Genomic DNA, 50,505 nt, shown 5'->3' with positions numbered 1-50,505 from the left:
ACTTGTAGTGTCAAACGCGGCGGGTCGCTGGTGGTCTGCGACGTTGGCGTCGGATAGGCACTACACTCCTGACCAGACAATGGTCGGACGTTCCGAGAGGGGCGTCGACGGTGACCTGGTAATCGGGATGTGTAGTCAGCAGAATATCTAATATGGACGGCATTTGGCTGTCCACATCTGGGAGCTGCGTTGGCGACTCAACCAATTGGGACAGACCATACGCCAATGCAAAATTATGCACAGATCGCGCTGCGTAGTCCGTGGTACGTGATCCAAGCCATTCGGCATTGTGCGCGTTGAAATCACCCAAGACTACGATTTCAGCGGAGGGGATCTGTGCAAGCACGTCATCAAATGCCGCTTGAACGCAGCCCATGAGGTGATCCGTTTCTGCGTTACCACTATGGGACCTGTAGACACACGCATAGATGCGGACGCGGTCCTCTAAATCTACGCGGAGCCAGAGAGTAGACAGGTCCCTACCCTCAAAATTGCCGAGACGGCGACAGCAGATATCCTCCCTAACGTACACACATACCCCGGCATGAGTCAAAAAATTATGCTCAATTTTGTACCCGGGGTACGTTAAATATGACGTAACGCTAGGTCGAGATATCTGCGTCTCCGTGAGGAAACACACGGCTGGCTGCGCCGTCTCAAGGTGGTGGTGGACGGCGTTTATATTGGAGTGAATTCCCCTGATGTTACAGAAGTCCACATAAAGCGTGGAGCGGGGTGCCGTGGTGTTGCTGCCCTGTTTGTCCTGTGAAATGCGCGGTACTGTGCCCTCCCCAGAATACGAGGGGCAGCCCGAGCGCAAATGCTCGGGGAGGGATTCTCCGGCTCTGGTAGAGCCGGCACCCTCCCGGGGGTAATACCTTTTTTAGGACCGCTCTCATATTTTTGTTGGGGGGTGATGGGGAGGGGGGGAAGGGATGGCCTCCGGTCCTCGACACTAACCTATACGAAACATAGCGGCACTAGGCCGCTACTTCACGCCGGTATTCTGTGCGAAATAAATAAATAATAAAATAAAACTTATAATCTAATTGTGATAGTAATTATTGGACATATTTTGTGTTAGTAATTATGGGACATATTTACTTTTGGCCAACATACGGATACACCCCGCTGTCGGCTATCGCCTTCAGATAACTGTTACTGCTACCTTCCCTCTCAACATCATCCGTTAAGTCTTCGGTTACAAAGTGCCCAAGATATTTAAATAGCTCTACTCTTTTTAGAGGTTCATCGTTAAGTTTTATTGGTGGTACCACTCTTGGACACTTATTACCAGCCTTAAATACCATGACCTCAATTTTCTTTGCATTGTATAGGAGACCATATAGACCCGCACGAGACTCAGACTTCATGAATTCTGAGCGCAGTCACTGAGCGTGTTAGCAGCACCATGTCATCCGCGTTGCTGATGTTATTGACGCGTAAATTACCAAGTTTAAGTTAAGTAGCTTTGTGTTTATTTAGTGACGCCATTTCATACCTACCATATACCATACAACGATTTATTTTGCTAAGGCAATAATAATCGTTGATAATTTTCAAAGAGTTTCATTAAAAACAAACGGAGGCAAAAAAGAATAAAACAACAATTAATAAATTAATTATATTTATCACAGAGAATCACATTGCATTATACAACGTTAACGTGTACAAAATATAACTTACAACGTACCACAAACACTATTTCCATTAAGTATTTAAAATATTCACATATTAATAATACGACCTTACAAAGTATTACATTCGGTTGTATTCTACTGCAAACTAAAACAATTCAATTCACAACAATTCGCAACATTGATCTACAGCTAATGCAAAAATGTGTATAATATGTACCCTCTGTAAGTTTAAAACTATTACTCTTTGATATAAATTCGTGTTGATATTTCATTATAATCGATTATTAAAGCAGTATCAACTTAGCAACCGAGTCTATTATTTCAACCTGACCGCCCAACTTTACAAATGGAAAATTTCACCAAATTTCTATTAAAACAAATATTTGAGATTGTTCGCTATTATCACCACAAACAAATATCGAATTATGAAAATTTATTGAAGTAGGCGTAGCAGTAGCGATGACTCGCCAAACTCTGGCACGAGACAGTCAGTCTGAGTGTCCTGCCAGAGTTTGGCGAGTCAACATCTCCTGAGGATGCCTCATGTAGAGGAGAAACATGTGTCGAATTGTTTAAAGACAAATATTGGCGGAATCAACACTGAAGAAAACTCAATACAATTGGATAATTGGACGTAGTTCCTGAAAAACGTTCCAAGCCACAAGCATCACATTTGAAGGAATTCGTGTTTAAAGTTTAATAAATATTAGTGTATTCTATACATGTGGGTTGGGCTACTAAGTCATGATATCATTTAAAGAGTGACAGTAGGTATGCCATTGTTTGTCAGTCCGTTAATATGAATCATATGACCAATTTTGTGTTCTTAACTCAATTTCGACATGATTGTGGTTTGGAACGTTTTTCTGGAATTATGTCCAATTATCCAATAACAAAAAAAAAATTAGTTATACCTTGTATAAAAAGGTTGTGTATTTTTAGTTTTTGTCAACATGGCATGAAAATATGCAGCAGGAAAGCTATGGAAAGTAAACTATAACTAACAGTAAAATATAGTCAAAATATGTTACCGCCCGCGACATCGCCTGCGTGGTCGCTATAAAAGCAACAATAATAAAATGTCCGCATCTTGCGTGATAGTAATTACTTACGTCATTTACTTTTTGGCGCTTTTGTGCACTTGTTCTTGTAAACATTTTCTGAATTTTTACAAATGCTTTTAAAAGCTTACGTACCTAAATATATTTTTTTCATTTACATTTCAGTATGCAGCCTATTTGTTGTCAATTCCTTCCTGCGTTTTGCCTGGCCATACAAACAGACAAACGGATAAAAAGGCTATTCTATTTCCGTATTGTTTATAGAAAACAGCATTATATTCTTTTAAGGAAATATATTCAATATACAGTTTTTACTTCAAAATTTTATTATTTGTAAATTAGATACTAAACTCAAGATTAAAATAAATTTGCACGATACTACATATATTGTAACTAAATTAAAAAAAAATTAAAGCTCGCTGAGTTTCTTGCGCCCGTTTTTGTCTGGTCTGAGGCAGTCTGTTTTGAATGGGTGGTAGTTTTTGACGTTCAAGACGTTAAGTGATTTTAAATCCTATTTTGTTCATACCACCAGGTGTTCCGTATCTCAGATGAAAAAATGCAGTGACTATAATATACACGCAGAAATAGCGGCACAAAAAAAGTTCGCCCTTCAACCTTTCCTACCAAGCTTTCCCACTGCATCAATTAACTGTTTCGCACAGAAACGACAACCATCCAACAATGAAGAAACCTATTTATTATTGTAGTATTTAAGGACTATTGAGTATAACATTAAAACATTTAGTTAATATACAATAAGATGAAACTATTAACAATCATAATAATATGCAATTAATATTCCATACAATATAATAGAAGAAGAAGCAATTTACATTAAATTAAACTGTACAACAAAGAATAGTCCGGGTGTCATATACAATTCGTTGCGATTTTAGGTCATCAATAGCCCAACAGACTTTCAATTTTGAAATCTAATTGATAAAAATCGATTCAACAATTCAACTATTGCCGCTGCAATTTTCTTGTTAAATGAAATTCGACACGCCTGATCTTTAGACTTTTATCCTTATATTATATAACTTTATTTTTCAGATTTTCTGAACAGGTCATTTAGAAATGTTCCAATACGGTCTTACATTTCATAGATCGCTTAATTTTTTTTTTTTTTTAAATAAGGTGCGAGGCGAGAACGACGTTCAACTGATGGTACGCCCTGCCCATTACAACGCAGTGCCGCTCAGGATTCTTGAAAAATCCAAAAAATCTGAGTGTGACTACAATTGCGCTCGTCACCGCGCGAGATAAGATGTTACGTCTCATTCGCCCAGTAATTTCACCAGCTACGGCGCCCTTCAGACCGAAACACAGTAATGTTTACACATTACTGCTTCACGGCAGAAATAGGCGCCATTGCGGTACCTATAACCTTGCCGGCATCCTGTGCAAAGGTGGTCCCACTGGTGAATTCCATTAAATAGTGGTTCATTTCAGAATTCGCATTTAAGACAAAAGTATACACAACAGCTCAATCGCAATCGAAATATTCGACTCAATAACTTGTCAAGATTATTAACAATTGATTTACCAAGCAAAATTATAGTAGTTAAATGTAGAAAAAACTTGACAATTAGTTAAAATGCGGTTGAATCCTGAACCGACGATAAATATGAAATGTGAATATCAAAGTGAAATTATAATAAATTCAGACATTAATAAACTGTTATATTATGCTTAATTATTATTTTATTCATATAAATATATAAATACGTTCCTAAATCGAACATAACGACAATTATTATGTACGTTGACAGTCAAAATACATTAGAAATAGAAATATATTTATTTACCATATGGAGTGACAATAACGTACCGCATTGCATTTACAACACATGAAGCTACATCAGTTTGTAAGGGGGCTTTGACACGGGAAGAAGTATGACCCTGCATCGACACGTTTCTAGTTAAATTTGCTTGAAAAGAGCAGGGGTCGATATCTTATTAAAATTTATTTTTGATGTTTCTGATTATTTCGATATTTTTAATGTACTACACACATCCAGAATATCACAAGAGCATTGCCCATTTCATGTCCACCTGAATACATCGCGCAACGGTTGTACGCAGAAAAAGAAATTGTTAAAAACCGATCTGATGAACGACATACACCCCGATAGTGATTGAGCAAGAAGATAGAGATTCAAGTTTAAGGGGAAAATACAAAAAAGCAAAAGGGTAAACACATTCAAGCGCTCTACAAAGCGCAGGTCCGGCCACATATGGACTACTACTCATCTCTAGCCCATCTGTACCCATGCACCACCTCAAACCATTTGACTGCATGCCACGCAGCGCTGCTCGAATTGTCAAGCATTTATTGCTCTGTTATCACCGGTGCATGCTCCGACTTAAAACCCCTAAGCACTGGTGTCCCGCAAGGCTGCGTGTTATCACCTTCACTGTTTCTTCTGCATATGAATTATATGCATTTGCAAATCAGCAGTATTCATTGCTATGCAGACGACAGCACAGGGTATGCTTTCTACACCGGCCGTGCTAACATGTCCCGAGATAGCGTCGACGAGAACCGGAACAAACTTGTGTCTGAAATCGAGACTATGCATTGCAAAGTCTCGGAATGAGGCCGACAAAATTTAGTCCAATTCAACCCCAAGAAGACGCAAGTTTGTGCCTTTACCGCTAAAAAGTCTCCCTTTGTCGCATCCCCTCGATTCCAGTTCACTCCTCTAACTGCCAAAGTAACTGTATTAACATACTTGGTGTCGATATATCTAGCGACGTTCAGTTCCGTGGTCACTTGGAAGAAGAGGCTAAACTAGCCTCTAAAAAGCTTGTTGTAAGTAAGGCGAGACAGTACTTTACTATAAGCCATAGCCTGCAACTATATAAGGCGTAAATTCGGCCTCACATGGAGTAGTGTTCTCATCTCTGGGCGGGCGCTCTCCAGTACCAGCTTCTTCCATTTGAACGCATACAACAAAGAGCGGCTCGAATCATCAACGATCAAGTTATCTCCGGTCGGATTGATGTTTTGGCATTGCGTAGATGTGGGTTATCTTTGCATCTTCTACCGCATTTATCACGGGGAGTGCTCAGAGGAGCTACTTAGGTTGATTCTAGCAGCCGAATTCCACCACCGGCAACGGATCTCTTGACACTTGTTGTTGCGGATGTCCATTGGCTCGTTTGAACTCTCAGATATAAACAATCTTTTTAATTTTTCCAAATATACGCCAGTCATGCATATTTTTCCAAATATGCATGGCTGGCGACTAACACTAACGATAATCGTGGTGGTGATATTTTTTCATTTTACTAAGAGTACGGCTTGAAAGGTATTTAAGTACAAAGAAACATAATACATATTTCAAGTAGAAAATCAGTTATATTCTCTATATTGAAAATAATTAATCAATTTCAGTTTTGTCGAATTGAGTTTTCATACCTCGCGATATTAAATAACTAAAATTTCGACATTTGTAGGTTACGAATTATAATAGACACGCTCTTATTAACAGAGTATGGGTTAGTGGATATAAAACTATTGCGTCTAGATATCAATAAAGCAGCAATTCCATTACAGACACATAAATACTTCTCCAATAACACTGTCGAGTAAAATGTCGTATGACTTGTTATTGGGGCAACCAAAACAAGAAATATATTTGAGACATACAATGCTACTAGGTATATATAAGAACGTTTAAAAGAAAACCCTACAATTATATTTATCATCTTATTTCTATTTCTGATGTTTAAATCTACCAAAGTTAATAAATATACCGCATCACTGCGTTCCGTTAAGATCCGTGAGCGAGCGAGTGCGCTATATTGGTAATGCCACTCTCTCGGTCCCTGACAGCGTGCGTCTTTGGTGACAGCTGTAAATAGATTACTGAGCTAGTGGTCTGGCTTCGAATCCCAGTGATTGCACAAATGAATATGATCATCGCGACAAAGTGCGTCAATTATTATTATTAATCCTAATTATTTTGATTTTCTTATTGTCACTACATTAACAGCTCATTATGTTACTTCATGTGACAAATGGTATCAGAATTCACGTGGTTCAAATTGGAAACTTAAAAACAAAATTTATTGGACTATTCTTCTAAACCACTAATCTCACTCAAAAAGCATCGAAATTAAAACGAGTAATTCGAAATAATTCGTATTAAGAAAATTTTAAAACTAGTAAAGTAAAATCTTTTTTATTTAAAAAGTGTATTCAAAATGTAAATATCACACAGTGGCTAACGAATGAATAATTATAGATATGATGAACGATTATGATGATAAACAATGTGTTTTATTTACAACGCACGACAAGATTTCGGTATGATCGCGACACGATAACAATCTGCTTTGTTTTTGGTGTTTTATCTAAATATTAGTGAATCAATTTTTACAGACATACGTTCTCTACATATTCTTACATCGCCTCTACAGATCGGGAGGATTTGGACGCGGGGACAGATTGCGGAGAACCTAAGCATCTTAATGGCCAGTGCTTTAACTTAATGCAAGAAACTTGCAGCCTCACCAAATATGACCCCCTATAAAGACGTACCTATGCATAAATCCGTCCACAATTCCCGGGAGTGTGGAAATTGTCACGCAAGAATTTGTCACATTATACTCGGATAATAATTCGAACATTACGACAATATCGTGTCGAAAATTTAACAGTTTCTTTTTGATATGATAATAAGGGATAAGACGAACAGGAAGTTCAGCGGATGTTCAGCTTCTCGTACGTCCTGCTCATTACAATGCAGAGCCGCTCAGGATTATTGAAAAATCCAAAAATTCTGAGCGGCACTACAATTACGCTCGTGACGAGCACAATTGAGACTTAAGATGTTAAGTATCATTTGCCCAGTAATTTCACTAGCTACGGCGCTCTTCACAAAAAAAAACACACCGCAGAAGAAGGCGTTGTCTATCTAAAAATCTAGCCGGTATCATGTGCAAAGTAGCCCAAAGTTCCCACAGGAAAAGTTTAAAGTTTCTAATACTAACAAGGTGAATTACCCAAAAGTATATTATTGTGAACCTTTGCGATTTAATATTTTATCGGTCTTGAGAGATCTACCTCGCGGACTGATCGTGTCGTGTAAAGGCACGGTATTGAATTTCGGCGCTTTCACTTTTATAGATGACATGATGATTTTAATTTTTGCCAAATAATTAGGTTGTACAAACTAAGACAACTCAAAGCCAGTGTTACTGTTCACTGCGTAGCGCAATTTGTCTCGCAGGGTGCTCCTCTTCTGATAGTTGGGCAGCTTCAGCAGATTGAAGCAGGTGGAGGAAGTGGGCAGACGATTCAGGGGATCCTTCTTGCGGATTGTGAAGAAGCCTCGAATCACGCTGCCTGTAAAAGCGATTTAATTCCTTTTAAAAACGCATTAGGAAAAGGTATCGCAAAAGATAATATCCACGACAAACGCCTTAGTCTAGTCACTAGTTAAGTGATTGGAATCTAATAAATCTAACCTTCGCACGACACACCACAAGTTAGGATATCATCCCCACCATCTGGATGTGTGGTGGTCTTCCATAGTGCGGTTTTCAAGGAGCTTTCTTCCACGTACTTCAAAGCTGTGGAATGAGCTTCCTTGTGCGGTGTTTCCGGGACGATACGACATGGGAACCATCAAAAAAAGCGCGTACACCTTCCTTAAAGGCTGGCAACGCTCTTGTGATTCCTCTGGTGTTGCAAGAGAATGTGGGCGGCGGTGATCACTTAACACCAGGTGACCCGTACGCTCGTTTGTCCTGCTATGCCATAAAAAAAAAGTGATCGTTTTATAACCTCTCGGGTTGGAACAGGACGGAGCCCCTATCACGTCTGCGAGTCGTCACCTAGCAGCCGTCAATGTTCTAACAGAGCTTTTGAAGAACATAGCATTCTGTTGCCATCTCAATGGGTGGAAATTATAACGTTGACTCTTTCATTCATTCTTTCATGTCTCCCACAGTAAGGCTAATGCCCCGCACCCCAACCTGAAAAACTATGGTCTAGTCACCCAGTGGTATACGCATCTGGGTATCGAAGATGTGTCCGTATCAATCTTTACTTATTCAACACTCAAGTAGAGGAACCGCACTCCCGAGTTTCCATGGTTCGTTATACTAAACCAAAGAGGAATAAACAAATGGTTATATATTTAGCAAACACATTGCAAATATAAGCTTTACGAATTGTAGAGAACATATTTTACTAGTCGTATTTAAAGTCTTTTTGACAGACTTTAAAAATAAACCAATACATAGACTCTATATAAGTATATAAATAGAAACTAGTCTGTATAAAATAATATAGCTAAAAAACCTTTAACCTCAAGCACGTACATCTTACGCGCTTTTTTCCTTTAAAGACCGGCAACGCTATTCTAATCCACTGGTGTTGCAAGATAATGTGGGTGGTGGTTATCACTTACCAAACGCTCGTTTGTCCTCCTTTTAAAAAAATGGATTATCAGAACTTCCTTACCCTCATATCTGTACGAAATAAATGACTCACTTTCGGCCCAGATGTCAATACAACGAAGGCACTTTGCGAGAAGGTGTAGAATACAAAATATATTTTTTTAAATAAAATATTAATCTTGCCTATGGTGTCGCCAGTGTCTTCATCGTCCGCCACTTCCACGCAGCGTATGGAGAATGGTGGCTTAAGATGCGCAAACCCCAAGACTGGTGGTTTTGAGCAAGAAGTCACGAACTGCAACAGATAATTAAGGATCAATTAGTACGAATGTAGAGCTGTTAAACTATATAGGGCATGGGTGGTAATTTGATACACACAGATAAAAAATACCTTCTACAATGTTTAACAATTAAATAAAACACTTTTAAAGGATTAAAACGGGTGTAATTGTATCTGTTTTTACATTTGATTTTGGCGTTATTAGACCTTTCCAGATCTCGTTTTCGAGATCTGAAACATCGGGTTAACTACAATAAAAATGTAACTTTTGCGCCAAAATCTAATGTAAAAACTGTTACAAATACACGCGAGACCTTGAAGTGAATGATATGGATGGTGGTAAATAATTAAAAAAATATAATTGAGTATCTCATATTCTGTTATAAAGATTATTGTATGTATTATCAGAAAACAAGAGATAAAGGACTAACAGATTATTTGGAAAAATCAGATGTGATTCAATTAAGTCATATGTTATGAGTTATTAAATGTGGAAGTATATATCGGTTAATAGAAGAATGAAATGGTTTCATTTCTAATTCGATCTCGTAGGGAAACTTCAAGCATAGCTTTCTCCATTGCCCTCTCAGCGACAATGATATTCCTCATAAGGCCCATAGTTAGCGACCACGTCTGCGCATCGTTGGTAATCACTGGCAACACACACTGGTTGAAAACCTTTGTCAACAGACATTATTATTAATGAATTTGTTATACCTTAAGGAACATGGTACGCTCATTCTCCGTGAAGTCCCGTTGCAGCACGTCCCACAGCCAGCACACGACGCGATGTGAGTCGTGGAACCCGCCGTAGTACTGCGTGTGGCGCCGCAAGTCACGCAGGTCTAGCGGCACGTTGTCGCCGCTTATAAGACGTTGGAGCTACAAAAATATTTCAATAGGCTTCGATTTTAAAAACATATTTGAAAAATATTCGATAGCCAACTGGAATTTTATTTCCTCAAAATAATTCCACTGTATGCAAAGCAAAATTGACAGTTAAACGATAAATAGTCGCGCCAAAAAGGGAGCCGCCATTCTCGTGACGTCGTAATAACATAAACAAAGAAGCGTTAAATGTTCAGTGCAAGCCTTATTCATTTTTCATATAGAAAATTGTCACAGTCCATTTCGTTGGTGTATTGCTGTTTCTGCTATGGACTATGGTGACGTCACAAAATGGAGGTCGGCGTTTTCAATCACGTGACATACAGATACTAAAACTATGATTTTAAATTTGAAAATATAAATGATTCTAATGTTTTCTTTTATAAAAACAATAGTATTGAATTCGTATTTCTCATGGCAAAAACTCTTTAATAACACACTTCCATAATTCCATAACAAGTAGCCGAATTTCTTCACACTACAAAACTCTCACGAAATTGACGTCTGGCTTTTTACAGCCCCGTAATTTGTACGAAAATTCTTATGTCGCACAGTTAGTTTGAGAAAACAACTACGGGCTACAATATTTGCGATGACATAAGACCACCTCGAACCTCCAAGACAGTTTGTTTTGCCATTAATTTTAACTTGAGTAAATGATGTTTCATTCCTCATACTCGGAAAGTAATGTTGTTTTGATCTGATTATTGGGTGGAAAATGCTGCTTCCTTCATAGAGAGGAAAAAACTCATACAAATTACTTCCCAGCTAAGGGCCGGAATGAACTTTGAAAATAGAATTGTTGTCAGCTGTGAAGAGTTTTATGTAAAAACAAACTAATTAAAAACAGCCAGTGTGAATATAGCGTAAACTTCTTTGAGCGGAATAATCCGCAACAATTACGCGGTGAATTCCATATTTAAAGTTTAAAAATTCGACATAAATTGTCCTAATTTGACAACTAATTTTAAATAGGTGTAACTAATATTTTTTATTAGAATTTATTAGATAAACAACTACTTTTATCTTCCTCATATTCGAAATGAAAAGTAAAGTGTGTAACACGGGTAAAAGAATCAATTTCTACTCGGACTATAGCCGCCCTTGCTGCGCTCGGGCGTCTAAATAGGTACCTCGGGAATTGATTCTTTCGACCCTAGGTTAACAAACTACTATTTCGTTCTTCTTTCTTTCTTAAGGCGTAACGATATACGACAATAGTACATTGTTGGTACCATATGAAACTCTTGTCTCATAATTTACTTATGGAAACTATATTATAGGAACTTACTTCCGGTGTAGAGAACAGCGAGAGCCACTCAGGATTTATAATAGCCCTGAATCCTTTGATGAAGGCGTTCGTTTGTTCTTTGATCTGCGTGTGCATTCGGAAGTGCGCCATGAGGTGAATGTAGTTTATTCTGTTGAGAAATTTATTCAGATTCATATTACAAGCGACGGTTTGCAGTAAATGGGTGGTAAAGACAATATCAAAGAGATATTCTCGTACACAGAGATAAAATGATGACGTATATCTTATTATATTATATCTGTGGAATGAGCTTCCTTGTGAGGTGTATCCAGGACGATATGACATGGGTACCTACAAAAAAACGTGTACACGTTTCTTAAATCCCGGCAACGCTCCTGTGATTCATCTGGTGTTGCAAGAGAATGTGGACAGCGGTGATCACTTAACATCAGGTGACCCGTACACTCGTTCGTCTTCCTCTACATCCATAATAAAAATGCGAGAGTGAGCTCTTCATACTATGCTTAGAGACATAGTTACTTTGAGAGACAGAATGACACCAGAACAGTCAGAAAGACGTGAAGTTAAATAAGATGTAGAGACTGTTGATGATTAAGAATCATTTGTATTGAATATTGATGATAATTATCTGCAGATGTGGGTGGCAGTGCCGGTTAAGATCAATTTATCAATTTACGTGTATATTCCACGTTGGTTTGGGAGAGCTAAGACTCGGGGAAGTGCAATGGACCTACATCCGTAATCTCTACTTATTTCAGGAGACAGGCTTGATTTCATGAATGTACGTATGCATTTAATGACTTTTTATAAAGCAACAATAACATTATTTCTTCTGTTAATTCTTATTAATTATATAAATTCTTTTTAGGACCAGTTTATAGGCGAACCACATTACTGTAGGAGCATACAGGGTTTTACAAATTTCAATAAACGTGGTTTTCTAATTTGAACATCAACTTGAAATATACAGAGCCTCCTCGCTACGACACGGCCTCAAACAACAAGTCAAGCTTTCTTGTGTTGGTTACACGTAAGGTGAATTTACATAAAAGATATTGTCAAACATAAATGCGAACCGAACTGAAAGCTGTGTGCTATGTCCCACGCTATTTCTTCTGCATATCAATGCAGAAGAATGCCAAATTCACTTCGAAGAAACTGGGCGTCATAAATAGAGCACGGCAATACTTCAAGCCGTCCCACATTCTAGCGCTCTACATAGCGCAGGTCCGGCCACACATGAAGTATTGCTGTCATCTCTGGTCTGGCGCACCCCAGTATCAGCTGCATCCATTTGACCGCGTGCAACGCAGATCAGCTCGAATTGCCGGGGACCCAGTGGTCTGTGAACGGCTGGATCACTTGGCGTTGCGTAGAGATGTCGCTTCATTGTGTGTCTCCTACCGCATTTATCACAGGGAGTGTTCCGAAGAGCTGATTAACCTGATTCCTGCCGCCGAATTCCACCTTCGCACGACACGCCACAAGTTAGGATATCATCCCCACCATCTGAATGTGTGGCGGTCTTTCACAGTGCGGATTTCAAGGAGCTTTCTTCCACGTACTACAAAGCTGTGGAATGAACTTCCTTGTACGGTGTTTCCGGGACGATACGACATGGGTACCTACAAAAAAAGCGCGTACACCTTCCTTAAAGGCCAGCAACACTCCTGTGATTCCTCCGGTGTTGCAAGAGACTGTGGGCGGCGGTGATCACTTAACAACAGGTGACCCGTACGCTCGTTTGTCCTCCTATTCCATAAAAAGTGCCGCACAGCAAACGGAAAGCGAACCGTTGCGGACGTCGCTCGTGTCAAAAACATAACCGTCACGCTTCGCTCTTGCTTCTCGTCTAGCATTCGCTCTCTGTTTGACGTCGTTCATACAAAGCCAGCTAATACAACTAATTTCGATAACGCCTCCCTTCGCGAGCTCATCTCTGGATTGTCCTGGCGTGACACGCATTTCGGTTCGCCACTTATTCGGTTTGCTTTCGCTTGTCTATGTGACTAGATTCAAACGATACTATACATAACAAAATTAAACCGCTTTACCACGCTTTCGGTTCGCTGTCTGTTTGACAATAGCTAAAGTGAGGCACTGGCTCGAAACTCTTACATAATAACTAGTACTTACTTATTTTCATTAGTGACTGGTATAGCCTTGCCGCCGGGAACCAGCTCATGAGTTACAATTTCTCCGAGCCGCTCTTCGTCTACCGAGAATGTCAACTCCAAAGTAGATATATCACCCTGCAAGTTTAGTAGACTCAAGTTCAATGCCAATCCTGTTCTATTATAGTATTTTATGCAACAGTTGTATAAGTGTCAAAAAAAGTGAGTAGCGTGCGTTGCGACGCCACGAGCGTATTGTAGTTTAGTCGACAAGTTGAAAATGGTATAAAATAGAGATACTGCTCTTAAAATTATGTAAAAAATTGCAAAAGTTATAAACAGTTAAAGATGAAAAAAAAAATGGCATTTTAGCGAGCACGGCACCTTAATGAATTTATTTAAGGTATTGAATACTATTTTTTTAAATTTGAAAAAAATATGGTGTGTTCTGAACACTATAAATAATTAATTCCCGTTGGTAATTTTACTTAAAGTTAATTTTTCAACAAGTTAAAGTTAACAATTTAACTAACAAAATTTTCTAGAAATAATGGTCGTAAAAAATTTTCGCTTCGCAGAGCCTTTCTTACATACATACTTAACAAGATCGCGCCATAAAAGTTAAAAAAATATTTATACTTTTTTTATAATAATTTTTTTACTTGAACAAAAACTGAGAATCCACAGTTTTGTATAAACGCGCAGACCTATTTTCAGCATTAAATTAAAATTATAAATAATGTAGATAGAGTTCTGGGGGTTAGGAGATTACGAGTCGCCACTCGTGCGAGATGGGCGAGAAATGTATTCTATACATAGGAACTTATCTCTGGTGAGTGGTTTTATTTTAATGACAAGGAATGGCAATGGTACATCCATACAACAACAAAGATCCGACCAAATTAGAAAAAAAAATATTATATTATATTCGTTGATCATTTACACGTCTAGATAGACTATAACTGTGCTGTAAAAACGGAGAAAAATAATACAGGTTGACTGTTAACCTCTATTTTGAACAATGCACGCACACTAGTACAAAGTGACATACAAATCGCGAGTGTAAGACGTAGCCTGTAACGCACACAAGGTAATAAACCTGGCCTGTTTTCATCGGTTGTCTAGCAGGAAGAAGCTCTATATAGACGTATAAATTATCTAAGGTTATATTATCATAGATTATATTTTAGGCCGAATTTGCTTGACCTAACCTGGAAATGTTTGATATATGTGAGAGAGCGGTACAGGTCTTTGTCGAGTGAAGGCAGCTCGTCGATCCAGCTGTAGAGCGCTTGTTGCGTCTGGCCCAGCACCTGGCTCAGGAAGAATGACGCAAACGGCACATCTACCACTATGCCCTGCGAACACGGAAAAAGCGACTATTATCAAATGATTTTCGTATGTAATTTAAACAAATTGTTATTTTTAAGTGATACGCTCACTTCTGGGACTAATCACACAAATTAAATTTGTAACCAAACTTTATAAATGACGCGGGACTTGAACCCGTGACCTCTCGCGTTCCGTCAGTGCGATCTTACCGATTGAGCCAACCGTTCGAGTACGCATGGATCGTAAATTTTGGTATATCTTATTCAACTCTCAGGTTGTGGCTTCATCTACATAATCTACTTTACAGTTGATAGCCTGCTCAACCCCAATAATTGCATATTAAGAAATTGACTTGACATGTCGCTCTTTCAATCTAAGCAATTTGTTATTTTTAAGTGATAACCCTCACTTCTGGGATTAATACAAATTTATAACAATAATAATACAAATTTGTAACCAAAATTTATGAACGATGCGGGACTCGAACCCCCGACCTCTCGGGTTCCGTATGAGCGCTCTTTTCAATTGAGCAAACCGTTCAAGTACGCATGAGTACAAAATTTTGGTATATCATGTCCAACTACCACATCAACCTGAGAGTTGACCATTTTAAATTTTGGGTACGTAAAGAAGGGATCGTAAGACGTGCAATGCCCTTCAAACGAGAGGTTTTTTACTGGTTACTTTTTATAAACATCCGCATTAGAACTTGTAAAATAAATGGGAGATTGTCTTAGAAACACTTGTCCCTGTATTGTCGTGCAAATAAGAAAATAGAAGCCATCTTTGTGGGATTCTAAGTACTTTGTTGATTAAATGTTTTATTGATGTTGTAAACAGTAACGTCATATACCTCATACACAGCTTTCCCGAGCATCCTGCCGATAAACTCGAACAGCTGCAGATGGTTCTCGTGCAGACAAGAGGTTGGGGACGGGTAGAGGCGCTCCTCACTCGTCACTCGAAACAGGTTCAGCGACGGATCGAACACACGTTTTATTGTCTCTTCTAGGAACTCTGCAATACATTTTTATATTATTACATACTACGATGAATATATTTTAAATAAAAAAACTTTCAAAAGGATTAGAATACGTGTAATTGTAACTATGTTTTTACATTGAATAAACACATAACAGACTGTCCAAACCACTACATCCGCTTCGACCAACCAAAAGTTTTGGTAAAAGAGAAAAGATTTCTCCCAAGACTGGTATGTATGTGGTGAAGGCATTGAAATTGAAACGATACGACATGGGTACCTTCAAAAAAAGCGCTTACACTTTTCTAAGGGGCCGGCAATGCTATTGTCATTCCCTTGGTGTAGCTAAAAATGTGGGGGTCGGTGATCACTTAAAATCAGCGTAGAGCGGTAGTATTGTAGAGAGTCGGGTATCGTGGGTATTATATTATATTATATTATATTTGTCAGTCTCGTACCCTTGAAGACGCCGTCCTGGTCGATGCCGGCCTCGTCCAGCCCCTGCTCGTTAATGAACCGCACGCGCACCACGGCCCGCAGCGTAGAGCGGTAGTATTGTAGAGAGTCGGGTATCGTGGGTATTATATTATATTATATTTGTCAGTCTCGTACCCTTGAAGACGCCGTCCTGGTCGATGCCGGCCTCGTCCAGCCCCTGCTCGTTAATGAACCGCACGCGCACCACGGCCCGCAGCGTAGAGCGGTAGTATTGTAGAGAGTCGGGTATCGTGGGTATTATATTATATTATATTTGTCAGTCTCGTACCCTTGAAGACGCCGTCCTGGTCGATGCCGGCCTCGTCCAGCCCCTGCTCGTTAATGAACCGCACGCGCACCACGGCCCGCAGCGTAGAGCGGTAGTATTGTAGAGAGTCGGGTATCGTGGGTATTATATTATATTATATTTGTCAGTCTCGTACCCTTGAAGACGCCGTCCTGGTCGATGCCGGCCTCGTCCAGCCCCTGCTCGTTAATGAACCGCACGCGCACCACGGCCCGCAGCGTAGAGCGGTAGTATTGTAGAGAGTCGGGTATCGTGGGTATTATATTATATTATATTTGTCAGTCTCGTACCCTTGAAGACGCCGTCCTGGTCGATGCCGGCCTCGTCCAGCCCCTGCTCGTTAATGAACCGCACGCGCACCACGGCCCGCAGCGTAGAGCGGTAGTATTGTAGAGAGTCGGGTATCGTGGGTATTATATTATATTATATTTGTCAGTCTCGTACCCTTGAAGACGCCGTCCTGGTCGATGCCGGCCTCGTCCAGCCCCTGCTCGTTAATGAACCGCACGCGCACCACGGCCCGCAGCGTAGAGCGGTAGTATTGTAGAGAGTCGGGTATCGTGGGTATTATATTATATTATATTTGTCAGTCTCGTACCCTTGAAGACGCCGTCCTGGTCGATGCCGGCCTCGTCCAGCCCCTGCTCGTTAATGAACCGCACGCGCACCACGGCCCGCAGCGTAGAGCGGTAGTATTGTAGAGAGTCGGGTATCGTGGGTATTATATTATATTATATTTGTCAGTCTCGTACCCTTGAAGACGCCGTCCTGGTCGATGCCGGCCTCGTCCAGCCCCTGCTCGTTAATGAACCGCACGCGCACCACGGCCCGCAGCGTAGAGCGGTAGTATTGTAGAGAGTCGGGTATCGTGGGTATTATATTATATTATATTTGTCAGTCTCGTACCCTTGAAGACGCCGTCCTGGTCGATGCCGGCCTCGTCCAGCCCCTGCTCGTTAATGAACCGCACGCGCACCACGGCCCGCAGCGTAGAGCGGTAGTATTGTAGAGAGTCGGGTATCGTGGGTATTATATTATATTTGTCAGTCTCGTACCCTTGAAGACGCCGTCCTGGTCGATGCCGGCCTCGTCCAGCCCCTGCTCGTTAATGAACCGCACGCGCACCACGGCCCGCAGCGTAGAGCGGTAGTATTGTAGAGAGTCGGGTATCGTGGGTATTATATTATATTATATTTGTCAGTCTCGTACCCTTGAAGACGCCGTCCTGGTCGATGCCGGCCTCGTCCAGCCCCTGCTCGTTAATGAACCGCACGCGCACCACGGCCCGCAGCGTAGAGCGGTAGTATTGTAGAGAGTCGGGTATCGTGGGTATTATATTATATTATATTTGTCAGTCTCGTACCCTTGAAGACGCCGTCCTGGTCGATGCCGGCCTCGTCCAGCCCCTGCTCGTTAATGAACCGCACGCGCACCACGGCCCGCAGCGTAGAGCGGTAGTATTGTAGAGAGTCGGGTATCGTGGGTATTATATTATATTATATTTGTCAGTCTCGTACCCTTGAAGACGCCGTCCTGGTCGATGCCGGCCTCGTCCAGCCCCTGCTCGTTAATGAACCGCACGCGCACCACGGCCCGCAGCGTAGAGCGGTAGTATTGTAGAGAGTCGGGTATCGTGGGTATTATATTATATTATATTTGTCAGTCTCGTACCCTTGAAGACGCCGTCCTGGTCGATGCCGGCCTCGTCCAGCCCCTGCTCGTTAATGAACCGCACGCGCACCACGGCCCGCAGCGTAGAGCGGTAGTATTGTAGAGAGTCGGGTATCGTGGGTATTATATTATATTATATTTGTCAGTCTCGTACCCTTGAAGACGCCGTCCTGGTCGATGCCGGCCTCGTCCAGCCCCTGCTCGTTAATGAACCGCACGCGCACCACGGCCCGCAGCGTAGAGCGGTAGTATTGTAGAGAGTCGGGTATCGTGGGTATTATATTATATTATATTTGTCAGTCTCGTACCCTTGAAGACGCCGTCCTGGTCGATGCCGGCCTCGTCCAGCCCCTGCTCGTTAATGAACCGCACGCGCACCACGGCCCGCAGCGTAGAGCGGTAGTATTGTAGAGAGTCGGGTATCGTGGGTATTATATTATATTATATTTGTCAGTCTCGTACCCTTGAAGACGCCGTCCTGGTCGATGCCGGCCTCGTCCAGCCCCTGCTCGTTAATGAACCGCACGCGCACCACGGCCCGCAGCGTAGAGCGGTAGTATTGTAGAGAGTCGGGTATCGTGGGTATTATATTATATTATATTTGTCAGTCTCGTACCCTTGAAGACGCCGTCCTGGTCGATGCCGGCCTCGTCCAGCCCCTGCTCGTTAATGAACCGCACGCGCACCACGGCCCGCAGCGTAGAGCGGTAGTATTGTAGAGAGTCGGGTATCGTGGGTATTATATTATATTATATTTGTCAGTCTCGTACCCTTGAAGACGCCGTCCTGGTCGATGCCGGCCTCGTCCAGCCCCTGCTCGTTAATGAACCGCACGCGCACCACGGCCCGCAGCGTAGAGCGGTAGTATTGTAGAGAGTCGGGTATCGTGGGTATTATATTATATTATATTATATTTGTCAGTCTCGTACCCTTGAAGACGCCGTCCTGGTCGATGCCGGCCTCGTCCAGCCCCTGCTCGTTAATGAACCGCACGCGCACCACGGCCCGCAGCGTAGAGCGGTAGTATTGTAGAGAGTCGGGTATCGTGGGTATTATATTATATTATATTTGTCAGTCTCGTACCCTTGAAGACGCCGTCCTGGTCGATGCCGGCCTCGTCCAGCCCCTGCTCGTTAATGAACCGCACGCGCACCACGGCCCGCAGCGTAGAGCGGTAGTATTGTAGAGAGTCGGGTATCGTGGGTATTATATTATATTATATTATATTTGTCAGTCTCGTACCCTTGAAGACGCCGTCCTGGTCGATGCCGGCCTCGTCCAGCCCCTGCTCGTTAATGAACCGCACGCGCACCACGGCCCGCAGCGTAGAGCGGTAGTATTGTAGAGAGTCGGGTATCGTGGGTATTATATTATATTATATTTGTCAGTCTCGTACCCTTGAAGACGCCGTCCTGGTCGATGCCGGCCTCGTCCAGCCCCTGCTCGTTAATGAACCGCACGCGCACCACGGCCCGCAGCGTAGAGCGGTAGTATTGTAGAGAGTCGGGTATCGTGGGTATTGTATTATATTATATTATATTTGTCAGTCTCGTACCCTTGAAGACGCCGTCCTGGTCGATGCCGGCCTCGTCCAGCCCCTGCTCGTTAATGAACCGCACGCGCACCACGGCCCGCAGCGTAGAGCGGTAGTATTGTAGAGAGTCGGGTATCGTGGGTATTATATTATATTATATTATATTTGTCAGTCTCGTACCCTTGAAGACGCCGTCCTGGTCGATGCCGGCCTCGTCCAGCCCCTGCTCGTTAATGAACCGCACGCGCACCACGGCCCGCAGCGTAGAGCGGTAGTATTGTAGAGAGTCGGGTATCGTGGGTATTATATTATATTATATTATATTTGTCAGTCTCGTACCCTTGAAGACGCCGTCCTGGTCGATGCCGGCCTCGTCCAGCCCCTGCTCGTTAATGAACCGCACGCGCACCACGGCCCGCAGCGTAGAGCGGTAGTATTGTAGAGAGTCGGGTATCGTGGGTATTATATTATATTATATTATATTTGTCAGTCTCGTACCCTTGAAGACGCCGTCCTGGTCGATGCCGGCCTCGTCCAGCCCCTGCTCGTTAATGAACCGCACGCGCACCACGGCCCGCAGCGTAGAGCGGTAGTATTGTAGAGAGTCGGGTATCGTGGGTATTATATTATATTATATTTGTCAGTCTCGTACCCTTGAAGACGCCGTCCTGGTCGATGCCGGCCTCGTCCAGCCCCTGCTCGTTAATGAACCGCACGCGCACCACGGCCCGCAGCGTAGAGCGGTAGTATTGTAGAGAGTCGGGTATCGTGGGTATTATATTATATTATATTTGTCAGTCTCGTACCCTTGAAGACGCCGTCCTGGTCGATGCCGGCCTCGTCCAGCCCCTGCTCGTTAATGAACCGCACGCGCACCACGGCCCGCAGCGTAGAGCGGTAGTATTGTAGAGAGTCGGGTATCGTGGGTATTATATTATATTATATTTGTCAGTCTCGTACCCTTGAAGACGCCGTCCTGGTCGATGCCGGCCTCGTCCAGCCCCTGCTCGTTAATGAACCGCACGCGCACCACGGCCCGCAGCGTAGAGCGGTAGTATTGTAGAGAGTCGGGTATCGTGGGTATTATATTATATTATATTATATTTGTCAGTCTCGTACCCTTGAAGACGCCGTCCTGGTCGATGCCGGCCTCGTCCAGCCCCTGCTCGTTAATGAACCGCACGCGCACCACGGCCCGCAGCGTAGAGCGGTAGTATTGTAGAGAGTCGGGTATCGTGGGTATTATATTATATTATATTTGTCAGTCTCGTACCCTTGAAGACGCCGTCCTGGTCGATGCCGGCCTCGTCCAGCCCCTGCTCGTTAATGAACCGCACGCGCACCACGGCCCGCAGCGTAGAGCGGTAGTATTGTAGAGAGTCGGGTATCGTGGGTATTATATTATATTATATTTGTCAGTCTCGTACCCTTGAAGACGCCGTCCTGGTCGATGCCGGCCTCGTCCAGCCCCTGCTCGTTAATGAACCGCACGCGCACCACGGCCCGCAGCGTAGAGCGGTAGTATTGTAGAGAGTCGGGTATCGTGGGTATTATATTATATTATATTTGTCAGTCTCGTACCCTTGAAGACGCCGTCCTGGTCGATGCCGGCCTCGTCCAGCCCCTGCTCGTTAATGAACCGCACGCGCACCACGGCCCGCAGCGTAGAGCGGTAGTATTGTAGAGAGTCGGGTATCGTGGGTATTATATTATGTTATATTTGTCAGTCTCGTACCCTTGAAGACGCCGTCCTGGTCGATGCCGGCCTCGTCCAGCCCCTGCTCGTTAATGAACCGCACGCGCACCACGGCCCGCAGCGTAGAGCGGTAGTATTGTAGAGAGTCGGGTATCGTGGGTATTATATTATATTATATTTGTCAGTCTCGTACCCTTGAAGACGCCGTCCTGGTCGATGCCGGCCTCGTCCAGCCCCTGCTCGTTAATGAACCGCACGCGCACCACGGCCCGCAGCGTAGAGCGGTAGTATTGTAGAGAGTCGGGTATCGTGGGTATTATATTATATTATATTTGTCAGTCTCGTACCCTTGAAGACGCCGTCCTGGTCGATGCCGGCCTCGTCCAGCCCCTGCTCGTTAATGAACCGCACGCGCACCACGGCCCGCAGCGTAGAGCGGTAGTATTGTAGAGAGTCGGGTATCGTGGGTATTATATTATATTATATTTGTCAGTCTCGTACCCTTGAAGACGCCGTCCTGGTCGATGCCGGCCTCGTCCAGCCCCTGCTCGTTAATGAACCGCACGCGCACCACGGCCCGCAGCGTAGAGCGGTAGTATTGTAGAGAGTCGGGTATCGTGGGTATTATATTATATTATATTTGTCAGTCTCGTACCCTTGAAGACGCCGTCCTGGTCGATGCCGGCCTCGTCCAGCCCCTGCTCGTTAATGAACCGCACGCGCACCACGGCCCGCAGCGTAGAGCGGTAGTATTGTAGAGAGTCGGGTATCGTGGGTATTATATTATATTATATTATATTTGTCAGTCTCGTACCCTTGAAGACGCCGTCCTGGTCGATGCCGGCCTCGTCCAGCCCCTGCTCGTTAATGAACCGCACGCGCACCACGGCCCGCAGCGTAGAGCGGTAGTATTGTAGAGAGTCGGGTATCGTGGGTATTATATTATATTATATTTGTCAGTCTCGTACCCTTGAAGACGCCGTCCTGGTCGATGCCGGCCTCGTCCAGCCCCTGCTCGTTAATGAACCGCACGCGCACCACGGCCCGCAGCGTAGAGCGGTAGTATTGTAGAGAGTCGGGTATCGTGGGTATTATATTATATTATATTTGTCAGTCTCGTACCCTTGAAGACGCCGTCCTGGTCGATGCCGGCCTCGTCCAGCCCCTGCTCGTTAATGAACCGCACGCGCACCACGGCCCGCAGCGTAGAGCGGTAGTATTGTAGAGAGTCGGGTATCGTGGGTATTATATTATATTATATTTGTCAGTCTCGTACCCTTGAAGACGCCGTCCTGGTCGATGCCGGCCTCGTCCAGCCCCTGCTCGTTAATGAACCGCACGCGCACCACGGCCCGCAGCGTAGAGCGGTAGTATTGTAGAGAGTCGGGTATCGTGGGTATTATATTATATTATATTTGTCAGTCTCGTACCCTTGAAGACGCCGTCCTGGTCGATGCCGGCCTCGTCCAGCCCCTGCTCGTTAATGAACCGCACGCGCACCACGGCCCGCAGCGTAGAGCGGTAGTATTGTAGAGAGTCGGGTATCGTGGGTATTATATTATATTATATTTGTCAGTCTCGTACCCTTGAAGACGCCGTCCTGGTCGATGCCGGCCTCGTCCAGCCCCTGCTCGTTAATGAACCGCACGCGCACCACGGCCCGCAGCGTAGAGCGGTAGTATTGTAGAGAGTCGGGTATCGTGGGTATTATATTATATTATATTTGTCAGTCTCGTACCCTTGAAGACGCCGTCCTGGTCGATGCCGGCCTCGTCCAGCCCCTGCTCGTTAATGAACCGCACGCGCACCACGGCCCGCAGCGTAGAGCGGTAGTATTGTAGAGAGTCGGGTATCGTGGGTATTATATTATATTATATTATATTTGTCAGTCTCGTACCCTTGAAGACGCCGTCCTGGTCGATGCCGGCCTCGTCCAGCCCCTGCTCGTTAATGAACCGCACGCGCACCACGGCCCGCAGCGTAGAGCGGTAGTATTGTAGAGAGTCGGGTATCGTGGGTATTATATTATATTATATTTGTCAGTCTCGTACCCTTGAAGACGCCGTCCTGGTCGATGCCGGCCTCGTCCAGCCCCTGCTCGTTAATGAACCGCACGCGCACCACGGCCCGCAGCGTAGAGCGGTAGTATTGTAGAGAGTCGGGTATCGTGGGTATTATATTATATTATATTTGTCAGTCTCGTACCCTTGAAGACGCCGTCCTGGTCGATGCCGGCCTCGTCCAGCCCCTGCTCGTTAATGAACCGCACGCGCACCACGGCCCGCAGCGTAGAGCGGTAGTATTGTAGAGAGTCGGGTATCGTGGGTATTATATTATATTATATTTGTCAGTCTCGTACCCTTGAAGACGCCGTCCTGGTCGATGCCGGCCTCGTCCAGCCCCTGCTCGTTAATGAACCGCACGCGCACCACGGCCCGCAGCGTAGAGCGGTAGTATTGTAGAGAGTCGGGTATCGTGGGTATTATATTATATTATATTATATTTGTCAGTCTCGTACCCTTGAAGACGCCGTCCTGGTCGATGCCGGCCTCGTCCAGCCCCTGCTCGTTAATGAACCGCACGCGCACCACGGCCCGCAGCGTAGAGCGGTAGTATTGTAGAGAGTCGGGTATCGTGGGTATTATATTATATTTGTCAGTCTCGTACCCTTGAAGACGCCGTCCTGGTCGATGCCGGCCTCGTCCAGCCCCTGCTCGTTAATGAACCGCACGCGCACCACGGCCCGCAGCGTAGAGCGGTAGTATTGTAGAGAGTCGGGTATCGTGGGTATTATATTATATTATATTATATTTGTCAGTCTCGTACCCTTGAAGACGCCGTCCTGGTCGATGCCGGCCTCGTCCAGCCCCTGCTCGTTAATGAACCGCACGCGCACCACGGCCCGCAGCGTAGAGCGGTAGTATTGTAGAGAGTCGGGTATCGTGGGTATTATATTATATTATATTTGTCAGTCTCGTACCCTTGAAGACGCCGTCCTGGTCGATGCCGGCCTCGTCCAGCCCCTGCTCGTTAATGAACCGCACGCGCACCACGGCCCGCAGCGTAGAGCGGTAGTATTGTAGAGAGTCGGGTATCGTGGGTATTATATTATATTATATTTGTCAGTCTCGTACCCTTGAAGACGCCGTCCTGGTCGATGCCGGCCTCGTCCAGCCCCTGCTCGTTAATGAACCGCACGCGCACCACGGCCCGCAGCGTAGAGCGGTAGTATTGTAGAGAGTCGGGTATCGTGGGTATTATATTATATTATATTATATTTGTCAGTCTCGTACCCTTGAAGACGCCGTCCTGGTCGATGCCGGCCTCGTCCAGCCCCTGCTCGTTAATGAACCGCACGCGCACCACGGCCCGCAGCGTAGAGCGGTAGTATTGTAGAGAGTCGGGTATCGTGGGTATTATATTATATTATATTTGTCAGTCTCGTACCCTTGAAGACGCCGTCCTGGTCGATGCCGGCCTCGTCCAGCCCCTGCTCGTTAATGAACCGCACGCGCACCACGGCCCGCAGCGTAGAGCGGTAGTATTGTAGAGAGTCGGGTATCGTGGGTATTATATTATATTATATTTGTCAGTCTCGTACCCTTGAAGACGCCGTCCTGGTCGATGCCGGCCTCGTCCAGCCCCTGCTCGTTAATGAACCGCACGCGCACCACGGCCCGCAGCGTAGAGCGGTAGTATTGTAGAGAGTCGGGTATCGTGGGTATTATATTATATTATATTTGTCAGTCTCGTACCCTTGAAGACGCCGTTCTGGTCGATGCCGGCCTCGTCCAGCCCCTGCTCGTTAATGAACCGCACGCGCACCACGGCCCGCAGCGTAGAGCGGTAGTATTGTAGAGAGTCGGGTATCGTGGGTATTATATTATATTATATTATATTTGTCAGTCTCGTACCCTTGAAGACGCCGTCCTGGTCGATGCCGGCCTCGTCCAGCCCCTGCTCGTTAATGAACCGCACGCGCACCACGGCCCGCAGCGTAGAGCGGTAGTATTGTAGAGAGTCGGGTATCGTGGGTATTATATTATATTATATTTGTCAGTCTCGTACCCTTGAAGACGCCGTCCTGGTCGATGCCGGCCTCGTCCAGCCCCTGCTCGTTAATGAACCGCACGCGCACCACGGCCCGCAGCGTAGAGCGGTAGTATTGTAGAGAGTCGGGTATCGTGGGTATTATATTATATTATATTTGTCAGTCTCGTACCCTTGAAGACGCCGTCCTGGTCGATGCCGGCCTCGTCCAGCCCCTGCTCGTTAATGAACCGCACGCGCACCACGGCCCGCAGCGTAGAGCGGTAGTATTGTAGAGAGTCGGGTATCGTGGGTATTATATTATATTATATTTGTCAGTCTCGTACCCTTGAAGACGCCGTCCTGGTCGATGCCGGCCTCGTCCAGCCCCTGCTCGTTAATGAACCGCACGCGCACCACGGCCCGCAGCGTAGAGCGGTAGTATTGTAGAGAGTCGGGTATCGTGGGTATTATATTATATTATATTATATTTGTCAGTCTCGTACCCTTGAAGACGCCGTCCTGGTCGATGCCGGCCTCGTCCAGCCCCTGCTCGTTAATGAACCGCACGCGCACCACGGCCCGCAGCGTAGAGCGGTAGTATTGTAGAGAGTCGGGTATCGTGGGTATTATATTATATTATATTATATTTGTCAGTCTCGTACCCTTGAAGACGCCGTCCTGGTCGATGCCGGCCTCGTCCAGCCCCTGCTCGTTAATGAACCGCACGCGCACCACGGCCCGCAGCGTAGAGCGGTAGTATTGTAGAGAGTCGGGTATCGTGGGTATTATATTATATTATATTTGTCAGTCTCGTACCCTTGAAGACGCCGTCCTGGTCGATGCCGGCCTCGTCCAGCCCCTGCTCGTTAATGAACCGCACGCGCACCACGGCCCGCAGCGTAGAGCGGTAGTATTGTAGAGAGTCGGGTATCGTGGGTATTATATTATATTATATTTGTCAGTCTCGTACCCTTGAAGACGCCGTCCTGGTCGATGCCGGCCTCGTCCAGCCCCTGCTCGTTAATGAACCGCACGCGCACCACGGCCCGCAGCGTAGAGCGGTAGTATTGTAGAGAGTCGGGTATCGTGGGTATTATATTATATTATATTTGTCAGTCTCGTACCCTTGAAGACGCCGTCCTGGTCGATGCCGGCCTCGTCCAGCCCCTGCTCGTTAATGAACCGCACGCGCACCACGGCCCGCAGCGTAGAGCGGTAGTATTGTAGAGAGTCGGGTATCGTGGGTATTATATTATATTATATTTGTCAGTCTCGTACCCTTGAAGACGCCGTCCTGGTCGATGCCGGCCTCGTCCAGCCCCTGCTCGTTAATGAACCGCACGCGCACCACGGCCCGCAGCGTAGAGCGGTAGTATTGTAGAGAGTCGGGTATCGTGGGTATTATATTATATTATATTTGTCAGTCTCGTACCCTTGAAGACGCCGTCCTGGTCGATGCCGGCCTCGTCCAGCCCCTGCTCGTTAATGAACCGCACGCGCACCACGGCCCGCAGCGTAGAGCGGTAGTATTGTAGAGAGTCGGGTATCGTGGGTATTATATTATATTATATTTGTCAGTCTCGTACCCTTGAAGACGCCGTCCTGGTCGATGCCGGCCTCGTCCAGCCCCTGCTCGTTAATGAACCGCACGCGCACCACGGCCCGCAGCGTAGAGCGGTAGTATTGTAGAGAGTCGGGTATCGTGGGTATTATATTATATTATATTTGTCAGTCTCGTACCCTTGAAGACGCCGTCCTGGTCGATGCCGGCCTCGTCCAGCCCCTGCTCGTTAATGAACCGCACGCGCACCACGGCCCGCAGCGTAGAGCGGTAGTATTGTAGAGAGTCGGGTATCGTGGGTATTATATTATATTATATTTGTCAGTCTCGTACCCTTGAAGACGCCGTCCTGGTCGATGCCGGCCTCGTCCAGCCCCTGCTCGTTAATGAACCGCACGCGCACCACGGCCCGCAGCGTAGAGCGGTAGTATTGTAGAGAGTCGGGTATCGTGGGTATTATATTATATTATATTTGTCAGTCTCGTACCCTTGAAGACGCCGTCCTGGTCGATGCCGGCCTCGTCCAGCCCCTGCTCGTTAATGAACCGCACGCGCACCACGGCCCGCAGCGTAGAGCGGTAGTATTGTAGAGAGTCGGGTATCGTGGGTATTATATTATATTATATTTGTCAGTCTCGTACCCTTGAAGACGCCGTCCTGGTCGATGCCGGCCTCGTCCAGCCCCTGCTCGTTAATGAACCGCACGCGCACCACGGCCCGCAGCGTAGAGCGGTAGTATTGTAGAGAGTCGGGTATCGTGGGTATTATATTATATTATATTTGTCAGTCTCGTACCCTTGAAGACGCCGTCCTGGTCGATGCCGGCCTCGTCCAGCCCCTGCTCGTTAATGAACCGCACGCGCACCACGGCCCGCAGCGTAGAGCGGTAGTATTGTAGAGAGTCGGGTATCGTGGGTATTATATTATATTATATTTGTCAGTCTCGTACCCTTGAAGACGCCGTCCTGGTCGATGCCGGCCTCGTCCAGCCCCTGCTCGTTAATGAACCGCACGCGCACCACGGCCCGCAGCGTAGAGCGGTAGTATTGTAGAGAGTCGGGTATCGTGGGTATTATATTATATTATATTTGTCAGTCTCGTACCCTTGAAGACGCCGTCCTGGTCGATGCCGGCCTCGTCCAGCCCCTGCTCGTTAATGAACCGCACGCGCACCACGGCCCGCAGCGTAGAGCGGTAGTATTGTAGAGAGTCGGGTATCGTGGGTATTATATTATATTATATTTGTCAGTCTCGTACCCTTGAAGACGCCGTCCTGGTCGATGCCGGCCTCGTCCAGCCCCTGCTCGTTAATGAACCGCACGCGCACCACGGCCCGCAGCGTAGAGCGGTAGTATTGTAGAGAGTCGGGTATCGTGGGTATTATATTATATTATATTTGTCAGTCTCGTACCCTTGAAGACGCCGTCCTGGTCGATGCCGGCCTCGTCCAGCCCCTGCTCGTTAATGAACCGCACGCGCACCACGGCCCGCAGCGTAGAGCGGTAGTATTGTAGAGAGTCGGGTATCGTGGGTATTATATTATATTATATTTGTCAGTCTCGTACCCTTGAAGACGCCGTCCTGGTCGATGCCGGCCTCGTCCAGCCCCTGCTCGTTAATGAACCGCACGCGCACCACGGCCCGCAGCGTAGAGCGGTAGTATTGTAGAGAGTCGGGTATCGTGGGTATTATATTATATTATATTTGTCAGTCTCGTACCCTTGAAGACGCCGTCCTGGTCGATGCCGGCCTCGTCCAGCCCCTGCTCGTTAATGAACCGCACGCGCACCACGGCCCGCAGCGTAGAGCGGTAGTATTGTAGAGAGTCGGGTATCGTGGGTATTATATTATATTATATTTGTCAGTCTCGTACCCTTGAAGACGCCGTCCTGGTCGATGCCGGCCTCGTCCAGCCCCTGCTCGTTAATGAACCGCACGCGCACCACGGCCCGCAGCGCGCGGCTGGGCAGCGCCGCCAGCTGGCGGTAGCCGTCCTCCACCAGCCGCGTGCGCCGCACCGTCACCAGAGTGGAGCGGCCCACGCACGCGCGCTCCGTCAGCCCCAGCACCACCTGGACACGCGAACATATGCGACTTGGATTACCACGCAAACATAGGGAATGTTATGTCGTATTAGATAGTAAAACAAACGAGAGCGCAATGGTATGAAAAATTTTATAAAGGAGAAAATTCATCATGGTTTTATTATCTGTTGGTAATATTATTGATATATTATTATTATATTAATTTTAGCGGTAATAGTATTGTTCGGTCTTTGCATTGGACATTGTTTGGTAAAGTGCCAGTTAATTTCGACTGTGGTAATCGAACTTGCTAAGGTGCCATCTATCGGTACTGTACTTCAACCCTTAGTTGAAACCAGTAGCAAACTGGTAGCGCTAGGCGCGACAATCGCGTGACGTATGTGTCGGCGCTGTTCATAAGCCTTCACAACCTCCCTACCGCTCGCGCCGTACGTCACATTCTTGGGTGTCCCTTGATTGTTGAACCACGTGGGTTTCTGTAGTGCCGTGCACCCGTTGATGTTGTGTGGTGAGGAGCAGTTAAGGTAGGTGGCATATGCATTGTTCCCTTTTTCACAGTTGTTTTTATTACGCCTTCCAAATGATCTACAGTCCATTCCTAATATTGAACAAGTATTATATATTTCTATTCTACAAGTGACAAGAGCTTCTGCTTTATGCCATTCGTCTAGACGTCAAATTTCATTTAACATTGTTTTGATAACAAATTGCATACCATTTACATTAATCTATAATTAACACGGAGTTATGTTGTATGTACTAGATAGTTTAACAACATCATTAAAACTAGTACATAAATAGAAAATTCATACGGACAGCGATTATTAATTTCAAAGTATATAGGTGAGTAGCCACTGTCTATAACTCTTTTTTTAAAAAATTCTATTATAAATTAAAGTTATGAAAGTGAAATCAATTTATCCATATTCGATTTATAACTCGAAAACGGCTTGAATGATTATGTTGAAAATTGGTCACACATAGCCATGATACACGCTAATTGGCTATTAATATGACTATCTAATTAATCTAAATTCTACACCTATATCTGCAATGAAACAGCTACAGAAAAACGTATCTTTATGTAATACAAACTTTAAATTTAAGCATGTAGATCGCATAGAGATTATTATAACGTTTAGACTAATTAGCGTTAAGAAAACTAAAGATCTCTGGGGAATGTCTGTTAACGTAGTGAAATCTGTAATAGAAATTGTAGCCACAGACTTAGCTTTAATTTTCAATAAATGTGTAGATTGCGGTATATTTCCAAACCTAATGAAACAGAGCAAGATCACTCCTCTATTTAAGTCAGGAGATAAAGCTGACCCTACCAATTTCAGGCCCATATCAGTACTACTAACCTTTAGCAAGATTTTCAAAAAAAATATGTTAATGCAACTAATTAAGTATTTTTACAATAATTACCTCATGCATAATAAACAATATGGTTTTACTCAAGGTCTTTCAACCACAGATGCTAGTATCGAGTTAATAAGAAATATTTTGGATGATTGGGAGGATTCATGTGATGCGTTTGGAGTGTTTTGTGTTTTATCCAAGGCATTCGACTGCGTCCATCATGAAACTTTACTTAAAAAAAATTACCATTATGGGGTTAGAGATGTTTCTCTAGATTTAATAAAATCGTATTTGTGTAATAGGATTCAAAGAGTAGACATTAATGGGAAAAGAACAACGGGCTCTATCATATCAATGGGTGTAATGGGTTCAATCTTGGGTACTTTTTTGTTCCTGGTTTACGTCAATGATTTACCATATCTTATTCAAAATAAACATGATATTATACTATTTGCTGACGATACATCTTTGTTATTTAAAATAAAACGCCAGCAAAAAAATATCTGTCAGCTTGACGACATTGCTGAAGTAGTGAATTGGTTTAATGTTAAGCTCTGCAGTATTTGCGATAAAAAAAAATTAGGCAGCTGGCAGATGTTGAAACGGCTAGACTTGTATATTACTACTTTTATAGTGTCATGTCCTACGAAATTATATAGTGGGGTAGGGCCGCAGGTATTGACAACATATTTGTGCTGCAGAAAAGGGCAATTCGAGCAGTCTATAAAATGCGTTCAAGGTATTCATTGAGTGAAAAGTTTAGTGAAATTAATATTTCGACAGTACACTGCCAGTACATATACGAGAACCTCCTATACGCTCATAAACATATTAGCCAATTTAAAAAATAGTGATGTACATAATGTCCAATACTCGAAACAAACATAACCTCGCAATTCCATCTACTAGGCTCCGTATAATTGCTAATTCTTTGAAAGTGGATTGTGTTATATTTTATTATAACCTCCCAAATGATTTAAAAAATTTAAATGTATTGTAAAAAATAAATTAACATCTAAGGCCTATTATAATGTGAAAGATTATTTGAATGATAAAGATAGTTGGAATTAATGTTTCTAAATTTTTTAAATGAATATGTTATACTCATTTGAATGCTATTGTAACTTTTGTTCTTCATCCTGACTTGCACTAAATAACTTATAAAGTTTTACAGTGAATAAAGATTTTTTGACTTTGACTTAATGGGCTCGCAACGCAAGTTAGGAAAGTTACCACCCCTTAACCAAACCCTATCTGGTGGCCATGTAGAATACAACTGTAGTGATAAAATATAAATTACCTTCTCATCAGCCACAGCTCTTCGAAACAATCTCACTCGTTCACCGTGAGCGATCATATGTGGAGTCTTTTGCACCAAAACCTGGAATCATTACATTTAATCAAAATCACGCCATTCCATATAGAAATATACTGCATATAAAATAGGTATTACTCGTACTGGAAAAGTGAACAGTGAATTGGTTTCAACGAATTAAGATAAATAGGAACACTATGGTTGATCACCCCGCCAATTATATATTGGGCTGCCGGTGAAGCTTTTTAAATCTGAATAATATATTATACATATAAATTCTCGTTGTTATCCTTAGATCATTTATACGTCTAGATAGAGCCTCTTGCTGCTAGGCAACCGATGAAAACTGGCCAGGTTTATTACTTTAGTGTGCGAGACAAGCTACGACTTACACTCGCGATTTGTATGTCACTTTGTGTAAGTGCGTGCATTGCTCAAAGTAGAGGTTAACAGTCACCCTCAATATTTTTTCGACGTTTTCACAGCGGTCGCAGTTTATCTAGACGTATAAATGATCTAAGTTGTTGTGAAATCATTGTAAAACATTCACGTCACGAAATTCGTGTTGGGACTCATTGAGGCAATCAGAAAGACTACACTCCAATGTAGGTATTATTTCCGTTATGTTATACGACTACAACGCGTTTCGTTTCTAGCCACAACAATGACCGTCGATCTTTGAGCGTAACATACATACATAATATAATCGCACCTAGAAGACATTTTAAAAGGTGAAAGACAGACATTTCGGACCTCACCAATCACAGTTACAATATGTAATGTTAGTTTTAATTCTTGGCACTCTTGACGTCGCCACTTTTAATATATTCCGGTATGGTCTTTTAATGTACGCCTTACTTGATTTTTTTTTCAATACTACCTCATTCTCGTACAAGGTAGAATCGACCAATATTGGGGGGTTGAGGGAGACTACAATTGTCAATCAAAATAAAAATGACAAGTGAATGAATGATCGAGCGAGAGACATTCAAAGCCTCTAAAAATAGGGACTGAATTAATTTGTATTTGAAACACTAAAATAATAAAATAAAAAAATTGAAACCTGTCTTAAATTAAATTCAATAATTGGAATAATGTTTTGAATAAAAAATATGAAAAAGTAGAGTATGCTCCTTTGGGATAACGCAGTCTTATTCCTTGGTGAGCTTCAATCTCTAGCGACAGTAAGGACTCTATTCTTAAATCATCAATCGAAACCAAAATTTTATTAATCACCCTCTATACGTTTCGCTCACGATTCACGCTGCATTCGTGATGTGTTAAAGCAGTTACTTTTACTTATACTAACATAATATTATTATAATATTGACAGGGGCGTGCATATCATATAGGCATTTAGGCAGTGCCTACCTCAATATCAACCTAAATAAATATACTAGTGTTAAAGTTACTTTAGTTTCATTTGGTTCCAATATTTTATTACCAATCTTCTATTGAACACCCAGTCATAAAATTTGTCCTTACACTAGATATTAAAACCCTGTTGTAAGCAATCTTTGCTTATTCCCAAAGCTCTACATATACGAACAGATCCACAGTGCGTACCTTGCTAGAAAACCAATGCACGCCCCTGATTATTGATATAGCTAATAAAATGCTCGCATAATGCCTTTATTTTATTTACGGTATGTATGGATTGATGTATATACTGTATTTTACTTTAAGTATGTCCTCAATAACTATAACTATGTTTTTACTTATTAATTTACTTTTTTTCACTTAATCGTGTAAGGCATTTAGTAATTGACGTTTTTGTATTTTGTTGCATCTTGCATTTGTTACTTTGCATATATTATAGTTAAAATGATTTGTAAAATTAAATTGAAAATAATAAACTGTAATACCATTCCGTATTGAAATGAGCAACCTTAGAGTTTCATGCTCGTTTTTCTCGTAAGGAAATCTGCCTTCCAAAAGAGCTGTATGAAAAAATTACATATTTCAAGTTTAATGTAATTTACCTACGAAATAAAATATTTTTGTTTGTTTGTTTATTATTGACTAGCCTGCTGCGGTTTCTTCCCCTTCTCGAGGTCAGCCATGAAATGTGAGTCGCGGATGTCCCTCACGAGCCAGTGTCCCGCGGGCGTGTAGGCGCGGCGACAGTCACGTCGGTACAGTACGAGCAACAGAGTATGTACACTCCGGAACACTTCATTGCTCTGGATGTTCTTAAGATCTGCAATAATGATGATCCATGAGGTATGTCGCAATACCATATAACTGTGGTCGGTAGAGGCAAGGAGTATCTCTCATGGGAAGAAAAGTTGAAAAACTGTCCAGCTTATGTAGAAAATAACAGTTCAAAAACATTCCACAATGGCGCTCGTGTAGGCACAGGGGTATGTTATGAAGTATGGATGTAGCAATTGTTAACCAATTGAAGTATGTCGACTTAAAAAAATTAATAGTATTGTCGACTAAAGAAGTTAAATAGTGAAAATTTTGAACAACTTACGTTGTACAAAATAATGTAGTAAATATAACCTTAAAGAGTTATTATGAGAAAACATGTAGCAACAGTGATTAGTATTATTTTAAAGTTGGCGGTTCTTTTAAGATTTACCCTGATGTTACTGTGGTGCCACCCTAATTTAATGCATTTCGACGCATACTTTTTCACACACACACAGATGAATCTCCTTGGCTCTACATTACATACATAAAACTCTTTACCCATAGAGAATATGCATATAATTTTATATTCGATAGTTCACATCAAATCAGCCATATATGTAATAATAAAACTAAAAAGTGTGTCAAGTTATACTTCTTTGGCAAAACACTTCACATTTTAATCAAGTAAGGAGTAAATAAAAAATCCGAACTAGTAAGTGTAAATTAAATAAAGTTATTTGTTATTTCCATGTGTCAACGCGAGAATGGGATTATTCAAATATTTTGATGTGAATGATTCAAATGAGACTTATCTTATGTCTCAAGGTGTTTTTAAGAATCCTGAGCGGCCCTGCACTGTAATGGGCAGGTGCTATCAATTACCATCAGCTGAACGTCCTGCTCGTCTCGTCCCTTGTTTTCATTAAAAAAACAAAAATTTTGTTCAAACAGGATTTTAAAATCGTAACATAATACACATCCCTTAACCCGGAGAAGAAAATCAGGGGCTCTATTTTTTTTAGTAAACAAGTCATTTATATTATAATGATGTTATCTCTCAAACGTATTTTCTGTGATGCTGTTGTAAAAGCATATACATACTATATGCACCATACAATAAGACCCAACGCCTAACAAGACTTACTAACTCGACATAACCGAGTAGTAAGCATAACAAAATAATAATAAAATGGCATTCATGTTTTAGAAGCATCAAGAACAAACAGGAAATTCAATATGTGTATTTTACTGATGTTATACCCGGTGACACATAGCAATATTATGAAACACTAAACGAAGCATATATAGAATTACTCACCAAACAGTTGTCCTATAATTGATTTGTAAATAAACATGTTGAGGAAGGCAGACATGTTAACAAAGTCTGATAACTTGAACGGTTCTTGTTTCTCGTACATTTCCATATCATCCAATATTCTGCAATGATTTTCAAATTATATTTGAAACTTTATTTTTTAAATTATTCTAAATTTAATTAAAAAGTATTCTAAATGTTTGAATAATCCACTAAGTTCTTTGTCATATTTTAACCTTTTACAGCACATCACTTAATGTGGAGGATGGGTTTCCAACCCGGTACCCTAAACTTTCAATCTTCATGCTACATGATGAATATAACTTTCGATATGGTGTGTGTATTGGTGCATCTACTGTACTAAATAACTCTTGTGTTTTTACTAAGTAATTTACATTTACTTTTGTTTTTTTTTTTTTAATTTTTGTGTAAGGCACATTATATATATTGTAATTGAAATGATTTGTAAAACGATGAAGCTGTGAATGTTGATTTAAAAGAGTGGCAATGAGTTTTTTGCCACTTCTCATTAAAGCTCATCCTTACCAAAGTGGTGGTAAATGTAAAAGAAAAAGTTTTTTCGTAAGTGTTATTTACTTGACCTACATGAACGAACTGATTTAATTTTGATTTATTACCACATTAAAATCCTCATAAAACATCTCAAAAAAATAACAGAATAATGCTGAAATAAATTACTTACGTGACATAATGTGTCATACAGTCAGCGAAGAGTATGAGCATTTGAAACTCTGGTGCAGAAGACTTGGTGTTGACAGCCAAGAGGTCCAGGAACGACTTCAGACCACTGCTGGGCCCCAGAGTACAGAGGAACCTCCACAATGAGTATAAGATTTCATCTTGATTGCACAATCCTGGAGATTAAAAAGAAGGTAGTTTAGGGCTCCGTAGACAAATGGCAAAAAACGGAACCCTTATAGATTCGTCATGTCTATCAGTCTGCCTGTCTGTAAGAACTACTGTTGGAACTTGGTAAGTTGATGTATTCTGTGAACCGCATTAAGAAAAATAGTAATATAATATCAAACCCATACATGTGGGGTCTATGGATAGGTCTTCAAAAATTATTTTAGGTTTGTAATATATATATATTTATCTAAACTGAATAGTTTGCGCGACAGACACTTCCAAAGTGGTAAAATGTGTGTCCCTGTAACTTCTAAAATCACAGAATGATAAAACTAAAATATATATATATGTACATTACCATGCAAACATCCACCAAAAAATGATTTGAACAAGATCTAGTAAGTAGTTTTTAATACGTCCATAAATCGTTACAACAAACTACGAGAACTTTTATATTATTTTACTTGCTGCTACGGAACCCTTCAGGGGCGAGTTCGACTCGCACTTGGCCGCTTTTTTTAATATACTCTACCTGACTACAACCTAGCAAAGCTTGTAATATATGCAAGCCCATTAATAATGCAGTTAGCAAGGCCAAATATATTTTATGCTACAAAAAAATTACGTACAAGTTTGTCTCATAAAAAGTAAACATTTATTTTATCTATTTTAAACAGTCTATTAATTTTGAAAGACACAAAAAATTGTTTTTTTTTTTTACAAATTTATAACGTCAGTGTGTGCCACAAATCGCAGGCTTAATAATTATAGTATACTATATATAGTTACATACATATATATATATAATATAATAATAATAATTTAGGACTAGACAGTATGTGTGAAGTGTGTGAATTAAAGAGAATAAGAAAAACAAATTATCAAGTGTAAGTCAGACTTACACACTAATTGTTTAGTATAATCATAAAAAAATAATTGTTGTTACTATAGACTTACAATACTAGCATATAGGCAAAAAAAGCGTGCGAGAGATATGAATAACTCTAACGGAGAAACAGCAAGCAAATCCATAGTTACTGTAACCGATTTTTTAATTTGTGGCGTGTCGTGCGACAGGTGGGATTCGGCGGCAGGAATGAGGCGAAATACTTTTTGGAACAGTCCCCGTGATAAATGCGTTAGACACACAATGAAGCGCCTTATGACTGATAGACGGACGGACACAGTGGAGTCCTTATAAGGTTCCAATCGGTTACCCTTCGGGTATGGAAGTTAAGAATGACAAGTTCTCCACCATTTGCTTGTGGTGAATAGAAATGAATTTAGTGAAATCTTGCGAATACTAACTAGATATAATAACAAAGATAATATTATTTACCTGTTAATATATCCAGTTTTACTTGTGTCATAGTCTGTAGAGCAGTGTGGTACATTGCACAAATCAGAGCTATTTTCGTACTCTCAGCAGAACCCAACTTCCGGTAGCTTTTGCTTGAATTAGCTCTAAAACAATTTCAAACACACTAAGAACTAATTTATCTCTATTTTACAAAAAAAAACTTACTTAAAAAAATACGTAAATATAAATTTATATGAATCATAGGGGAAAATACTGGATGATGATTTTGCAAAGTATTGTAAGCCCGAGATATTATTTAGAATACTTGCTTGTTAGCTAAAAATTTTAATATTTTCACTTATATATAATTAAGTGACACTGAAAAATGCTGCAGTTGGAATATCTTGTGTTTTAAGGACCATCAGATACAAAACAGATAATATATTAAAATAAATAAATAATAGTTATAATAGTAGCCATCACAATTCAATCAATCGACCACAAGAACACAACTCTGCCATGGCTCAAAGGATACTGCAACTCACTGGGCGTTGCAGCAGATGAACTAGTTAAAAGGGGATCCGAAACTGTAGCATATGGACCGGAATTACTGCTGCCTATACCTTCGGCCAAATGTAAAAAGTGTCTGCGAGAAAAACGGAACAATCACACCTAACAGAGTAGAGAAACAGAATGCGGTTCCGGCGCCCTCAAAGAACTTCGAAATGGCTATTCCTGACTCACCAGAAACAAGTCGGCCAGGGATCTACGAAACATTTTAGTTTATGTGTGGCAGACAATAATGGGTTTAAGTGGCAATTTTGGCATTTTGCAACACCATTTGCCGTAGTATAGCTTTGCTGAAACCAATATGATATGTGTTTAGTCTATACGCGTGGCCTCCTCAGGAGCTGTTGACCCGCCAAACTCTGGAATGAGAGTGAGTGAGTCTGGACACTCGTTCCACAGATAATAAGTTATAACTGATTCCTACCTACAGATTTTCAGGAACAATTGCTGTATACTATTTTAACTATCAGACTCTTCAATTTTAAAGTATTATAGTTGTCTAGAATCTGAATGAATAAAAATGAATACCTATTAGTTCTAGACTCTATAGCCCTCCATATAAACGCAGCTGGATTGTTTATTTGTACAGGAGTCGACGGCTGCGAGGGTCCTGCATCGTCGCACACACCGGCATCCAACATTTCCTTTAACGGATCACCTAACATTCTCTTCAAAAGCGGAACACCCCACAGAAGCGAGAGCTGGACTCGTAAGTTTGTCATAGTCGGAGGTAAGTATGCATCGAAGCTTTGAGAAAACCAACCCAGTACTGGGTGCCAATTGCTGAGGTTTCCTTTCTTACAGACAACATACTGTTGACAACTATCTAGGAATCTGGTCACCACCAACTGAAAAATATAAAGTACGATTATGTTTTCATTCTACCCGCAACGTCATAAAATAATTAATTTATATCTCGTGTTAAACAAAAATAATTTTATATTATATCGACCAACTCTATCTATATTTTTATGCGATTCAATTACATAAAGGTTGGTTGGTTGCAATTTCAATCTGAATAACAAGGATACAATTTTTTTTTGTTATACATAATTGGATTAAATTCAAAATTCTGTGCCAATAAAAAACAAAATATTTTTTTTTCATTTGCAAGACTAGACAAGACTAATGAAGAAACATACCACAAAGGTAGGGTAGAAGGTATCCGTCTGTGCGTAGTCACGGTCTATATACGCCAGCTGCACTAAGTTCCCGAGCAAGCACAGCGCATAGTTGCCCTCCAGCGTGTTGAACACAATTCGCATATTTTGATCCGCACTCAGAAACTCTACGCATTTGTCAAACAATGCGTGAGTACGGAATGTTGATATTGACTGAAATTAATGTTACATTTGTCTTATGTTACTGCTCATCATAATGCCCTGCCCATAAATACCTTTATAATATGGCGCTGATCAGCTTAAATATATCACTTGAATTTGTGCTCAGTGAGTCCTAGAATACGGTCTGGTATTTTATTGGGAATTTTAAAAAAAATTGTATAACGAAAAATACTATGTATTAAAAGTTATTGAAACGAAGCTGTCTTCAACTCTAAATTTGTTACTGCTTCTAATTAATTAATTCATACAAACGGCCGTCTGCGGGTTTATGTGCGGGCGACGGGAGGCAGTGTGGTGCTGACTTTTTTTTTTTGTGGAATAGGAGGACAAGCGAGCGTGCGGGTCACCTGTTGTTAAGTGATCACCGCCGCCCACAATCTCTTGCAACACCAGAGGAATCACAGGAGCATTGCCGGCCTTTAAGGAAGGTGTACGCGCTTTTTTAGAAGGTACCCATGTCGTATCGTCCCGGAAACACCGCACAAGGAAGTTCATTCCACAGCTTTGTAGTACGTGGAAGAAAGCTCCTTGTAAACCGCACTGTGGAGGACCGCCACACATCCAGATGGTGGGGATGATATCCTAACTTGTGGCGTGTCGTGCGAAGGTGGAAGGTGGACTTTCACACAAATTATATTTATTTGGCAAAACAGACTCGAAACGATGAAGATCGTCAGCATGATCCTGAGTCTTAACTATAGCTAACTTATTAATTTATTGATAATACGCACATAAGACAATTCATAATTATTTCTCAGGGTTATCCTGGTTACATTTTGTATCATCAATTATTTTCATAACAAAAAGGAACAAGAAAATCGTTATTACCTCTGGGGATATCTGGTTCATTTGATAAACCAATGTAGGCACCGACAGTATCTGTATAATGAACATAGTAAGCAGCTTCTCAGAAAACTGAGCTGATATTAGAGGCCGAAGAGCAAGTGCTATGACTGCTGACAGTGATATGTTCTTTAGATTAACCTTCTCTCGACATAGCCCCCTGAGAAGTAGAGACTGCAAAACAATAATAATGTATATCAAACAATGAAATATATAGTAAATACTAGCTGACCCAGCAAACGTTGTATTGCCGATATTAAAATCGCGATACAAAAGTAACTGTTGATAGTAGATGGGTGAAAATTTGAAGTTGTATGTATTTTTTAATGCTGACTCATAATCAAACAAATTTAAAAAAAAAATTCAAAAAAAAAGATGTTGGCCGATTCTCAGACCTACTCAATATGCTCACAAAATTTCATGAGAATCTGTCAAGGCGTTTCGGAGAAGTACGGGAACGAACATTGGGACACGAGAATTTTATATATAAGATATATTAATGTAAAGCACCAAGTATGGCAAATTTTAAGATTTTCGAGTAAAAGAGTGTTCAATATTTTTCTTCTAAATACTTGCATTTATTAACTCATGTCGGTAAATACTTACTTTTAACTAGTAACTAACACCTAACATCAACCAATATATGGGCATTTACAGTAACATAACATACTTTATGCTTCCCACTATAATTAATTAATAGATGAAAAAAAATAAAAACAAATTTGTATGGCATTCAGAATTAGAACAGATATAAAATGATTTGATCAAAATCGGATTAACATTCGTATCACAAGTAGTGTATAATTCCACCCTGTTGACGTCTGGCATTCTATAACGGGACATGTAGCACTGAATTCTTACGTCACACAGGCACTTTGTGGAATCAATTATCGGGTGTAGTTTTCTCAAACTTACAAACTTACTGCCAATTAAAGGTTGATAATGTACCTCTTGACCCCTGGTGATTACGGATGTCCATGGGCGGTTGCTTTATCACATCCCATCATGTGAGCCTATTGCCCATTTGCCCTCTCTTATATATATAAAAAAAAGGAATCATCCCCACCATCTGGATGTCTAGTGTTCCTCTAGCACAGTTTTCAAGGAACTCTCTTACAAATACCTACAACTAAACAATGGAAAGGGCTTCCATGTGCTATGTGTCTTGGATGGGTACACTTTTCATCATATCCAATATGGCCAAATATTTTAAATACATACCTTCAATGTCAAATAGTATCCCCGATGAAATAGAGATCCCATAACATTAGCACACAGCTGAGTCAAGCCTCCTCTTAGCTTATCAAAGTTCTTTAATCTAGTTATAGCCCAGGTGTTAGTTGCTGTGAATTCCAATAATGTATGCAAGTGAATCAATATGCTCTGCATGTCAGCAGGATACTCCGGCTTCAGCTGCTCAAGGTACTGGCAACATTTGAATAAGAGATCTTTTATATGGGCTATCCATCGAAGGCTGCAACAACATAACTAATTTAGTATCAGTCAAATCTGATCTGCTTAGTTTCAGTTTATGAAATTGCAATTATTTTTCTAACGAAGGTCGCGTAGAGCATAGAATGCTCATGAGAGTTATAGAATTCAATAGGTACCTACCGGTGTAAAGTAATCTCTACCTTGACAGGCATTTCTCATTACTAACTTGACTGTTAGGGAACTTTTGAGATTTATCCTTACTTGTATAAATAGAGGCGTATTTTATTGTTTGGTTCTTTCATTTAGACATTATCAAATCCACCAATGAATTCCAATTTAGTAATCACTTATCATTAAAGGTTCCTACATAATAGTACATGATAAAAACTACGCACCCCCATACAAATTAATGTTAACAAGAACACATTACACATTGTACAATACAGTTTTTTCTGTTTCATGCTTTTTGAATTTAATTTTGTGTTCTGAACTTGTCTTGAATTTTATTTATATTTTATATAAGAGGGGGAAAAAGGGCAAATATGCTCATGTCATATGCTCAATTATTATTATTTAAAACAACAATTCAAGGCATTTATTAATAGAAATCCATTTTATATCATATGTATGTAATATTTTTAAACATAACACTATGTAAATTTTTGTAAAATATGTAATACATTTTTTTTGTAAGTACTTAATATTGAATTTGGTTACTACAGTTATCAGTCTAAGAGTTAATAATGAGTATAAAACTGTATGTTCTTTAATAAAACGATTTGTTATTTACGAGTATATAATATCCCTTACTTCTGCGATTAATAATACAAATTAAATTTGTAAACAAAAATTATGAATGATGTGGGACTTGAAACTTCAACGCCTAGTTCGAACATAATTCATACCTAAATTTATGATAGATGTATTATTTGAATTGTTGGCTGAGTTGGTAAGAGTGTTTGGAGGGATCCTGAAGGGTCACTGGTTTATGTACCACATCATTAAATTTTGGTAACTTTTTTTTTTTTTTTTTTTTTAATTTTTTTTTCTTCATTTATCCAAATGGCTCAAAATTTTTTTTGTGTGGTAGAAATTCTCCCATAGGATGCCTTTTTATGCTATAAAGCACTAATTTGCAAACATTTTGTGTTGCAGCTTGAAGGTTGCCGTAGCTAGTGAAATTACTGGACAGATGATCTCAATGTGATCAGAATTTGGGTTCAATCAAGAATCCTGAGAGGCATTGCATTCTAATGGGCAGGGTTTTTCACTTTCCTTTAAGTGAACAAAAACCTTGTATTGTCACTTTTTCTGATTAGTAAAAAATTGTTAAGTTAATCACATCCCCTAGAAAATAATACATTTAATTGGGAAATACCACACATTGTAGACCAAATATCTAACAGAATATACGGAAATCAAAATACCTGTAATCCTTGTTCAAGAAAACTCCTACATATGAGATCTTCACTGATTCAGAATGGAGACTATGCACAATATATTTACATAGTCTCTCAAATCTTTTGCTATCTCTTTTCTGTTTAAATACTAAAAATAATCTACATGCTACTTTGTAAACATCCAGTGCTTGAACAAATTCTGATTGCCCTTCATCTTGAGATCCATGGTTGGTGTCTGGTAATAAATTATCAAATTCTTCTCTAAAAATTAAAAAAAAAAAAACATTTCAATATTCACAATATTATAAATATGGCACAGTTCTATAGTAATTACTATAAGTATGTTTGCAAGAAGATATACTGATATGAAATTGATTTGATCTTTAACCTCATTAATTTGAGATTAACAATATCAATTATGAGTTATGGTATTCTGATTTCAAACATATATCATCAGTTAAAAGCTCAAGCTTGGGTTCTAAAAATTGCAAATTATGTTACTCAATAATAAAATAAGACTGAGGATCACATTGGTTGCGAAACAGGCCTGTCCTGAATTAATAGTTCTTTTTGTTCCAGGAAACTCGGATCGCGAGGTATGCCTGATATCAATGTTGTTTTGCCATTTAAAGTGTAATTTGTGTTTTATAAATAATAGCCTATGTGTTATTCTGGTGTGAAGCTATAGGTACACACCAGGTAGCTATATTATTGTAAAGTTTCATCAAAATCCATTCAGTAGTTTTTGTGTTAAAGAAGTTCAAACATACATCCAGACATACAAACTTTCACATTTATAATCTTGTAAGGATATTAGGATTTAGCAATAGATCACTTATAATAAGGATGGTTTGAGTTTGTGAATGTATCAGAAAGCTATTTTGAAAATGAAACAAGCTATAAGAACATGGAAAATAAACCATCTAATAAAAAAAAAGGGACAGAATTGGTGAGGGAGGGAGTAGTGCCATATGGCACTTTTGGTTTTGGTGTATCTGAATATTCTAGTGTCTACAGATTTCAGAAGGTTAAAGGTGCTTTAGCAAACAACCATAAGACCAGAGATCTCTCTCAACATTATGTAGTCCATAATTAAATGTACTTGACTTTCTTATGAAGGCAGTGAGTTACAAATTTAAGAGTGAATATGGATGAAAATATAAAAAAGATTAACATACTTGTACATTCAATACAAAGGGAAAAAGTAACAACAATAAGGAAGCTTTCATGAAAGGTTTGATTCAGATAAAAGAAGGCAGCTAGGAATTATGCCAGGACTGTTGTAAATGGTGATACAAGATAACTACCAAGATATTGGTAGTAATTAAAGTTTAATAAGTTTATAAACTTTTCACATATAAAAAAGACAAGAAGACTATTTTATCCATAATTAAATATTATTTCAATGAAGTGATTAGTGAAAGTGCTAGATGGATCTGATGATGAGAATTATGATGAATATTTGGTATATGTACCAGATGTATTTTGTGCATCTAATCTATTTTTTAGCTTAACTTGAACGTATATGGATACTTTAATTAGATTAAGGATTACTTACAAGATCAGACTTATAAATCTTTGTCTTGCTAGCCATCCGCGAACAATAGATTGTATTTTTATAGCGGATTCTTCGCGCTTCTTTTCTAAGGCGCGTTCTTCTCTTGCAGCCTTCATTTGCTCGAGAAATGAGTCTTTAGTAGTTAAATTTTTCGAAAACATTTTGAATACATACACGGCTGTGTAGCTTTATTTGTTGTTAATCGGATATTATTATGGGAAATTCCAGACAGCACTATTATTATTTATCTCTTGTATTTTTCTTCATTATTGATTAGTTTTATAATACATGAATACTCTAACTAAGCCATGTTACATATTCCAATTATTGCACTTTTATTAAAAAAGCAGATGGTACGTTCAAATTCCAAATTATTACAAAAACTGAAAAATTAAAATTTTGTACCTAAGCTCTAAAGTCTAAGCACTTGGCATTTGAATTTTGAGTTTGACATTTTATTTGCGGCTGTCGACTTTAGTTGTCGTATTGCTCCTGACAGTTGTATTGACATTGATTACTAATAATGTTTAATTACGTCAATCAAGCTGACGTTACAAACGTAGAAATATTGACACAATTCTAAGATTATATTAAAGTTAGTTTAGTTTTATTTATTTATGGCATTGGTAACAAGACCATCAGCTTAAACCAAAACACAAAACAATAACTATATTTTAATGATTTGATTATGATAAAAACCCTTGTTATGTTTGTGGGAAAAAAATCTTGTTGTAGGTTAGAACTCTCTTCCATTCCATTTGATGACATTACAAAGTATGTCAATTGTCATGTATAAATTGACTGAGGCTTAAAAAGTGAAATACCTACATATAATTTATTTATTTTTAGTATCACACATCCTGAGTGGGTCAAACAGCTCGGCGGAACACTCTCCATGATAAATACGGTAGAAGATACACTACGAAGCGACAGAGCTATGCGTAGACATAGCGCCATATAATTGCGGCGTCCATGGAGTACTTGATCCCCCACTATTCAGTCAGCTCTGCGTTGCACAATTGGTCGAAATCCACAAGCTGATATTTGGGAGCACCAGACCAGAGATGGGAGCAGCAGTCCATATCTGGCCATAACTGCGCGTTATGGAGGGTTATTATGTGGACCGTCTTGAAGGAGTGTCTCTCTCTATTTATAACTCAAAATTATGACTGAGGACTCGGTAATCACTTGAAGTTTCGAAAGCGATTAAACTTACGAGAAATATTGCAAGGTCAGTAAACCTCCAAAATGACTTATAGCTTGTTTATGGCTTCTGATTTAAAGTGGGTTAAGCATATCACTGCCAAATTTTGTGAAAATAAACAAGGTTTGTTATGTATTTCATACGAAGGTTTTATTTTTTTATGAATAGGAGGCCAAACGAGCGTATGGGTCACCTGTTGTTAAGTGATCACTGCCGCCCACAATCTCTTGCAACACCAGAGGAATCACAGGAGCGTTGCCGGCCTTTAAGGAAGGTGTACGCGCTTTTTTTGAAGGTACCCATGTCGTATCGTCCCGGAAACACCGCAAAAGGAAGTTCATTCCACAGCTTTGTAGTACGTGGAAGAAAGCTCCTTGAAAACCGCACTGTGGTCGACCGCCACACATCCAGATGGTAGGGATGATATCCTAACTTGTCGCGTGTCGTGCGAAGGTGAAATTCGGCGGCAGGAATCAGGTTAAACAGCTCTTCGGAATACTCCACGTGATAAATGCAGTAGAAGACACACAATAAAGCGACATCTTTACGCAACGCCAAGTGATGCAGCCGTTCACAGAACACTGGGTGAGCACCCCGACAATTCGAGCTGCTCTACGTTGCACGCGGTCAAATGGATCAAGCTGATACTGGGGTGCGCCAGAGATGACAGCAATACTCCATGTGTGGCCGGACCTGCGCTTTGTAGAGCGCTAGAATGTTGAAGGATTAATTAATTACTAAGGCTTGAAGAATTGCCGTGATCTATTAATGACGCCCAGTTTCTTCGAAGCCAATTAGGCTTTGCCCTCCAGATGACCATGAAATTGGGAATCGCTCGAGATTTCGGGACCCAGTATTCCGATGCTAAGCGAGGCTTTAAGGGAAGTGTTGTTGAAGAGCTATATGGGGAGAATATGGGGTTTTTTTGCCTTTGTCCACTAAGATCCCCATAGCTACAGGTACATACATAGCACAGGTCCCTAACTTCCATGAGTCAGGGACTACGCCTTTGGAATAAGAGTGCCGGAATAAACGCGTTAGCACCGGCTTCAACTCAGGGGCACACGTTCTAAGCACGATTGGAGAAATGCCATTCGGCCCGCTCGACTTCCTGACGTCCAACGAAAACCGTGCTCGCCTAACACTTTCTGTCTGAACAGTACTTCAGGCATAGAGCTCTGACAGCGCGGGATGGTCAGCGGTGTTTTTCCGTTGTCGTCAAGAGTCGAGTTGGAGGCGAAAAGAGCGCACAGGAGATCGGCTTTCTCTATTGCCGTATGGGCCAGGGGTCATTCCTCATGTGCAACGGTGGCATGGACGGCTGGTTGAAGTTACCTAGAGCAGCTTTCGACAACGACCAGAACTTGCGAGGCACGGTTATATTTCCTCTTAAGAACATTGCAGTTCGGATCCTTTGTGGCCAGCGCCGCAACCCAAGTTCGATACGCCTGTTTTTTGAAGTCAGATGCTGACGCATCGAACCAGGGCTGTGATCTGCCACCGTTCAGTACTACAGAGCTTGGTATAAAAATATCCATGCCCTGTATCACATCGGCTACTGCAACGGCGCAGGCACTAGGATCATCCGAAGGGAAACAAACCCTGCCCCAAGGGTAGGATGCAAAAAAGGAAGGCATCCTATCCCAATCTGCTAACTTGTAGTGCCAAACGCGGTGGGTCGCTGGTGGTTTGCGACGTTGGCGTCGGATATGCACTACACTCCTGACCAGGCAATGGTCGGACGTTCCGAGAGGGGCGTCGACAAAGACCTGGTAACCATCGGGATGTGTAGTCAGCAGAAGATCTAATAAGGACGGCATGTGGCTATCTACATGCGGGAGCCGCTTTGACGACTCAACCAATTGGGACAGACCATACGCCAATGCAAAATTATGCACAGATTGCCCTGCGTAGTCTGTGGTACGTGATCCAAGCCTACGATTTCAGCGGAGGAGATCTGTACAAGCACGTCGTCAATGGGAATGGCCACCGGTCCTCGACACTAACCTATGCGAAACATAGCGGCCCTAGGCCGCCACTTCACGCCGGTATTCTTTGCGAGTGTGGTAATTAACCCGGACGAGTCTGGACTGATTGTGCTGACGTCAAAAGAACGGCAGCGTGACTCTGCCACTTCTAAAAAGCCCTTAGTCGCCTCTTAAGACACCCATGGGCCTGGGACTCCCCTATTCTTATTACGCCCCGGGGAAAGTACAGGGCAAAAGGGCAGAAGGCTCTTACAAACCACGCAAGTGGAAGTTTTTCTAAAAGTCTTAGCAGATTATTATGATAAGGCTACTTTTAGAATATAGCTTTTAGTTTCGTAGGAATTCTTATTTGCATTAAATATTACATTATTACCAAAAAAAAGTTGCTGTATGTTGAGCCAACTTCACAAGAACGAGCGTTACATATCCAAGCGAGACAAGTCAGTTTCATTCAATAGCTACAACATAAGGGGCTCAGCGTGTCTAAAGAATTTATTTTGGTGTCTGTCTGCAAACCTTTCTTCTTTGACTTTTTCAAGAATTGAGTTCAACTACGGATGCAGGTGTTGAGCTAATCAAGAATATTTTTGATGCCTGGGAGATTCCTCCCATTCGGTATTTGGTATCTTCTGTGATTTATCTAAGGCTTTTGATTGTGTTCAACATTCAACTCTGGTCAAGATGCTATGTCACTATGACATAAAAGTAACTGCGCTCGATCTTCTGATTTCATATTTAAGCAATGTAATTCAGAAGGTCGATGTGAATGGCAGGAGATCTCCTGGGATACCTCTTAGTATCCCACAAGGATTTAATCTTGACCATTCCTTTTCTTTAAAGATCTTCTTAACCTTATAGAAAAAATACATTTTAGGTAGTAGGTATAACAATACCTACGGTCGCTAACAAGCGGATGACACTTTACTCACGTAGAAGCGAAGTGATGTATGACGGAATAATCAATGTTCTATCTGACACCGTGTAGGTACTGGCTTACGGCCGTTCCCAATATAATATCTACAGATAGAGATAAATGTCTACCTTCTACTGTCAGTAGTTAGCTGTCAATAATCTGAAGCTCTTCCAATATACCCGATATGTCATTCTTATCGCCTTATATTGGGACGTGTGAATTGCAATTTCCATTCAAACTTTTATCGCTGGTAAGCGATACAAGATACGATAATAATACGTCCTCCGATTGACAGACAGCGTGTACAGACCGTCGATAAGTTTATTGGGACAGAAAAGTCAACGATAATTACAATTTTTATCTCAAGTAGGCCACAACCGGAGATAGACTGAATATTGGGAACGGCCGTTAGCGCTATTAACCTAATGTTATATACAAAGAAAACAAATAGTATGTGCCTATAAATTTTACTGTGCCAGTTTCAAAAATGTACATGCGAGTCTTTTATTAAATATAAAACCGGTAGAATCTAATATATTTATTGGCATTACTCTTGATTCTAAACAACTATGGGATCCCCATTTTGAAGGGCCGGCTAATAGACTTACTTCTACGGCACAAGCGTATACTAAGATTAGAAGAATTAACCGACGTAGATACGGCGCGACTAGTTTACTGTAGTTATTTTCATATTATTTTGTCCATGCTATGGTATAATGGTATAGGGCAATGCAGCCAATATTTAAACCATCTTTGTGCTGCAGAAGAGCTATTCACGCTTTTTATATCCTAGGCCCTAAGACCAAAAGAATCATTTAGATAAAAAAAATTAAGATACAATTAACTATTTAATTGCCTTTCAAATCTCCATATATTATTGATACTGTTATGTATGTACATAGGCAGATATAAGTGAATTTTCTAGAAATTTTCATTACAATGATGCTAACACCAGGTACAATTAAACTTACTTATCATATCTTCTATTCGGTTAAGTCGAGTTTTTATGTCTTTTTTGGGGTCTTATGTCTAATTTGTATATATTTTACAACATGATCCTAGAAAATGTTCAAAACTACTTAATTAATTGAAATATATTATGAATTTCAAATATAAATGACTTACTTAATGATTGAACAGATTGGGAATGGAGCGACCGTCGTCTGGTTATTAAATTAAGCGAAGTTGTATTTATTTTCATTTTTTTATTACATTAAGATAGAGGCCCATAAATCCTAAATTTACTTCCCTTCTTTTATAAATAATTTAATTGTCTATACTTATTATATACATAGGTAATTTTATAGTGTGATAAATTTAGTAGTGAATCTATACATTCAATACGCAATGTTATATATAAGTCACATAATTCCAATGTATATACTGTCTGCGGTCGAGAAGTTGTAGTCGAAAGCTCGTATATTATATATCATCTCCATAAATGAGGAAGATACAAGCAGAACAGAAGAAGCAAACTGTCAAATTTCAACGGTAAAAATTACAAAATGGGTTTTTTCTCCAAAATTATAGTAAGTTGTATTATATTGTTGCTGATGTCCACGGGCGGCTGCCTCACCACTCTCCATCCCTCGAGCCTCTTGCCTGTGTGCCCCCTCATATATATAATTGAAAAAAAGGTTT

At 41.4% G+C, this 50,505-nt stretch overlaps 1 protein-coding gene across 2 annotated transcripts; it reads right to left on the bottom strand.

The window, feature by feature from the left end:
* Positions 1–6,320: 6,320 nt before the first annotated feature.
* LOC126974854 (ubiquitin-protein ligase E3B) lies at positions 6,321–45,176 on the bottom strand. Of its 2 annotated transcripts, XM_050822522.1 has the most exons (19): positions 44,760–45,176; positions 43,229–43,462; positions 41,589–41,841; positions 40,353–40,541; positions 39,324–39,515; positions 38,710–39,029; positions 37,651–37,775; positions 36,145–36,316; positions 35,445–35,563; positions 34,015–34,187; positions 31,973–32,053; positions 29,139–29,337; positions 15,859–16,022; positions 14,885–15,031; positions 13,696–13,811; positions 11,578–11,707; positions 10,116–10,280; positions 9,302–9,413; positions 6,321–8,060 (listed from the first exon to the last, which is right to left on the bottom strand). In XM_050822522.1, the coding sequence occupies exons 1-19, from the start codon at positions 44,918–44,920 to the stop codon at positions 7,888–7,890; spliced, it is 3,225 nt and encodes a 1,074-aa protein (XP_050678479.1). In that variant the 5' UTR covers positions 44,921–45,176; the 3' UTR covers positions 6,321–7,887. The 2 variants fall into 2 exon arrangements, with proteins under 2 accessions (XP_050678479.1, XP_050678480.1); XM_050822523.1 differs by lacking the exons at positions 6,321–8,060; positions 9,302–9,413; positions 10,116–10,280; ... (7 more) ...; positions 35,445–35,563; positions 36,145–36,316 and having other exon boundaries at positions 37,643–37,775.
* Between the last annotated feature and the right edge of the window lie 5,329 nt (positions 45,177–50,505).

Source organism: Leptidea sinapis, chromosome 34, assembly GCF_905404315.1.
Source record: "Leptidea sinapis chromosome 34, ilLepSina1.1, whole genome shotgun sequence".
Classification (NCBI taxonomy): Eukaryota; Metazoa; Arthropoda; class Insecta; order Lepidoptera; family Pieridae; genus Leptidea; species Leptidea sinapis.
The sequence above is the reverse complement of the archived record's forward strand: the minus strand, read 5'-3'. Positions and strand labels throughout refer to the sequence as shown.

What these genes read in the sequence shown, in the direction of transcription:
- LOC126974854 (XM_050822522.1), bottom strand. Translation starts at nt 44,920, where the DNA reads ATGTTTTCGAAAAATTTAACTACTAAAGACTCATTTCTCGAGCAAATG. An exon ending in GATACTATTTGACATTGAAG is followed by an intron (nt 40,542 to 41,588) that starts GTATGTATTTAA and finishes ATTGTTTTGCAG; the next exon opens with TCTCTACTTCTCAGGGGGCT. An exon ending in CCAGGACGGCGTCTTCAAGG is followed by an intron (nt 16,023 to 29,138) that starts GTACGAGACTGA and finishes AATGTATTGCAG; the next exon opens with AGTTCCTAGAAGAGACAATA.